Source organism: Salvia splendens, chromosome 17 (genome assembly GCF_004379255.2).
Source record: "Salvia splendens isolate huo1 chromosome 17, SspV2, whole genome shotgun sequence".
NCBI lineage: Eukaryota > Viridiplantae > Streptophyta > Magnoliopsida > Lamiales > Lamiaceae > Salvia > Salvia splendens.
This window is the reverse complement of record NC_056048.1, coordinates 8,107,794-8,176,601: the sequence shown is the minus strand read 5'-3', so window position 1 is coordinate 8,176,601 and position 68,808 is coordinate 8,107,794. Positions and strand designations below refer to the sequence as shown.

General features: G+C 39.1%; 8 protein-coding genes across 11 annotated transcripts; 6 read left to right on the top strand and 2 right to left on the bottom strand.

The window, feature by feature from the left end:
* Positions 1–639: 639 nt before the first annotated feature.
* On the top strand, positions 640–4,686 carry LOC121775110 (26S proteasome non-ATPase regulatory subunit 4 homolog). The gene is made up of 11 exons (XM_042172084.1): positions 640–794; positions 903–1,016; positions 1,221–1,326; positions 1,697–1,811; positions 1,892–2,101; positions 2,180–2,477; positions 3,076–3,199; positions 3,328–3,431; positions 3,575–3,643; positions 4,281–4,354; positions 4,455–4,686. Exons 1-10 carry the CDS (start codon positions 783–785, stop codon positions 4,323–4,325), a joined length of 1,197 nt encoding a protein of 398 aa, XP_042028018.1. The 5' UTR covers positions 640–782; the 3' UTR covers positions 4,326–4,354; positions 4,455–4,686.
* A 2,083-nt stretch (positions 4,687–6,769) lies between these two features.
* Positions 6,770–8,558, bottom strand: LOC121773256 (epoxide hydrolase A-like). The gene is made up of 2 exons (XM_042170067.1): positions 8,008–8,558; positions 6,770–7,482 (listed from the first exon to the last, which is right to left on the bottom strand). The coding sequence occupies exons 1-2, from the start codon at positions 8,476–8,478 to the stop codon at positions 6,994–6,996; spliced, it is 960 nt and encodes a 319-aa protein (XP_042026001.1). The 5' UTR covers positions 8,479–8,558; the 3' UTR covers positions 6,770–6,993.
* A 6,445-nt stretch (positions 8,559–15,003) lies between these two features.
* On the top strand, positions 15,004–17,068 carry LOC121773417 (protein POLLENLESS 3-LIKE 2-like). The gene is made up of 4 exons (XM_042170279.1): positions 15,004–15,320; positions 15,399–15,611; positions 15,701–15,856; positions 15,955–17,068. The coding sequence occupies exons 1-4, from the start codon at positions 15,153–15,155 to the stop codon at positions 16,900–16,902; spliced, it is 1,485 nt and encodes a 494-aa protein (XP_042026213.1). The 5' UTR covers positions 15,004–15,152; the 3' UTR covers positions 16,903–17,068.
* Positions 17,069–30,492: 13,424 nt separating this feature from the next.
* Positions 30,493–33,805, top strand: LOC121773958 (protein ALTERED PHOSPHATE STARVATION RESPONSE 1-like). Its single transcript, XM_042170871.1, has 5 exons — positions 30,493–30,618; positions 30,728–31,677; positions 31,914–32,116; positions 32,302–32,525; positions 32,731–33,805. Exons 2-5 carry the CDS (start codon positions 30,984–30,986, stop codon positions 33,503–33,505), a joined length of 1,896 nt encoding a protein of 631 aa, XP_042026805.1. The 5' UTR covers positions 30,493–30,618; positions 30,728–30,983; the 3' UTR covers positions 33,506–33,805.
* A 4,430-nt stretch (positions 33,806–38,235) lies between these two features.
* Positions 38,236–41,147, top strand: LOC121773959 (3-dehydroquinate synthase, chloroplastic-like). Its single transcript, XM_042170872.1, has 8 exons — positions 38,236–38,707; positions 39,019–39,169; positions 39,318–39,485; positions 39,574–39,800; positions 40,131–40,254; positions 40,468–40,530; positions 40,608–40,751; positions 40,830–41,147. Exons 1-8 carry the CDS (start codon positions 38,385–38,387, stop codon positions 40,959–40,961), a joined length of 1,332 nt encoding a protein of 443 aa, XP_042026806.1. The 5' UTR covers positions 38,236–38,384; the 3' UTR covers positions 40,962–41,147.
* A 1,377-nt stretch (positions 41,148–42,524) lies between these two features.
* LOC121773961 (rac-like GTP-binding protein RHO1) lies at positions 42,525–45,811 on the top strand. 2 transcript variants are annotated; one of them, XM_042170873.1, is made up of 8 exons: positions 42,525–42,609; positions 42,824–42,985; positions 43,735–43,822; positions 43,953–44,062; positions 44,183–44,246; positions 45,020–45,084; positions 45,184–45,249; positions 45,325–45,811. In XM_042170873.1, exons 2-8 carry the CDS (start codon positions 42,887–42,889, stop codon positions 45,424–45,426), a joined length of 594 nt encoding a protein of 197 aa, XP_042026807.1. In that variant the 5' UTR covers positions 42,525–42,609; positions 42,824–42,886; the 3' UTR covers positions 45,427–45,811. The 2 variants fall into 2 exon arrangements, with proteins under 2 accessions (XP_042026807.1, XP_042026808.1); XM_042170874.1 differs by having other exon boundaries at positions 42,532–42,609; positions 42,788–42,985.
* Positions 45,812–46,381: 570 nt separating this feature from the next.
* On the top strand, positions 46,382–47,394 carry LOC121773962 (ubiquitin-conjugating enzyme E2 10-like). The gene is made up of 4 exons (XM_042170875.1): positions 46,382–46,601; positions 46,679–46,806; positions 46,870–46,974; positions 47,059–47,394. The coding sequence occupies exons 1-4, from the start codon at positions 46,532–46,534 to the stop codon at positions 47,200–47,202; spliced, it is 447 nt and encodes a 148-aa protein (XP_042026809.1). The 5' UTR covers positions 46,382–46,531; the 3' UTR covers positions 47,203–47,394.
* Positions 47,395–47,603: 209 nt separating this feature from the next.
* Positions 47,604–54,762, bottom strand: LOC121773957 (vacuolar protein sorting-associated protein 35A-like). 3 transcript variants are annotated; one of them, XM_042170869.1, is made up of 22 exons: positions 54,565–54,761; positions 54,388–54,484; positions 54,168–54,291; positions 53,535–53,720; positions 52,930–53,020; positions 52,684–52,740; positions 52,509–52,598; positions 52,310–52,432; positions 52,077–52,151; positions 51,945–52,004; positions 51,298–51,414; positions 50,459–50,698; positions 50,320–50,385; positions 50,087–50,173; positions 49,568–49,657; positions 49,410–49,499; positions 49,046–49,114; positions 48,882–48,962; positions 48,673–48,780; positions 48,404–48,507; positions 48,210–48,323; positions 47,604–48,133 (listed from the first exon to the last, which is right to left on the bottom strand). In XM_042170869.1, exons 1-22 carry the CDS (start codon positions 54,658–54,660, stop codon positions 47,923–47,925), a joined length of 2,376 nt encoding a protein of 791 aa, XP_042026803.1. In that variant the 5' UTR covers positions 54,661–54,761; the 3' UTR covers positions 47,604–47,922. The 3 variants fall into 3 exon arrangements, 2 of the variants coding, with proteins under 2 accessions (XP_042026803.1, XP_042026804.1); XM_042170870.1 differs by having other exon boundaries at positions 52,930–53,017; positions 54,565–54,760; XR_006044888.1 differs by lacking the exon at positions 47,604–48,133 and having other exon boundaries at positions 48,663–48,780; positions 54,565–54,762.
* Between the last annotated feature and the right edge of the window lie 14,046 nt (positions 54,763–68,808).

The following is a 68,808-nucleotide window of genomic DNA, read 5'->3' as shown; positions in this document are numbered from 1 at the left end:
TTAAGGAATTTAAGTAAAGAAAAAACATGATTATTGAGTGTTTTAAAGTTGATTAACTGAATAATATAATAGATAAAAAAATTACTTGAATATTTTAAAATAGATGAAATGAATAAAGTAATAGATAAAAAAATGAATATTTTAATTATTTATAAAATAAGTTAAGAGTCATCTTTGAGAATTGATAAAAAAAGTCATCTTTGGTGGAACGAATGGAGTAATAACTATATAGATAGAATCGGAGAATTGCATACCGAAACAATCACAGCTCTTTCGGTCCCCAAACAACAATCTCAATTTTCCATCTTAATCCCTCCCATAAAATTATCACACACTAATCACAAAATTATTGCATACTAACCACATAGTAAATGCAAAATAGAATGTAGTTATGAAAGAAATCTATTAATCTCATATTAAAAAGGAAAAGTAAAACATCCAAATATTAGCATAATCACTAAATATATATTCACAAATCACAATTTATATTAACAGACTCCCAACTCCCAGCAAACAAGTTTGGGTCATACAATTCAAATTAGTAATACTTACGTGGGGACTAAATTTGATTGGATTAAATTATAAAATTGCAAAGTCCGTGGGCCTATTTACAATTGTTGAAACATGAAGGGTCAAATTATTCTAATTGGAAAGTGTTCATATTTTGTGCCCCTCTTCCAAGTAACCTCAAATTCTCTCACAAAACAATTCTACCAATTTCTCCACATTTATTTGTTAGCTGTGTTTATCTTTCCATACTTCGATCTCAATTCTCTGCAATCATGGTGCTCGAGGTTTGCGCTTCATTTAATTTCAATTGGTTGCATTTGCATATCAGGGCTCAGTTCCCCCCTTATAGTTGCCAATCGCGCTAACTGTTCGAGTTTTAAATGGATGAATAGGCTACGATGATCTGCATCGATAATTCGGAGTGGATGCGTAACGGCGACTACTCCCCCACTCGATTCGATGCTCAAAAGGACGCTGTAAGCCTAATTTGCGGAGCGAAGACTCAGGTTTTCTTTTTCTTCCCCCTTTGTCAGTTATTTGTGTTCTATGGCTCTTTAATTTTCTTAATCGTTAGTGTTTGTCTTGTTGATAACCGTATCAATTTATTTACCACGTTTACTTATTGATTTGGAGAATGGTTTTGGTTTAGTCGTGGTTAGGTTTGTGCTGATTTGTGTGCGAGTCTTAATTATTATTATAATTTTATGTAGGCAAATCCAGAAAATACAGTGGGAGTGTTGACAATGGCCGGAAAGGGGGTTCGTGTCTTGGTCACTCCAACCAGTGATCTTGGCAAGATATTGGCCTGTGCACACGGTTAGCTTCTACTATCATTGTGTCAGCTGTATTAGGGAATTCATTTTTATCAGTATGTGATAATTGGAAGGTTCTAATATTGAGAACTGAGATTTTGATTAAATTGTCCCTGAGTTGAAATTTTGTTGGTTTATCTGGAGATGTTAGCTTTAGGGTGATGGATGGACACTCAATGAGCTTTTGGGTTCTTTTTTATTATGCATGTGGGACTATGAAAGCTTAGTGCATTATGGTATCCTATTGAAGATTCACAAGTTGTTTTTAGTCGGTTGTGGAAGCATGTGCCTGTCAAATTGTAATTTCTACGTCATAATGTCTATTTTTCTTGTGATTATCTTAGTTTAGCATAGTGCTTTGGTGATCTATGTAGGTGTAGAAGTAGGTGGTGAGATGAACTTGGCAGCTGGGATCCAAGTTGCACAGTTGGCCCTCAAGCATCGCCAAAACAAGAAGCAACAGCAAAGGATAATCGTGTTTGTGGGAAGGTACAAATCATTAAGTTATGTGCTTTTGAAGTTGATTTTTTAGCATTAGTTTTCTGAGGGAGTCATGTACGTTGTGGCAGTCCTGTTAAGTATGACAAAAAGGTGTTGGAGTTAATTGGAAGAAAATTGAAAAAGAACAGTGTAGCTCTTGATATTGTAAACTTTGGTGAAGAAGATGAAGAGAAGACAGAGAAGCTTGAGGCATTACTTGCTGCTGTAAATAACAATGATAGCAGTCATATTGTACATGTTCCTCCTGGTCCCAGTGCTCTTTCAGATGTGCTTATCAGGTTTTTCTCTATTTTGAGTGGAACTTCTGTCAAGATGAATCTATTATGTTATATTTTCTAATATTTTTCTTTGTGCAGTACCCCAATATTTACAGGTGATGGAGAAGGAGCAAGTGGCTATGTTGCAGCTGCGGCAGCTGCTGCTGGTGGTGGGTTTGAATTTGGCGTGGATCCAAACTTGGACCCTGAACTTGCTCTTGCACTTAGAGTATCAATGGAAGAGGAGAGGGCAAGACAAGAAGCGGCTGCAAAGAAGGCTGCAGAAGAAGCTGGAAAGGGGGAAAAAGGAGAGCAATCCACTTCACAGGATGTAACCATGACTGAGAATGTGATCCCTGAAACTTCTGAACCCGAAAAGAAGACCCATGATCTAACGGTTTGAGTTCTCTTTTTACTGAACTCTTGTTTAGCATCTCGGTGTGATGGTCAACAATGGACCTTAGCTTTTTACTTAAGTGTGGCATAGTTTACATGACTGACAACTTGGTACTTATGGATTTCACGTATTTGTTGATTAAACCTTTAGAAGAACTTATATGAATACGAGAATATAAGGTTTTGATATGTGTAAATTTGCAAGGAGAGAAACAGGCTGTGTATATATGAACACAGAGAAACAGGATAGGGTAACATATTCTCGTGCGAATCTGATGTGGCATGTTAAGAAATGTTGAATCTTTACACCTATATTTTCCATGTAACTATCCTTTTGACAGATTAAACTCACTTGTCTTTGTGGAAGAAATTAAGAGAAATTTTTAATATTTGGTGCTAAAAAGTTTGCACGGTCTTATGTGTATACAAAAAGGGAAAAAGAGGAATGCTCGAAGAAATCCTTTTCTTTTAGATCTATTTTCTTTTCAGGTTTTGAATTTCTAAAAATCAACCTGGAGCCTCTCTTGAATGCATTGTGACTTCTGGTTCATAATGCAATATGCAATGAACTGAAGATAACATAAGATATCTTCTTACAGGATGATGAGAATGCATTGTTACAGCAAGCCCTAGCTATGTCCATGGATGATTCTTCATCCACAATTGCTGTGAGGGACACTGACATGTCCGATGCATCTGCTGATGACCATGATCTGCAACTTGGTGAGATCTAATGTTCATATACTTTTATCTAGCATTGACCTGTTTCTCTGGACTTCTTTCTGTATACTGGATCTTGGTAGAATAATCTGCAGATTATTTAATTACGAAACATACTTTTTTCCTTGTAGCTCTTCAATTGTCTGTGCAAGATGGTCAAGGTGATCAATCAAACCCGGATGATGCGAATAAGATATTTGCTGATCAATCCTATATGTCCTCCATGCTGGCTCAAGTAAGTCAATCTTCATGTTATATTCTTGATTATGTGGCTGGCTGAGTTAATTGATTCTCAAATATGTACTAACATGGTAAACAAATTCGAAACATTTGACTGCCAGCTTTATCATTTATTTAATGGTTGATTTGCTTTAACAGCTTCCAGGTGTTGATCCGAATGACCCCGCCATCAAAGATTTGCTTGCTTCCATGCAGAATCAATCTGAGGTAAGTTGTAATAACTTTGGTAGGAGAAAAGGGTCAAATTATATGGAAAAAATCATAAAAATTAGATATTATTTGGTTCTGTCTCCGTATTGATAATCGCTTCTGTCTGTGAAAGAGATATTGTTCTTTTCTTCTTGTGAGTACTCTTCTTGCATTGTAGATGATATGATATGAAGTTTATGTTTAAAATGAACTCCCTGTCTATCAGTCATGTTTGATTGATTGCTCAAGTCTTACCCCATAATAATTGGATCTTTGTTCAAAATTTTATGACTGGTGTTTTATATCGTTTCTGCCTTCAATTTTAGTTTCTTCTACAATATGTTTCGCAACTAGTTGCCTCTGTTTTAATCATGTATAGTTTTACTAGAATGTACACACCTATTGCAACATGAAGACACTCATTGTATGTTACTTTGTTTCACTAACAATATAAATATTCTCTCAGTGCTTTATGAACTGATTGTATATGAGCTCATTTTCTTCTGCCGGTGGAAATAAATACAATTTATAATCGTATGTGTTCATGATAAGAATATGTATCACCTGGACAAAATCAATGACTGGTTTTCTTATAGCTCATGTTGTTCGTACTATTGTACTCTTTTTACGTTTCTAACATTTTTGGTTCATGCAGAAGAAGGAAGAAGACACAGAACCAAAAGAAGAGGAAAAGAAGTGAACACATGTCTTGTCTACTACCACCTTCAGGTTTATTTCCAACCTTCAGCGGTGTTGTCCATTTTGATCTTGTTGCGATGGCCTTGTTATTTTTTGTGTCACTGGTCACTTAATTACATGTGTTGCATAGGTCAAGGGGATCTATTATGCAGAAAGTGATGAGAACTGTTGGAGTTGGCAGTCAGGATGATATGCCATGAACCATCTATATATATTATGACGAAGGATTATTGTTGTGAACTGATCCAGCATTACCTAGTGAACTTTGATGTCAAAATTATTGCACTTTATTTCAGATGGTATTGTGGATATATGGCACGGCTTATTCAATCATTATGTGGAGTGGAACGCTGTTTTTTCTTTGCTTTGTTTGTCATGATTTCTTCAGTAGTCTTTAAGGCCATCCACACCAGGTGTGAAAAAAAGAGATGGGGACTCGTCTCGGTGAGATGAGGTACGAGCGAGATGCGTTGTGAGCGTCTCCTCCCAGCGAGCTTTGCGCTGTGAGGAGGGGGCAAGCTGTCACACCATGTGGCAAGTTTTAAGTGGGCGGTGATGCCCACTCAAGCCCCACTGCGAGTGGTAGTCATCTTTTTTATTGTTTTTTATTTTAAAAAATTGAAAATTAATTAAAAATTATGAAGTTATCTCACTTTCTGTCCCATAAAAATAAGTCGTCCATCCCATAAAATTATCTCATTCTCATTTATGGAAAGTTCTCTCAAACTTATTATCTATATACATCAATTTATTTACAACTTATATCAGTAGGGTTCGTCATTATACACTAATAATAATATGGATCTCACTGTCTACTAACATTATTTTAAGGGATATTGGCACCTAATATCATGGAATTTTCAAAAAGTTAAGTTTTTCCCACGAATTTTGAAATTGACAAATAATATCACGAACTTTACCCCGAGTTTGTTATTTCCCATCAATGAAAAAATTTCGGCAAATAATACTATGATAAGGATTTTTTTCATAATTTCTCGACAACAACCTCGAGAGTTTCAAGATTTTCAATCTCTAAGAATAGTTTTTCTTGAAGCACACCCTCCAAATTTGTTCTTCAATCTATTAATGTAGCCATAATTTTTTCACTTGTAGGAAATAACAAACACAGTGTAAAGTTGGTGATATTATTTGCCAATTAAAGTTTGTGGGAAAAATCCAATTTTTTGAAAGTTCCATGATATTGGGTGCAAATATCCCTTATTTTAACTACTCTTCTCCTACCGATTATGCATTAATTTTCATGCCTTCCCAAATATTCTTATTTTTTTGGATGGGGAAGTATTTTATTACTGTTATTCGCTTTTTTTTATAAATATTTTATCCTTCAATTTATTCCAAATTCAATACTTCATATTACCACAATTTTTTTTAACACACAAAAGTTCTCTAATTCCATTCTCTTTAATTTTCATTCTCAATTCAAGTATGGTTGACAATGGGGAAATAGCTCGGTTGATTGCCTTAGTGAAGCAACATAGTAAAGAGCATCGTGATCGGGAGGAAGCTTTCCGAAGGCTTCTTCGAGATTAATTTTTTGAGCAATCATGGTGGGGAGAGGAATACTTCCGACGTCGTTTTTGCATGCACAATAAGTTATTTTGTGCATCACAAATACATTGGCGGCTCGTGACGGGTACTTCCAAAAATGACCAGACGCTATCGGTCGATAGAGTCTTACGATGCTACTAGGCAAACGTCGGATATCTTCGGAAACCCACACCACATACAATGGCCGATAGTTGCTTTGTCTTGATGAAGCACACCACGGCTTCCTCGGGATGCTTGGCTTCCCCGGGATGCTTGCCATCATTGACTGCATGCATTGCAATTGAAGAATTGTCCCACGGCATGGAAGGGTGGGCGTACACAAGCTGCTATAAAGGCTCACACCCAATGATTGTGCAAGAGGTGGTTGCTGACATATTGATTTGGCATGTTTTTTTCGAGGTCCCAAAACCGAACAATGATATCAACGTGCTCAACTACTTGGACACCTTCAACGATATTATGGACGGTAGAGCACCAACAATATCCTTCATGGTCAACAATGGACAGTACAACATGTGGCACTATCTCGCCGATGGTGACCGACCTTTGTGAAGATGCTCAACTTGCCGCAAGACCCCCAACGTGTTCTTTTTGTATTGATGCAAGAGTCTACTCGAAAAGATGTGGGAAAAGCGTTCAAGGTCTTACAAACATGGTTCACGATTATTAAAGCCCGAGCTATTCTTGGTATATGGACATCCCTACCGACATCATGCATGTGTGTACAATATGCACAATATGATAACTGAAGACGAAGGACCAAACACGACAAATAATTCGACAAAGAAACTGGCGGCACCTCAACCACAAATAGTTATATTATAATCTCATATTAGTTTTATAATAAAAAAATGAGTTAGATAAAGTTAGTGAATGAAGAGTCCATTACCAAAAGTAAATAAGACAATTATTCATGAACGAACGAAAATTTAGACAATTAATGACGATAAGAGGAGTACATCATATTTGTATTAGGGTCTATATTCATAATCACTAAATATCCCACAAAACAATCTTGTGAAGACTGAATCCATTCATATAAGAGGAAAGCGATAATTGAACGATACTTAGCTTATTGAAAAGATGAAAATTAAGTGTAACTAAAATTTGTTGATAAAAGTGAGTATGTGTTGGCTGAGCTCATGAGGACTTTCTTCATTAAGAAAGTGGCCAACTCCTTTCATCACAACAATCTCTTCCAAAAGTGGAACATATATCTTGAATCCACCATTAATGAACTCCTCCACACCAGGAAAACTATAGGTCAAGTCCAGATCACCAATCACAAACTTCACCGGCACTTTGATCTGAGCTCCGGTCCACGGCGCTGTCAGCTCCCAGCTCAAATCCATTTGGCGATAGTAATTCAACCCTCCGGTGAAGCCAGTTTTGTCGAATTTATCTGAATAATAGCTGATGTCTTCTGGAGATATCCATGGCGGCAATTCCACTGCTGGCCTCTTGAACAGAACGTCGAGCCCTAGCTCCACCGGAATGCATGGAGGCTTCGGATCGCTCGTCGTCAGAAATGTGGCCATCACGGTTTTGGTGTCTACTGATGCGAATGCAGCCTCTGCTTTTCCTTCTTCCTGAAGTTGATAAATGTGAATAGGAAACCCAAATGAAGAAATTCGAATTCGAGAATTCCAAACACCAGAGTTTCAAATTGAAGCTCATACTCAAGCTGATAAATGTGAATAGGATGAAGAAATTCAATTCCGAGAATTCAAACACCAGATTTTCAAACTGAAGTTCATAATTAAGTTGACAAATGTGAATATGATGGAGAAATTCGAACTCGAGAATTCTAAACACCAGATTTTCAAATTGAAGTTCATAATCAAGTTGATGGATGTTCATAATTAAGTTGATAGATGTGAATAGGATGAAGAAAATCGAATCCGAGAATTCCAAACACAGATCTTCATATTGAATCACATAATTAAGTTGATAAATGCGAATACGATGAAGAAATTCGAATTCGAGGATTCAAAACACCAGATTTTCAAATTGAAGTTCATAACTAAGTTGATAAATGTGAATCGGACGAAGAAATTGGTGAATTGGAGAATTCAAAACACCAGATTCTGAAATTGAAGTTGAATTGGGGATACCTGAAACCTGCACATGTAAAACGCATCACCAAACGCGTCTCTATAGCCCTGGATAGTCTTAACATTAGGGTTTCTAGGCTGAAAAATGACGCTGGTATTAACGAGAGCTCTGATTCGATCGGGGCGGAGCAAGCAGAACCACCAGGCGATGATGGCGCCCCAGTCGTGGCCGACGAGGAACACCTGCTCGAGGCCAAGCGCGTCGAGAAGCGCCACCAAATCGCCGACGATGTGGAGCAGAGTGTAGCCGGCAGACGGCGGCGGAGAGTCGGTGTCGCCGTAGCCGCGGAGATCGGGGGCGATGGCGCGGTAGCCCTTGGCGGCGACGTCCAGCATCTGGTGGCGCCAGGAGTACCAGAGCTCGGGAAAGCCGTGGAGGAAGAGCACCGCCGGCGCGGAGCCATCCCCGGCCTCCGCCACGTGCATACTGATGCCGTTGACCGTCAGCTGCTTGTGAGAAATGTGATCCATCTTTGTTCACGGAAAGGATTTCACATGCTGCCTCACCTGCATATGCATTTATAGGAGACCAATTATTTATTACTATTGTTTAAATCTAATTAAAGAGCGTCGTCTATCTATTATCCATTTCGTTGCCGTCATTTGGGATATAATTATGTAATTAATCATTTGGGATATGTTGAACAAATGAATTTATGGTATACTTCGTTTGATAGTTATATTTTAATGTGATAATATTTTTTTATCATGATTATACAAATTATTTGGTTTATAAAATAAATTAATTACAAGCTCGTATTATTTCTTTATCCCGAAGTGGACTGTGTTTCTTCTCATATTTTGATAGAGGAATTGAGCCAACTAATTTGATGGATTTATTCAACTGCATTAATCATCAAACTAAGTTAGTTGAGTTTAATCACCTAATTACCTTCAATTAAGTGTTAGAACTTTATAAAGTTTGATTGCCTAAAGTCAAATATTATCCTCAATTAAAGGCTATTTGTGGCGCATATTTTTCTTTCTCTAAATAAAAGAAATCATTGCCCCTCAATTAAATGTTAGTTAGATTGTCTAATGTCAAATATTATCCTCAATTAGAGGGTATTTGTGGCGCATAATTTTCTTCCTCTAAATAAAAGAAATTATTGCCTCTCATAATGAATATCACTCTTATTAGATAATACTCCCTTGTGAAAGAATTAGATGGGTCTAGCCCATTGAATATTTACTAATTAAATTAGTTAACCCATAACATAGTATATATTTATTAGAATATTATTTTGTACCAGTATCGAAACCTCTCATTCAATTTCCAAAGTACGAAGACTTGGATTCCATTTTAATTTATAATATTTCCTGCATTTAAGATTTTTATCATCCATATTCTTTTGTTTGCTATGAGACTTTGAAATAAATTAATACGGAGTATATTTTTCGAAGAGTTTTCTAGTTTGAAACTTTATTTATTATTCATGAAATAATTAAATTTCAACTGATTAGTTTTATTGAGTAATAAAATAATTTTCCAAACACCTCTTGGATATAATCATACTACCCTTGGCACGTGAATTCAATGTAGCCATTTAATTATGATATCATGCTTTGAGTTTCGAAAATCTCTTGCATATTGATAGGTCAAAGCGGTGTATAATCAATGAACATATATACAATATGGGTAGTGATAAAATGCAAACTTTATATATATTATACAAACTCCAAATTTTTCAACACAGTGTGAACACAATGTCAACACAATGTAAAATGTCAAGATTTTTACGTCAACGCAATGTCAGTACAATGTTAACACAATGTCAACACGGTGTCAACCGTTGACACCATGTTGATATTTTATGTTGCTGTTATTTTGTCATCTATTGACATTTTTTAACGGTCCAAATCATAGTTTAGAGTTTGTACAATATTATGTACACACACTAAGAAATACTAAACTCTCAAGATTGTATCTTTCAGTAGATAGCAATAAAGAATACTCTCTTTTGTCGGATTCGTTCAGTCCTATACCACACCAATGTTGTTAGCCTTTTCTAGAGAGAAAAATAGCTTATCGTACAAACACTGCAACCTTTCTAATAGGTAGCCAAAACCTATCTAGGTCGTGAATTTTTTTTCCTTGCAAGGTCAAGTTCCCTATTGTGAATCCATCAGATTCACTACTTGACCTACAATGCAGAAATCTTAGACTCTTTTATTTAATGCATCAATGTCATTAAATAAACTATTATATTAATGTATTTATTCTCATAATAAAGGTTCGAAGTGGATGTGGAGTTTTTCGTATACGTGCATGAGTAAATGTACATGGACATGTACACTCAAAGCAACTTTTAGTATACAAACCAATCAAAATCTTTATATCAAGAAATTCAAGAAACAAAAGTTTAAGAAGAAATTCGATGATATGAAAGCATCAAGCTTTGAAGCAATGGAAACTCGGTCATGTCATTGGTATTAGAAACCAGGACACCTCAAGAAGGATTGCTTGCATGGAAAAGAAAGCAAGCTTCTGAGAATAAGAACCAAAATTGTGAAATCTTGATTGTTATGGATGGAGGAGTGAGTGGGTCATGGATCATGGACTCAGGTGTAACTTCCATATATGTCCATTTAAACAATGGTTCCAAGATTTGAAAGTAGCCACATGGACAATGCTCTTCGGAAATGATTATATGTACAACATAAAGGGCATTGGAACAGTGAAGTTAAGAATGAGAGATGGTTCATTGAAGGTGCTAAGTGATGTGAGATACATCCATGAAATCAAGAGAAATCTTGTTTCTCTTGTCCCACTGGAAATGCGGGATTTTCCTTCACATCTAATGGTGTGGCAGAATAGTGGTCACAAAAGGGTTAACATATAGTAATGAAGGCTGAGAGGGGGAACAAATTATACTATCTTATGGCTGAGATTGTGACAAATGAGTCAAACTCAGTAGGTGATGAAAGCCTCAAGTTGTTATACATGCACTTAGGGCACCATGCTGAAGAGAGTATCAAAGAGCTTATTAAGAAGGGGCTTATCTCAGGTGATGCTTGAAGTAGACTTGATCCTTGTGAGTAGTGAATTATGAGGAAGTCTAAGAGAACACCATTTCCAATAGGTATACACACTTCTCAATCTCCATTAGATTATACATAGTGATGAATGGGAACAAACCCCTGTTAATTCAATTGGTGGAGGGAGATGTTACATGACCATCATAGATGACTAATCCAGATAATTATGGGTGTATATCTTAAAGGAAAAGTCTGAGGCTTTTCTGAAGCTTAAATAGTGGTGTTAGGAAGTTGAGCTTGAGAAAGGTAGAAGCTTAAAGTATTTTAGAACGGGCACTGGCTTGGAGTACTTATCTAAGGAGTTTGATGAATACTACAAGGAGAATAAAACATAATAGAACAGTCCCTAGCAACCCCCAACAAAATGGGGTTGCGGAAAAAATGAATAGGACAATTCCAAAAAGTGTAAGGTGCTTGTTGTTTGCTTCTAGTTTGAGCAAGAAGTTTTGGGCAGAAGTTGTCTATACTGTTGCGCATCTAATAAACAAATGCCTTGCTTCCAGTATTAAATCAGATACACCTGACTATAGGTGGTATGTAGTTCATGGTGATTATTCTAAGTTCAGAACTTTTGGCTGCGCTGCCTATGCCCACATCAAGAAGGGAAAACTTGAAGCTCGAGCTCTCAAGCGTATTATCCTGAGATATCAGGGAGGAGTTAAAGGCTACATGCTCTGGTGAGTTGAGTCTGGAAATCAAAAGGTTATATTCCCTCCGTCCCATAAAAGATGTCTCACTTTCCTTTTTAGTTTGCCCCAATAAATATGTCACATTTCCATTTTTAGAAAAAGTTCTCTCTTACAATAATATTAATACTCCCTCCGTCCCACTTTAGGAGTCCCGGTTTACCACTTTTGGATGTCCCACTTTAGGAGTCCCGGTTGAAATGTTCCATAAACGGTAATAGGCCCCACATTCCACTAATTTTTTCTCCATATTTTATTATAAAACTAATATATAAAAGTAGGACCCACATTCCATTATCTTTTTTCACTAACTTTCCTTTATATTTCTTAAAACTCGTGTCGAACTCAAATGGGACTCCTAAAGTGGGACGGAGGGAGTGTTATATTCTCTTTCCACCTAACACACAAAAAAACCTCCTAAAATCTCGTGTCGTCCTGCAAGTGTGACATCTTTTGTGGGACGGAGGGAGCAATAAGTAGAGATGTTGTATTTGTGGAGGATCACATGCCTTATTTGGATCAGGAGAAGAGAAAAGAAAGCATAGTCAAGGATCAATTTAAGGTGAAGTTTCATGATCTGTAAGAAAATAGATGAGATAGCAGTGATACTGAGAACTCTGATCAGCAAGAAAAATTTTCCTCAGACGCAGGTGGAGATAGCACACAACCTGAAAATAACCTCCAAAGTTACCAACTTGCAACAGATAGAGTGAGAAGAGGCAATGTTAAACCACTACAAAGATATGCAGAAACTGATATGGTTTTCAATGCCTTTTGTGTTATTGAGAGGGTGGAGTATGTTGATCCCTCATAATATGAAGAGTGCGTGGGATCGACAAGTGGGCCGGTGACACTTAGTCGAGCTCGTGGGTCAGTGTGGCAATGCTAAGATGCTTCATGCATTTGTTATTGAGGAAGAAGTCCATCATCGACGCGATATGATTGAAGAGATTTGGGCACGTAACCATTGATGTGTATTTGTATTTTTTTAGTTTGTTTCTCGTCCTATTTTTTCCAATATTGTAATACATCGAAGATTTTCGTATTATATTATTTTGGTATTTCAATTTATTTTATTTGATAGGCGTAATAAACAAAAATTACAAAAAATAAACAAAATAGTGGTAATGTGAGAAATGGAGATGAGCTGATTTATAAGGCATACTATTGCAGAAATTTGGGTTAATTGATATGTTGGAGTTGTGGTGAGGTGTGTTGCGTGAGCTGAGATTGATGAACAAGAAAAGAATTCGAAGAAGAAAGAAATCTTATTGCTGAAAGAGAGAATCGCCGAGAGAGAGCTAACAAACTGAATCAAGGAACTAAACTAACAAACTAACTAACACAGCCTTTTTAAATCTAACGGCTAGTTAGATCAATGGTTGAGATTAAAACCTAAAACTAACGAGCTGATCCGACGGCTCCTGAAGCTCAAGCTCGAGTAAGCTCAATCTTCCATTCCTTGATCAATCAGATCATGACTGCAGAGAACTTGAGTTATCAAACTCACATGATAAAATACCGACGTGACAGGAAGAAAATAGAGATGAGATGGATAAACTGCCACTATTATGAATGCTCAAGTCATAATCAAGATATGACACAATTAACAGTTGAATCTTACCCTGTAATTCCATCCGTGTTCGTGTTTATATTACTTTTTTTATACCTACTTTTTCTTTCTCTTATTTTATTAATTTATTATTAAAATTTATATCATATGAGATTAATTTTTATGGACGAAAATATGTATTATAATGAAAGTGACTTCTTAGTTTTAATTTTTGAAAGCCGTGCGTGCCTATTGGCTAATGATACTTCACATTTAAAATTGATTGTGTTCTTTAATAAGTAAGATAAATTGTTTCTAATCGATTTTATTTCTAAATAAACTTTTCGCTCTTTTTCTTTTTTCTTATTGGCAGTTCAATAATACAAATATTTAATTTATTACTACAAGTTTTAGTATTTGCTTAATTGTAAATACTTAAACTGCAAAAATGATATTTGTGCAATAGAAAATATGAAAAAGTAACTCAAATGAATTAAAATTTTATCCAGATGCTCATATGCAATTTATTTTTATAAAGCACCTCAAATATGCATCATACATTGTCTAGATACCATTTTTGTAGTTTATTAAAAATAAAATCATGGATTGGATGTGTGATTTATTTCATAGTATGCTTTTTGTGATTTATTAAAAAATAATTGAATTTTACATTTAACTACATAAGATTTTGGGGTTAGTGTCTTTTATGCTAGGATTAGAATTTTGATGGGTTCAAGTTGTATAATTTGGAGTTGTCTCAAATAATATTTACCAACTTTTATACCTATTGCAAAACAACATTTTGATTTATTCTATTGGAATCCTAATATATTTATTAAAATATAGTACTTTCTTTATTCGTGATTATTTTTTTTAATTTAATTTGACTAAGCTCTGGATTTAAGATTTGTAAAAATGTGAAGATAAGTTAGTAAAAATATTTAGTAAAATTTGAGTCATATTTTATATAGGTACTTAAGTTTAAGTGAGAAGAGTTATTAGAATATGAAGTCTAATCACTAAGAATATTAAAAGTATAAATGAGCTAATTATTTGTAGACGAACAAGAAAAAAAAATTAGGACAATTATACATGGACGAAGAAACCGAGGAAGTATATATATAATGCAGCCCTGGAATGTGATCAAATGCAAACTCTAAATATTCTACAAACTCCAAAATATGATCTGAACCGTTAGAAAATATCAAAAGATAATAAAATAATAGCAACAAAAAATATTAACACAATGTCATCGGTTGATACGTGTTGAAATTGTGTTGATATCAAAATCTTGAAATTTTACACTGTTGTGTTGAAAAATTTGGAGTTTGTATTATATATGAGTTTGTATTTTATCACTACCCATGCAGTCCTTACAATAATTATTTTCTGCTTCTGCCCCTGTCTATCACATGTTTTTTATTTATTTATATTTCTAAAATTAATTATACTATTTTTAGAAATAGTATAATGAATTCTACGCCCGTCTATTTTATGCTTATTTATTTATTTTCTAGAAAATAATGTTAGAATTCGTAATAAGGAATTACTATGTATCATAAGCAAAAAAAATATAACGTGGGGGGTGTATCCGATAGCGAAAAAAAATCCACCTTGCCTGTAGAGGGCACAACGGCTAGTTTAAGCAACGGTAAACTCCAACGGTCGGAAATTTTTAAATTTTCCTTAGAAGCCAGTAAAGCTGCCCCACCCCTTCACTTCTTCCCTCCCTCTCTCACTGTCTCTCCCACCCACACTTCTCTTTCTTTCTCTATCTTTAGTGTGTGAGTGTGAGTGTAAAACCTGCTCATTCCACCATTTCCACAGTCTTTCAACCATCTTAAAAAACCACAAAAAAGCAGCTCAAGATGATGAAAGAAATGTGCAATGCGCCACCCGGTTTCCGGCCAACAAAATCTGCCCCTGCGTCACCGGCGAAGCCACTTGGCATCGCCCGAACCCATTCGGACACCTTCCATGTCACCAACAAGGTCCCGGCCGGCGACACCCCCTACGTCCGTGCCAAAAACGTTCAAGTGAGTCCAATTTCTCTCTTCTAATCTAATCAATCCGTCTAAACAAATATCTAATTTTTTGTTTTTTGACATTATTAGCTAGTGGAGAAGGATCCGGAGAGGGCGATACCCCTATTCTGGGCGGCCATTAACGCTGGCGACAGAGTCGATAGCGCGCTCAAAGACATGGCCATCGTAATGAAGCAGCAAAATAGGGCTGAAGAAGCCATTGAAGCAATCAAGTCATTACGCAGCCGTTGCTCCGATCAAGCGCAGGAATCGCTCGACAACATCTTATTGGACCTCTACAAGGTTCCTCCTCATCCCTTCTCCCTCGACGATCGATCAAAATTTAAACCAAATATCATCAATCATCACCATTATTTTTATAAAATTTGCAGAGATGTGGGAGATTGGATGACCAAGTAGCGCTCCTGAGGCGCAAGCTGTTCCTAATCCAGCAAGGCATGGCCTTCAACGGCAAGCGCACCAAAACCGCCCGATCGCAGGGGAAGAAATTCCAAGTCTCCGTCGAGCAAGAGGCGACGCGACTACTGGTAAATAAAACACACACACACACACACACGCTTAATTGAATTAAATTGAATCAAATTAGGGTTTAGAAATCCCCAATTATATCTAATCGATGGTGCAGGGGAACTTAGGGTGGGCGTTGATGCAACAGAACAACTACATCGAAGCGGAAGAGGCGTATCGGCGAGCCCTTGTTCTGGCGCCGGACAACAACAAGATGTGCAATCTCGGCATTTGCCTGATGAAGCAGGGCAGAATCGGCGAGGCCAAGGATACGCTGCGGCGGGTGAAGCCGGCGATCATCGACGGGCCGAGGGGCGTCGACTCGCACCTCAAGGCCTACGAGAGGGCTCAGCAGATGCTCAGAGATCTGGAATCGGAGATGATGAATAAAGGAGGCGCGGATCGGGTCGAGCAGAGTAAGCTGTTCGATGCCTTTTTAGGCTCCTCCGCGATCTGGCAGCCTCAGCCGTGCAAGGAGAGCCGCGCCGTCCCCGCCTTTCCTGCTGCCACCGCGGCCTTTGCTGATGAGAATGTCAACAGCAGACACATAATCGCTGCTCCAGTCAATCGTTTAGCAACCTTTCCTGCTGCCGCCGCGGCCTTTGCTGATGAGAATGTCAACAGCGGCAGCGGCAACATAATAGCTCCGGTTAACCGTTTAGCGACTAAGAATTGCAATAACAGTGTGGTGAATCCGAACATCAGCAACATAATCGCTCCTCCGGTTAATCGCTTAGCGTCGAAGATTAGTAATAGTAGTGTGGTGAATCTGAACATCGACGCGCAGCCGTTCTATTCGTCGAAGGTTGCGGTGGAGGGTTTGAAGAGGAGCAGATCGGGCACTGCAGCGGATCTCGCGGCGGCGATCGAGAAGGAGGATAATTGGGCGGATATTTTGCCGGATAGCAAGGATTTTGAGGATGCGATAATGGCGGCGGTTTTGGGAGGTGAGAGCGATGTGTTGAAGAAGAAGAAGGTGGTGGATAAGAGGCTCAAGGTTTTTCAGGATATAACGACGTCGTCGTTGAGTCCCAAAGCAGCAGCAGCATCATCACGGATTTTTTAACTAATAACTGAAAACTTATGCTAATTTGATTTAATTTAGTTTTACAATTCCAAATTATTAATGGGTTAGAGATGGAGATGAGCTTGTTCTCCTTGAGTTTATTACGACATGATTCGTATAATCCCACACTATAATAAAATGGTTTATTTCAGTATTTTCAATAGAACAATGTCTTTTTTCGTTTATCTTGATTTTCATTAAAGACTAATGATCATATTGGTTTATTTTACTACTACTTGGACACAAAAAGACCATGATTCTTTAGTTGATTTTATTTACAAGTTTTCAAATAATGGAAGAAATCTATTTTATGTCGTAGATATAATTGGTTTCCAATACGAACTATGATCACATGGATTGTTGACTAATATAACGTCACGTTTTAATTCTAGAACTAATCGATATAATAATTGTATTACTTAATTTTCAAAATGTATGAATATATAAAGAAAAATGTTCTAAAAATAATTTATTTATAAATAATACAGTACATCCATTTTAAGATATTTAATCTATAATACACTGATGAAGCAGAAATTGTCATGTGACGAAAAATAATGTCAATTAATGTCATTTTTTTAAATGTAGAGTATAATATTAATTATAGATGTGTACCCTGATGTCTACTAAAGAAGTTTTATTAGTGTCACAAACTACGTATTCTTGTACTTCCTCCGTTCCATAATAGTGAAAACATTTCTTTTCGGTACTGATTAAGAAAAAAGTTATATAATATATTAAATTAAAAGATAATAAAGTATGAGAGATAAAAAAGTAGAGAGAAGAAAGTAAGAGAGGGGAAAAGTAAGTGAGAAGAAATTTGTTGACTTTTCACTCAGTATGAGGAATTGTGTTCGAACAATGCAAATTGACTAGATCGTACGAGTGATAAAAGTTTTAATTTTTTGAAATTATAAAATATTGAATTGATCTACATTTGGAAAAAATGATTATAATATACTCCCTCCGTCCTAAGGTAGTTGGAGTATTTCTTTTGGACATATGATTTAAGAAATTGATTTGTTAAAGGTTAAAGTAGAGAAAGAAAAGTAAGATAGAGAATAAAGTAAGAAAGATGAAGAGAAATTAAAATAAAATAGGAAATAAAATTTTTACCAAAAAATGAAATGACTTAACTACGGATAGATGGAGTATTTATTTTCTCTAAACTTATTCTAATTAAATAGGAACAGTGAATTAAAGTTTGGCCCATGATTTAATTAATAACATTGGAAAATAAGCCACCGTAGATTTAATTAATAACATTGGAAAATAAGCCTCCGTAAATCAAATATAGAGTTTTAATAACATTGGAAAATAAGCCTCCGTAAATCAAATATATAAACTCTATACACGCCACTTGATAGCTCCGAAATAAGCTGTTTAAAAAATGAGTATGAGATGGAGAGTAATTAATTACTCGAGATGGATTGGATCAATAAATATGTTTGATTATATTATTAAGTACTCCCTCCATCCCAATAGTTTGTCTAATTTTTTCATTTCAGTCTGTTCAACACAATTTGTCTCATTTCACTTTTTAGTGGACCTCATATTCCACTAACTTATTTCTACTCACATTTTATTATAAAACTAATATATAAAAGTATGACTCACATCCTACTAACTTTTTCAACTCACTTTTTATTACATTTCTAAAAATCGTGCCCGATCAAAATGGAATAAATTATCGGGGACCGAGAGAGTAGTTGCTTGCGTACAACTTTGATAAGATGTGTATTGGTTAGGACAATTTGGTCAGAAAAGTGATTGTACTCAATATTGTGTCAGATAGTGCGGTTCCAGACTTTACCAATACATATACACATGCTCGTAATCAAATGTTAACTCTAAGAGTATGGACTAAAGCACGGATTAGTGAGAACTCTAAAGGTGTCCACTATAAGGCGGACACGCCCAATAGCCCTACCTCAGTTTTTGTCCATAGCCTCAATTTTGTTGTCCATAGTCCCAAAATTCTATTTCCGTCACTATAATGGACAACTCCAATAGCCCCCAAATTTTATAATCAATTTTCATTTTTAAATATTTTTTAGTTTCAATCAAGTGTAATTTAAATAATCGCAGTGTAAATAACTAGAATACGAGGTAATTAGGTCCGAATATTCGTTGTATTGTAAACCGGTAAAATTATACAACGAATAATTAAAATAAAATACAACTACAAAACTCCGCCACCGTCTACTCGGTGTCGGAGTCGGCTTCCTCATCTTCCTCTTCTCCTCCTCCTCTCTCGCTGCTGCCGGCCGCGGTATCCCCAGGCGCATTATCAACCAACCCCAGTCGACTCTCAATCCGAGTGATGAGCCTCTTGTAGACGTTCCTGACGTACGGGTCAGTTTCCCCTGCGTATTTGCTGCATACGTCTTGCAGTTGTTGCATCAACTGCACGTCTATGGTATTGAACAAAACCTCGTGGGGTTGCACCGTGGGATGTGGGATTGGGGCGGATTGGTGGATGCGCGATCCGGACGTGCCCGCCGATAGGCGGGAGCCACTTCTACCCCCTCTGGCGCTGCGGATAGAGGCATGTTGTCCCATGGGCCGTCGTCGCCTAATGTGAGTATCGGCTGGATCTTCGACTTGCTCGTCGGACTGCTCGAACTCGTGCGAGCCGCTTCCACTGCTGTAGTCGCCGGCAAGGTTGTGCCTTGTGCGCTTCGGGCCAGGAGCTGTTTCCACCTCGTTCGCCACAATCGACCTGAATTTCGGACAATCCGCGAGGACAAGATACTCTTCCCACAAGGTGAACTTCGGCCAGCCCTCCGTGTGGTATTGGCCCTCAGACAGGTTCTTAACATCTGCTGCGCTGCGGCCACTCTCAGCGTAGCGAAGGTTGTTCTCGTATATGGACGCGAACCGCTTGGTCGCGCGTAGAATCCTACTCCACTTTTTCCGGATCTGTTCTGGGTCGCGCCTCTCGGCGCCGGCGGGTTTGAACTCCTCGTATGCAAACATGACGCGCCTCCAAAAGCTCCCCTCGGCCTGATCTGTGCCCACCACGGGATCTGAAGTGATAGCATCCCAAGCCTTCGCCACGACAATGCTCTCGTCTTTGGTGTATGGCTTACCCCGGTTGGACCCAGAACCAGAGCCACCGCTACCGCCAGTGCCACTGCTCTCTCCACTCGCAATGCCGGCCCCGCTGCCCGTGCGCCCACCGACGTGGCCGGTGCCACGACTGCCCCTTCCGCCTCCGCCCCAACTGCCGCTACCTCCTCGGGTCGGAACGGGCGTTTCCACCCGTGATGCCGGCGTATCTGGGATGCCAGAACTGAGCAGACCCATCATAGTATCAAACGCGTCTTGATCTGCCTCGGTGTACGGAGATTGGCTGGCTTGGAAAGGGGAACCCGGACGCGGCTGGTGAAGCGTGTCTAGGTTGGGTCTGTAATCTCCAAATGCGGAACGACTCAGATTCCGCTGTAAAGGTGGCGGAGTTGGAGAAGACCTCCACGACTGCGATGGAGGAAGGGGTGGACTCGATGCCCACGGTGGGGGAGATTGATTCCAAGTCCAAGGCTGGGACGGAGGCACATATCCGCCAAAGCCCGACGGCTGAGAAGCATATCCGGCAAAACCCAATGGGGAATGAGGATAGCCCGAGGGGTTTGATGGATTTTCGCCATATCGCGATTCCTGAGAGTCGGGTGATTCGTCGTCTCCTCGGTGCATTTTTTAGAGAGTAGTTGTATAGATAGTGAGTGGATGGATTTTGTGAAAATGGTGAAAAACAGGTGGTGGGAAGTGGTATTTATAGAGGAAAAAAGAAAAAAAAAACAAAATTTAGTTCACGCCGCATGCGCCGCGGCTATCCGCTACTATAATAGCCGCGGCTATAGCCGCGCCTATACCCCCACCGCCGCGTCCTCGCCCCACTCGCGGCGAAGCCTCGTCCGCCGCCCTCCCCCACCAGCCGCGTCCACCCTCGCGGCGAACAACCCCCCCACTATGACCGCCGCGCCTACCGCCCCCCACCGCCCCCCTTCGCGGCGTCCACTCCATAGTGGACGCTCTAAGAGCTCTAAGAGCATCCGTAATGGACGGACGATAGGCCGCCCGATGCCTCAGGAGCGCCATCATCCGTCACTGTGGGTGTGTGGACGATGTCCGATGCATCCTCCGCGCCCTATAGATCGTCAGCGGACGATACACGGACGATAGGGCATCATCCGCCCACTGTGGGCGACGCGGACGATGCAACGCGTTATTTTTTTTTTAATTCGAAAATTATATTTATATAAATACCCTCTACTCCACATTCACATTTTTAACATTTCCATTCACATTTCCACTCTCAAATTACACTATAAAATGGATTCCAGTGAATACCCAAGTCCGAATAGTCCGATGTTTGGGGGGTGGTGCACGTTGGACGGGTACAGACCCTGACGAATGTCGTCCCTTCGACTCCAACACGTAGTACGATCCCAAATTCAGTATGGATTCGTATGGTCTGTCCGACATGGAGCCGTCTCCAACCCACCCCGTCACCCCTTCCCGCCGCACCGCCCCCGCCAGAAAGAAGCGGAACCGGCACCGGGCGTACAAGTTGCCACCTCCGAAAACGAATGAAGAGTACGCCCTAGGGATGACGAACTACCAACCGGATGAAACCCTCGTCTTGGCGAGGTGTTGGGTGGATATTTCGGAGGACCCGGTATTTGCGAACAACCAAAAGCAGGTTGCGTACTGGAAACGCATCGCCGAGCGCTACAATGAGGCGAAGCCGCCGAGCGCGTACAAGCGCCATAGGGAGCAGCTCCGCAAGCACTGGGATGGTGAAGAAGCAAGTCAACCTGTTCTCGGCGGAGTACGAGAAGGGCTTGTGGGAGTAGGGAAGCAGCGAGAGTTTGAGCGATGTGCGCGATAGAGCGCTGTTGTCGTACCAGTCATTGTACGGGGATTTAAAGCATTTCAACATCTGGGTGCTCTTGAAGGACAAGCAGAAGTTCCAAGGCGGGATTCTGCCATCAGCTGCGTCAAAAAGGACGAGGACCACCGAAGCCAGTGCTTACACGAGCAGCGAAAGCGGCGCATATCCGGTGGACCTCAACCGGACGATGTATGAGGAGAAAGAGAGTTCCGGCACACCTGTGTCCTCCCGACGTCCCGTTGGCGTCAAGGCTGCGAAGAACAAGGGGAAGGCGAAGGCGACATCCTCCACACAAGCCGCGGCCGCGTCCCCATCGCCGATCCCGACCCCAACGTCACTTGCCTATGCGGAGTTGGCAGCGGCCGGTGACCGGAGGACGTTGTTGGACACGCACAACGCCCTCATGCAGTGTCAGGAACCGGCCAAAGCTGAATACCTCCAGGGGATGATCGATGAGTTGCGCCGCAAGTTGGGACTTTTGTAGAGTAGTCAACTTTTTTTTATTTCTAAGTCGTGTAACTTTTTTTAATCAATGTAGGATTTGTTGTTTTTAATTAATCGTGGTGTTTTTAAATTATTTTGCATTGACATATTTGAAAACATTTAAATTAATTAACAAAACAATAGTGAAACCTATAGGGCGGCCTTTAGGGCGGCTTATAGGGCGCTCCACTGTAGGTGGAAGGGTAGGAGGATAAAATGATGATGTGGCGGTGCATAGGGCGCCCCATTGCTAATGCCCTAAGGGCATCCGCAGCGATGGCTCGGTCTCGTCTCGGCGAGACGAGACAGCATCGAGCCAGCGATGCGGCCACTCCGTCTAGTCCAGTATCCCTCCGCCGAGACTATGTTGGAGAACTCCCGTGCGGCCGTGACGCCCACTCACCGGCCCGCGAGTGGGCGTCGTTTATATCAGTTGAAAAAATATTTTTTTTAAATTCTGAAAAAATTAAAAAAAATCCCCCTAAAATACTATCCGTTTATAGCCGTTTTTCCAATATTTTAAATTTTTTTCTATTTTTTTAAGCCACAATCACTTCTATAAATATCAAATCATTCCCACAAATTATCCACCATAAAAAAACTCTCTATTCTCAAGTAGTCCGCCTCGCAGTGGAGTGCATCCTTCTTTGCAAGAGCGAACGTGTGTTCGGACAAGGACACGTGATTCTATCGCCCACGCCCAACTCCAGAAGAATCTAATGGAGCACATTTGGGCAAAATTTGGCAACCATTAGACGATCACCGCATCACTTTCCATGCTTATGCGGATTTCAATAAACTGTAGTATTAGGATTTCAATTATGTATTTTTCGTATTTTCGGATGTTGTAATTTTCGTGGTTTTTAATGATTTTATGAAATTATTAGTATGAATTTAATATTTCAATGAAATATTAATTGAATTTGTTGGAAATAAAAATAAAAAATGAAATTGAATGAATAGTTAAGGGATGAGATGGTTAAGAGATGGAGGGTTGCTGGTGTTGTCTCTTAGTTAAGAGATGGGGTAAAAAGTGCAGTGGGGCCCTTGAATAGTTAAGGGATGAGACGGTATAGAGACAGAGATGTGGATGGCCAAAGAGCATCCACAATAGCGGACTAGAGCATAGACTACCGGGAAGGGCGTGGGGACGTCCACTATTGCGTTAGGCTAACGCAACGGACGTCCCGAAGTAGGACGAGCTCTCATCCACGACCTAGCACCGTTAGCCGATTGCTAGTCCACTATTGTGCGGACACCGATCGACTAGCCGATTTTTTTATTTTATTTTATTTTTATTTTTTTATTTATACTCTATATTTACAACTCATTGCACTTCATTTTTTTAGTATTTGATAAACACCAACAATTAAAATGAGTTTATTGTATTTGTCAATTTATTTGTTTGGCTAGGGCGTCGGCTAGTCCTAGTGCTAGCCTATTACTGAGCTGTGGGAAGTCCTAATGACGTGGCATGATGTGTTTTTGGTTAGCCCTAGTGCTAGGCTATTGGCTATGGCGTCCTATTGTGGATGCTCAAAATATTGTACGAACTCCAAATGATGATCTGGACCGTTAGAAAATGTCAACATACGATAAAATAATACTCCATCCGTCCGTCATTAGGAGTCCCGGTTGACCATTTTCATCCGCCCGGCATTAGGAGTTCCGGTTAGACATTTCCATAAAAAGTGAAATCAAAATTTTTTAAAATAACACACTAAAAAGCACAAATAAAAACACATCCAAAGAATAAAGCAAATAATAATGCAGATGGGTCACACATTCCATTATCACACACTCCAATTATTACACACTCAAATATTTCTTAAAACCTGCACCAAACTCAACCAGGACTCCTAATGCCGGACGGAGGGAGTAGCAACAAAAAATGTCAACACAGTGTCAATGATTGATGCTGTGTTGAAACTGTGTTGACATTTTTGTTGCTGTCATTTTGTCATCTGGCAACATTTTTAGCAATCCAGATTATAGTTTGAAGTTTATATAATATTTAGAGTTTGCATTTTATTACTATCATATTTATACATTAGTGTAATATAGCTTCGCATAGTACTCCGTATGATTTTAATTTATAGTTATAAAACAATGCATTTCAATAGCAGCTAACACCAATACAAAATATTGAGACAATCTATCAAAATTTACAATTTTGACAATTAATTTTGAAATTTAAAAAGTTTTAAGCTCATGATATTAACACTATCATTTTTAATAAAAAAAATAAGTAAAGTTGATATTAGAAGTACGGAAAAATCTAGAATTATGTATAATTGGTACTCTAACGGTTGAAGACATATATCAGAGTGAAACAATAAAATAAACCAAATAATAAATCAAGTCGAGTAAAATCTTCATTCCGTACAAGAAATTATGTTCTGATTAATTTGTAGTCTTGGATTGACATATTGTCTACAAAATAAAAATAAGTCTGCCTGAGCATATTGAAGCATTACAAAACTTATTTAATTGCTAAAATGAGTAAAATCAGAATAAAATAAATTTCTATTTTATTCTTCTTTATGTATATAGTTCTTTTTTATTCCATGAAATATAATCTCATTTAATTTTAATATTCAATTGATAAATAGAAGAAGCAAAAATAAAAAAATAGTTAAAATAGAAAAAAAAATATGAAAAAGTTTTCAAAATTAGAAATTAGACTTATTTTGATTGACTCGTTGTAATAGAAAGATTCTTTTTTGTAGCCAAATAATGTGAGTTATAGTTCCATTCTATCACTGGATGTAGGTATACATATTTGTTTCCATTATTCCTTTCGTCCTAGCTAAGTTGATATATTTTTTTGGTGCATATAGATTAAAAAATTGTGTTACATGTGAAATGAGGATTAAAACAGAAGAGAGAATAAAGTAGGAGATATAAGATAGTAAGTAGGAGAGGGAATGAAATAAGACTATAAGAGTGATAAGATGTTTGTTTTTTTTTTCAGAAAATGAAATGACTCAACTTAGTTCGAATCCTAAAAAAGAATACAACTCAACTTAACTAGGACGAAGGGAGTACTACTTTTCCGGGTGGTTTTTTAACACTCCATCATACTACGACTGTCACACCTCAACCCCTCTGACGTATAGTCTTATAATAAATAAATCCATAAATTTAAAACCTTTAACTCACATGTCAAATAAAACACTACTATCAAATACAATAAAAAAAATAACATTTATCTATATCATTGATATCACACTAATATCAAATTCAATAAAAAATAACATTGATCTATATCATTGATATCTTGCTCCTGAAAAATACCAGTGGTTTATATGAGCCACAACTCATTGTATAAATTTCACCTTTAATTTCACATAACAATTATCAAATAAATTCTCTAACCAACGCATATAACCATAAGCATTAAATATCATAAATAATTTCACATCCATATGCATATGCCTCTCTGTCCAGTTTATTATTATGTGACAAATCAAGTCTGGTATCTGCCCGGGATTTCCAATATGCCAATATGATTGGACCCGTAGGTCCCAATATGAATTGACCCGAAGGTCCAACTGTGATTGACCCGAAGGTCCCAATATGTCCTTCGTGATTTCAGATCCAGAGCAAGACCGTCACAGATCCTCTTTAGTCATATGATTCATATGAACCCAATACCATATGTAAAACATATCTGATATCCGTATCATATTCCATCGTTATATTCCAATACAATTTATAAAACATACCTATTGCATCAATCCAATATACATACCATAATGTTCCACCATCACTAGCAAATAACACACAACCATATTAGGTTCACACCATATAATCCAATTATTCACTCTAATTCTACACAAGTGAATTAACCACATAATAAATACAATTCCAAATAATATACATATAGTAATCAATCACGTAACACTACAATTCCAAATAATATACATATAGTAATCAATCACGTAACACTAAAAGTTTGATTTATATACGTATGATAATTAAAAGTAATTTAACCAAACTCTTGATTCTGTCTCCTTATCTACCGGTCTCAATCCTTTTTTTTGACGACGCAGAGGGAATTCACGTTGAACTGAGCGGAAATATTTCTCTTTTCTTTTCGTCAAATACCAATTTCCTATCATAATCTTTTTCTTTGTCTATTTTATTTCTTTTTTTTTCTTACTAACTTCCTCCCTCTGTTACGAACACAAAGATGTGTTTATATAAATAATTCAAGTAAAGTCGGCTTAGCCCACTTGCCGTATACACATACTCTTTTTTTATATACATATCAATTAATTTCTAGAATGCATTGGTTTATTTCATTACACCTGCAAGCCTTATGTTATTAGTTTGATATACTAAGCACTCAAATAATATGTACCATGGTATTCAATTTTATGCATATGACACGTATACTCTATAACTTTATACACAATATATATTAATAATATACTCCCTCTGTCCATGAATAAGAATCCATTTTTCCATTTTAGTCCGTCCGCGAATAAGAGTCTCGGTTCACTTTTACCATAAATGGTAATAGGGTCCCACTTTCCACTAACTCATTCCACTCACATTTCATTTAAAATTAATATATACAAGTGGGACTCATATTCCACTAACTTTTTCCACCCACTTTTCTTAATATTTCTTAAAACTCGTGTCACCCATAAATGAGACTCCAAATAGCGGACAGAGGGAGTAGCAATTATTCTCACAAATATTTGAAATGTTACCTTCTATTGTATTATTTTAATATGGCTATTATTCTTGTAAATATACAATATTCCATGGAATAAAATTATTCAAAATAATATATGTTCCAGATCAGGGATGTCACAATGCGTTTATGATATACTCCCTCCGTCCCACTTTAGGAGTCCCGGTTTAGCATTTTTTGGTGTCCCATTTTAAGAGTCCCGGTTGGAATATTCCATAAATGGTATTAGAGCAACCACAGCGGTGCTCGCCGTTAAGGCGGGCCGCCATGCCGCTGGCGAGGCAAGCACCTGCTCTTGCCAGCAGCACGGCCCTGCTCGATGCATCGAGCATGGCCGTGCCGCTGAGCAGGCTGACGTTGTGCGTTCTGTTGCCGTTGGCTTTTACCTTTTTTTTTAAAAAAAAAAATTTGAAAAATATTTAAAAATCGAATTTAAATTAAAAAATATTTTCCCACTTCCCAATAAAATATATCCGGTTTTTCTCCACTTTTAATTTATTTTGCATTATTTTTATCCCAAAATTAATATTTTCATCTATAAATACCCTCATTTCTACACAAAAATATTTACACCACACTTCACAAAATACTTCTCTCATCAATTCTCTCTAAATTTTCTCATCAATTCTCATCTAAATTCTCACTCTTTGACTCTTGCAAAAAATGTTCGGCTCCGACGATCACCCATCCGACCCCCGCGGATGGAACCACGAATGGTTCGGCTCACCGCCATTCCCTAATCCGGATACGGATTTCTCGCCCCCTCCTCAAACCCAAGGTTCGCATATTCCGGGTGGCTACCGGCCTTACCCGGTGGACGAGCAAGATGTCGAGGGGCCATACGGGTGGGCTCCCGAAACTGGCAAGGGAGGGAGCGCCCCGACGCCACCGGAGGTCGGTTTCGGCGCTCCTCCCCGTCCTCGTAGTGTCCGTGTTCGTACTCGTGGCAGTACCGGAGGTGACACCAACGTCCACACCCCGTACACTTCGGGGGAGATGCAGAAGTTTTTCAAAGCCTACTTGGAAATCTCTGAAGATGCGGAAACGGGCACGAACCAAACCGGGGAAAGGTTTTGGTGGCGCGTCTCTCGCCGGTACAATGCCAACCGATCGGATGACACCATCGAGCACAATGAGAGTATGGTGTGAAATGCCATCGGAAGAGCCAACGATGAAATCCAAAAGTTTCAGGGGTATTACCTCCAAGAACAGCAGTCGGCAGAGAGCGTCACGAGCGAGGCTGACATCATCACGACCGCCATGTCGACCTACCATTCAATTCAGTACAAACCATTCAAGTATCTCGACGCTTGGCAGGAGGTGCGTACTCATCGGAAGTATAAGGGATGCGTCGAGGTCGGTATCCCTATCCGAGGCCGGCGAGGATGAGGTGGCTAGCTAGCTTGCCGGAGCTCACTTGGGTAGCCCTGACGCCGGCCCGAACAGTTCCCAACGCCGGCCCCACGGAAGGAAACAGACGACGACCAACCGCCGTCCCGCTGCGACCCAAGCCGTAACGCTCCCGCTCCCTTTGTGCCGCCTCCACCCCCCATCAACTCATTGTGGGTCCTTTTAGGTCAAATCACTATGGTCAATACGTCTTGGATGACTCCCGAGCAACTTGACTCACATCAGCAATGATACGAGCTCTCCGAGCTCAATTGGGGATACTGCCATCGGGCTAGTCTTCTTTTTAGGATTTAATTATGTAATTTTTAATTTGTAGGATTTTAATTATTTTTTTTTAGGATTTTAATTATGTAATTTTTAATTTTTTAGTAATTTGTAATAGTATTTCGGGTATTTTTAATGCATTTTAATATTGTGAAAATATTTTTATTTAAATTAAATAATAGAATGGTGGGACCCTTGAGCATACTCTTTCGGAAGAGCATGGATGTGAGTGTTGTGCTCTTGCGGAAGAGTAGAGAGTAAAAAATGAATAAATGTGGATCTGGACCCACAACCATGTTCTTAGGGAAGAGCATGGATGTGGATGATCTTAGGCCTCACATTCCCCTAACAATTTTCCACTCACATTTTAATGGGGCGGAGGGAGTAATATAAATTCTACTAAAATATTTTTATCCAAATTGCATCATCAAATAACATCTACGAAATATCCTTGTTAAAACACAAAAACTAATTGCGCAATAAAATAAAAGATTGGTCCATGAGGTTCAAATGATATGTACATAAGATAAAAATCGAAGATTTCGTATTCATCAATGATCATCCATAATTTTATGTAGTGGAGTAGTATTTTACGAGAGTAGTTCTAAATGAATATTATGTGAGTGCCATACAAATAAAACATTAATAAAATAATGTATTTAATGCTGATTAACTTTATATATTGCATCTAATTAAAAAGTAGGAGTGTTAATTTTCTTTGAACTATTCTATCCTCAAGCATAACTAGCAATAATAATTTAAATACAGGAGTAGAATATAACATCTTTTTTGTTTCTTTTAATATTTGATTTCCTTTCCTTTTCTTTTATTTATTTTTTATGTATTGTTATTAGAATTGTTTAATACTATATGGTATTAATTTTCTGAAAAAACGAAACATAAAAAATGATTAAATGAATTGAAATAAAAAAACAACAGAACTAAGTAGAAAAGGGTTATATTGCAAAAGTATTTAAGCTAATGAGACAATTAAATTATTATTATCTATAATATATTTAAAGTAATGGTATTTTATGTCTAGCTATATTATGGCTATATAGATTTATTGTGTTTGTAATAGATTAACACATTTACCTTACCTATTGTTACCACAGCATAGTGCGATTAATGAGTCATTAATTACAACATGGAAACAAACAAATTAAAAAAGTATTTGCCCGTTGACACCATAAAAATTAATTAGATCCTAATCTGTGCAATTAAATTTGCCGTACCATTAAATCTGTCGTCAGAAGATTACAAGATTATTAATATTAAGCCTTTTGAAAAAAAAAATTAACTCGTTTTTAACATATTTTTGCTACAGTTTAATCGTAGTCCTGAAAATGAGGAAATAAATGGACCCTTCCACGTCACTGCATTTTGAATTTTTTTTATTGCCCGTTGAAACATGTGTTCCCAAACTACCCTTGCCCATTTTTCCTCTGAAAGATTAGTCAAACAATAAAATAATACTAATAGTTACATTCTAGTAAATTTCATTTTAGATTAATATTTATCCTAAAGTTTAAATGGCAAAATTTATTGTATTTTATCTTCGCATTTTCACAGTAATATACCGCCAAATGCACGCACTTTTTCACTCCCTCGGAAACATAATACTCCATACTGTATGATTTGAATTAGAATATAATCCTAATTAATAATTAAATCTACGTGTACACATTTAATATGAATAAATTATTGAGCAGCACAAATAAAATATGGGAGTATAATTAAACGGAGAATGTTGGTAAATTAATGGCGTAACAGTAAAAAGGAAATACGAATGATATATAAAGTGAGTAAATAAAATTAATTGCACTCTGCCCAACATCAAATTCATTTTTTGCTTTTGTTGTGGCCATCTACCGTCTTCTTCCGCTCACTTCAACCTTCATCGATCTCTCTCTATCTAAAATGGCCATGGATTGGTTGAGAAATGCTGTTCCAACAGGTCTCCTTCTTTCTTCTGCTGCCTTTTTCGGATTGTGTGATTAATTGTTTGATTGATGGATTCGTGAATCTAAATAGAAAAAAAAAATGTTTTATTTTATTTTTTGCAGGTGAATTCAGCTTGATTATGCACTGAATCTCTCTCCATTTCTGTTTTTCCGTATCTGCAACTTCTCTTAATAGATTTAAGTTGTTGTGACGTCTATGTGTGTTCAGAGCTAAGCAAGTGCAGTAGAATAGTACTGAACCACAGAATTTTAAAATTTTATTGAAGGAATTTTGAATGCTGTATGCAATTCCAATTAAAGTAAAGTTGCATTGATTTTGTGTCGCGCGCTCTCACACACACAGAGTAAAGGGGGGGAAATGGGTTGTTGGTATTCAAGGTTAGAGAGAGAGGAAATGGTGTCTAGATGTAAGGCTAGAAAGAGATACATGAAGCAGTTGGTGAAGGCAAGGCATGCCTTTGCCGCCGCCCATAGTATGTATATAAGGTCCCTCCGCAACACCGGCTCCGCCCTTCTCCAATTCGCCACGGCGGAGACTAGCCTCCACCACCACCACCTCCCGCCGTCAAACCCACCCCCGCCCCCTCCGCTTCCTAGCAATCCACCTCCTCCATTCAGCCCCATGTCCTGGACCACCACCTCCACAACACCCTCCTCAGCTATCCGTCCCCCACCTCCTCCTCCACCGGCCCCGTCAGCGTCCACCTGGGATTTCTGGGACCCCTTCATGCCGACCTCCAGGCGGCCAGAGAGCGAGGAGTGGGAGACCACTACTGCCACTGTTTCTGAGGCGACGGTCACCCACACCACCACGGTGGCTTCGCAAAATGTGGCTGCCCCTCCTTCTGTGATCACGGCCACCACCACCAACACCACCACCAACACCACCGCCAGCAGTGAGCTTGCGGTGGTGGTGTCGACGAAGGGTAAAGATCTGGTCGAGATCATTCGAGAACTTGATGACTACTTCTTGCAAGCTGCCAATGCTGGTGGTCCACTCTCTGCTTTGTTGGAAGTTCCGGTTTGTAATTTCAATCGCCAATCTTCATTAGGTAAAATTAAATACTGTTTGTATGTTTCAATTGCTCTATGATTACTGCCATACTTTACTTGTTCAATAAAAGGTTTCACATCAAAAAGTGATCAGAATCTTGTTCTCTATTGCATATGTGATCTTATGCATAATCTAGTTTATCGTTCGCATAGTTTCATAAGCAACTGTGAACCCGACTCTAAACAAAAAAATTGCGAATGGTTGCCACGTATTCATAAATTTGTTTTATTGTAGGTAAGGATAACGGATATGGAAAGAGTTTGACTCCACTATTATGGAGTTGGGGTTCGGGCAGTGCAAAGTGGAATGCGTTTGGAAAGTTCTGTGAGGATCCTATCGGAAACGCAGCTCAGGTTGCTGCCAATGGAAATGCCACCCACTGTTCAACCGTTGAGAGGTTATATGCCTGGGAGAAGAAACTTTTCCAGGAGGTTAAGGTAAATCTAGTTATCTAGTTTGCCTTTTGACTCTGTTTCACAGAGTGTCTTGACATGGTGCACCTATTTTGCTCATTCAGTGCCTTTGTTAAACGATATAGTTTCGTATTTTTTATTTGCTCTGAACAGTTGGATCTATATGCATCTATGTGAGCTAATTTAAATATTCTGTGGGTTTATTTTAGAATGCTGAGTATTTGAAATCAGAGCATGAGAAAAGAGTGGCAGCTCTCAGGAAGCTAGAGATGAAGAATGCAGAGTATATCAAGAGTGAGAAGGCAAAAAAGGAAGTCGAGAAGTTGGAATCGCAGATGATGGTAGCTGTCCAAGCGATTGAGACTACCTCCATAGAGATTGTCAAATTGAGAGAATCTGAGCTTCATCCTCAACTTCTTCAGCTCGTCAAGGGGTAAGTCCTCTCCATCGTTGCCCTACATTCTGCTCATCAAGGGTAACAATTATGCCGTGGAAACTTTGATGTGTTACCATCTGTTTGTTTAAATATCTGCAACTGAATGTCCGCTGTCGCTCCAAAATGAATAAAAATAATGTAGGAATGTTATAAACATCACATAAAAATTTTCAGTGTCTTATAATCATCATCTTTGTTTCAGGTTAATGAGCATGTGGAGAAGCATGTATGAATTCCATCAAGTACAAACACACATAGTCCAGCAGCTCAAATACCTCAACTGCATTCCGTCAACGTATCCTACCACTGAAATCCATCGACAATCAACACTTCAGCTTGAGCTCGAAGCCCAGCAGTGGCACCTCTCCTTCTGTAGCCTCATCAAAGCTCAACGCGAATATATTCAATCCTTGACAGGCTGGCTCCGTCTCAGCCTATTTCAAGTAGGTAACAATCCCATCAGCAAGTCCAAGCATGGCTCCATCATGTACTCGTTCTGTGAAGAATGGCAGCTTGCAATGAACAACGCTCCAGACAACGTGGCATCTGAGGGAATCAAGAGTTTCCTAACAGTCATCCACGCAATTGTAGTGCAACAAGCGGAGGAACAAAAAGAGAAGAGGAAGTCAGAGTCGGTGTTCAAGGAGCTCGAAAAGAAGGCAGGCGAGCTCCGGTCGTTAGAGAGCAAGCACGGCCCATCATATGCAATGCCAGAAACCTCCGGTGACACAAGCAAGGATCCCGTGAGAGAGAAAAGAGCCAAGGTGGAGGCCTTGAGGTCCAAGGCGGAGGATGAGAAGGCCAAATATGAGAAGTCGATCAGTGTGACAAGGGCGATGACCATGAACAACCTGCAGATGGGTTTGCCTCACGTTTTTCAGGCGATGACGGGATTTGCCAATGTGTGCACTCAAGCTTTTGAGTCCGTGATCAACCAGTCCAAGAGCACTAATGATTTGCACAATGTCAAGCTCTGAGGCATAGTTCAACACCATGTAAAAAAAAGGCTCAACCCCTACAAGGAAGGTCTGTTCTCTGCAAATCACTTCTTCTCTGAGTGATCAAAACGATTTTCAGCTTGTGTAATTATTCTTTGCTAGTGTAGTATTTAGGTGGCTAGAGTTAAATTTTAGGTTTTTGCTTTGAATTCAGTTGTGGAATATGGTGTTTCCGACCTGGATTGTTCTTGTATTTTTTACTTTTTTTTGTATCATTTTGAGAAGACAGAGAGATCCATTTCTTTGACAGTTTTGAAAATTATGCTCGAATTCTTTTAAGTTTTATTCTTGTAGATGTTCACTTAAAAGTCACAACCAACATCTGAGTAACAATTAAGAATTGAAGAAAATCAATTTATCTTCCCAGAAAATATACAGAGTTAAATCATCCACACAAACCTAACTGCAAACTTCTATGAAAGAGAAGACATCAAACACTTCCTTTGCAACAACCAAATCCTTTCCGGCCTCTCTTCCGGCTTGCCATATCCATGTACTTCTCTGACTCTAAAGGCGAGAGCTCCTCCTCTTTTACAGTTGGATTCTCTGGAGACACGGAGATTAAGAAGTTTGTGTATGAATAAGAATACAGATATCGTATAGTAGGGATCTAAAGATACGTTATCTCGTGAAGTGTAGAGCGTGCAACCAGTACCACAAAGGGTAAGTCATAAACACAAAAAACAAAGAAAAGAACACACCTTGATGTATCTGTCCCATGCTTCGTTTGAAGCCACGATTGTACATGTTGCCTCGTCCCATCTAAAATCAGGTTGATCGAGTAGCAAAGCTACACTGATATACTGCTTTCTTAAGGCACCATGACGGCTCTTTAGTTGCTCACTATCCCACCAATAACTTGTTTGAATGCGGATATGGTATGCACAGTGTCTTGATTCAAGAACATCCCAATATCAAATGACAATGAAAAGAAGATAAATAAGAACATGATCCCACAAGATAATCTGCTCAGTTTACTACTCAATTCAGAAGCAATTAATGATGCAGACAAGCAGTAAAGTAAGCCTATGTAAACTGAAAAGGATTAGCTTGTCTTAAGCCAACATTAAAGTTTTCGAAAGTAAATAATCTACAATAATTAAACAATTAATGACTCAACAAACACCTGATAATATATAGTATTGAATTGGATACTCGAGAGGGAAGAAGCAACATACATTGTTGGGGATATTTTCTGTATTGTATTCATCAATGGAGCACGCCTCTTAATATAGGGGGTGACTCTAATTACATATGGTAAGGGATCCTCTAATAATTTTGGTGTGTTATCAATTACAATTAATTACAAGATCCTTTCCTAAGTTACATGATTTTATTTCCCCATGATTTGATTTCCATATTCTAACACTCCCCTCAAGCTAAGTGACGGCATCTCCGATGCTTAGCTTGCCTATTACTTCTTCAAACACCTTCGGGTGGACAGCTTTGGTGAGGATATCTGTCAATTGATCTTCTGAGCGGACAAAGGGCAACTCAATAATCCCCTTCTCTATCTTCTCTTTGATGAAGTGCCGATCAATCTCCACATGCTTCTTTCGGTCGTGTTGGACAGGATTTTCGGCTATGCTGATTGCAGCCTTGTTGTCACAGAATAGTTGACTCTTCTGAGTAGGTGGGAAGCCTATTTCTGTCAGGAGCCTCCGTATCCACAGAATCTCGGTTATTCCACTTTTTGCCCCTCGAAATTCAGCTTCGGCACTAGAGAGTGCGACTACTTTTTGCTTTTTACTCCTCCAAGTGACAAGGTTGTCTCCTATGAACATGAAGTATCCGGCTGTTGATTTTCGATCGATTGGATTGCTTGCCCAGTCAGCATCAGTGTAGCCTGAGACTTCCAATGGTCCTTCTCTCTTTAGCAAGACTCCGTAGCCAACTGTCCCTTTAAGATATCTCACTATCCTTATCACAGCATTCATGTGCTCTTCTTGCGGCTTGTGCATGAATTGACTTACCACTCCAACTGCGAATGCGATATCTGGCCTTGTATGAGCTAGATAGATCAACTTTCCAACCAGGCGTTGGTAGCGTTCTCTGTCTACAGATTTTGCTCCTTCCTCTATCTTTAAACCATGGTTTTGTACCATTGGCGTCTCTGCTGGCTTGCATTCTAGTAGCCCTGTCTCTGTTAGTAGATCTAGGACATACTTCTTCTGTCGCAGGAAAATCCCCCTTTTTGATCGTAGAACCTCAATTCCCAAGAAGTACTTCAAGTCTCCTAGATCTTTCATCTCAAATTCTTGAGAAAGATTTTCTTGAAGCTTCTTGATCTCAGCTATGTCATTTCCTGTTATTATCATATCATCCACATAGATTAGGAGACATGTTATGTTGTCACCTTCTTTCTTGAGGAAAAGAGTATGATCTGAGTTGCTTTGCTGGTATCCATACTTCTGCATTGCCTGGGTGAACCTCCCAAACCATACTCTGGGCGACTGTTTCAGACCGTACAACGTCTTCTTTGGACGACATACTTCTCCTGTGCCGAATTCACCAGAATAGCCAGGTGGGATCTCCATGTATACTTCTTCCTCCTTTTTCAATTCTCCATGCAAGAACACATTAGTAACGTCGAGCTGATGTAGAGGCCAGTTCTGATTTGCTGCAACAGACAATAGAATTCTTACTGTGCTCATTTTAGCCACTGGTGAGAAAGTCTCGGCGTAGTCAATCCCATACGTCTGAGTGTAGCCTTTTGCGACCAGCCTTGCCTCGTATCTCTCAATGGAACCATCGGCTCGTCTTTTTATGGTGAAGATCCACCTGCATCCGACTGGTCGTTTCCCTGCTGGTAGTACACATTGTTCCCATGTATTGTTCCTGAGAAGAGCATCCATCTCTTTCTTCATGGCTTCTCTCCAGTGTTTATGCTTCATTGCTTCATCCACTGAGTTTGGGATTTCATCCTCATATAGGGCAGCTTCAAATGCTCGTGCCATCTCAGTCATCTGGGCAGTCATGGAGTAGGCAATGGGATAGCGAGCTTTTCTTCCCTTCCAATCTGGGGAGTATCTTTTTGGGGGCACTCCTCTATTGTTCCGTGGTGGAAGAACATGATGTTCTGATGCGGCTGGCTCATCTTGGATGGTCTCCTCTCTATGCTCAAGGTTAGTCTCAATAACAGTCGATTCACTTGGATCAGAATTTCTTACCTCAGGATTATCAGTCGAGACGATAGCGAGCTTGTCACTAGGTTCAGTGGCCTCTGACGGTGTGTTTGAGGCCTGCTCTGTGTTAAAGCTAACCTTCTCGGTTGGACCGACATCGAGAGCAGAACTTGGCGTAGGGCTGGTAAGGATGCTTGGAAACAAACTTAGCAGGTCACTCACAATTTCTGTTGGTTGATTTTCCTGCCCCTGACCGCTAAGTTGGTGATAGAAGTACTCATTTTCTACGAAATCGCAGCTCAGTGTGATGAACATGCGTTTGGTTTTGGGGTCGTAGCACCGGTAACCTTTTTGTTGTTGGGCATATCCTAGGAAGACACCTTTTATAGCGCAAGGGGAGAATTTAGTCCTCTCGTGTTTAGGTATGTGAATGAAGGCAGAGCATCGGAAGATTTTGGGTTCAAGAGTGAGTGGAAGAGGTATTTGGGTATGGTTAGATAGGACTTGGATAGGAGATTTTTTGTTGAGTCCTTTAGTGGGCTAAAATTGACTGACCCAGCAGTATATCTGGGCTGAAACCGAAAAAAAATGACTGACCCAGCACTATAACTGGGCTGAAAATTTGGGCCAGTGGTCCAACCGATCGGAAAAAAATTGGGCCGATTGTCCAATCGATCGTAAAAAAGTCCAACCCCTCCAAGATTCATCTTGAAGGGTTTGAGGGAGGGTATTGGCAATTGAAACATAAAATGAACATAAAAAATATATCCCACATCTTTGTGTACAAAGATGTGGGATATATTTTTTATGTTCCTTTTATGTTTCAATTACAAAGATGTGGGATATATTTTTTATGTTTATTTTATGTTTCAATTGCCAATATATAGCTCGGGAGAAATAGGAAAATAAACGTCTTAACAAAAGCAGCAATACATTCTGCCGCAGAAATCATCCAATTTCTAGCAACTCGCGAACTACATATTCATCCATAGGAATTTTGAAAAATGTACTACTACTAACAATTTTCTCTTCTCAAAATTCAAAAACATCAACCAGAAAATAATCGAAATAGCTACAAACTGAGAAGTAAAAAACTAAAATTAGAATTATAACCAAAAGAGAGTGATGGAATTAATTTGAGAATGTGAGAATTTCATGAAGCAATTGAAGATTTTGTCTCTTCTTCGTGTTTTGAGTTTTTGCTTTATTTTTTGTGAGTAATCCTTTATTTTTCAAGATGTTGCAATTTCAATTTGCAACTTTTTATCGATTCATTTATCTATGGTATTAAAGTATTACTAGTGAAAAAGGAGTACAATCAATTAAAGTATTACCATGGAAAAGGAGTACAATCTATAATTCAATAGAGCAATCTAACTCAATAAAGAGAGGTTTACTAAATACTACACCAATAAAAAGAAACTAATTTTAGTAAACAACATAAAATAGAAAAATATACATCTATTTTTTAAAATGGAAAATAGTCTTAAATTCGAACCTAGCCGAAAAAAAAAGAAAAGAAAAACGGGAAAATAAAAAAAATATAGCTCACTCACCTACCGAATTTGGTTTTTGATGTCATCGTCTTAACCAGAAAACACAGAGAATTCACCACCTACCACAAATATCACCAAACCAATTCAACCAAATCACATTCACATAAACCGGCTAATCGCATAAATCTCCCAACTCTAAATCCCAGAATCCATCACTGATCCCCGCCGCCGCCGCTAATGGCTGCTTCTTCTTCCTCTCTCTGCCATAACCGCGCCCTTTCTGTCTCCGCCTCTTCACGCAACCGCCACCCCCAGCTAACATCTATCGTGCGCCTCCCTGCCTCCACTTCCTCCATTTCCTCGGCCTCTCGCATCTCCTTCGATTCTAAGAAGCGTAATTTCGCGGTGAGGGCTTCGGCGGCTCCGGTGATGGATCACTCCACTTCTGTTTCCTCTTCTTCGCCCGTTGTCCCTACTCTTGTTGAGGTCGATTTGGGGAACCGAAGCTACCCGATCTACATAGGGTCCGGGCTTCTAAATCAACCCGACCTGCTGCAGAGGTAGTTAATTTTCCTTCCATTTGCAACTTGAATTCGAATTTAGTAAAACTGCTTGATAATGACTTTGTCCGATGCTAATTAGCTCCATAATTGTGGTTTGATAATCATTATGTCATATTGATCAAAGCGATGGAAATGCTTGATTTATGTTAAGAGTCGGGGATACTGATAATGCTTATCAAAATTTCTTGCTTCAGTACTTATGGCGAAAAATTGATTCATCTGTTTCCTTCTTAATCTGTTGTTTGGTGGGGGTGTAAACTATTAAGATAATTCTCTATGGCTTTTGATATGTTTTTTCTGTGTTATAGGCATGTTCATGGTAAGCAAGTCCTCGTGGTCACCAACACAACGATAGCACCACTGTATCTTGATAAAACTATATGGGCATTGACGGAAGGAAATCCTAATGTCAAAGTTGAGAGTGTAATTTTGCCAGATGGGGAGAAATTTAAGAACATGGTGGGTGTTATGCTTTCTTTTGTCCCCTGGGTTGGTTTGGGGGTAAATAACTGAATTATTCTGAACTATGGTGAGGGTGGTATTGTTGGGTAAATAACTGAATTATTCTGAACTACGGTGAGGGTGGTATTGTTTCCTGCTTTGACAGGAGACTCTAATGAAAGTATTCGACAAAGCTATTGAGACACGAATGGACCGGCGCTGTACATTTGTTGCCCTTGGTGGTGGAGTCATAGGGGACATGTGTGGATATGCTGCAGCTTCGTATCTTCGTGGAGTTAACTTCATTCAGATTCCGACTACTGTGATGGCACAGGTTTGAGTAGTAATGACTAACTGGCACATATATGCAATTTGATTGGAAGGTAATTGATGTTTATTAATTATATCGTTTTCATATTTAGGTAGATTCTTCCGTTGGTGGTAAAACTGGAATAAACCACCCACTTGGGAAAAATTTAATTGGAGCATTTTACCAACCGCAATGTGTGCTAGTAGACACTGACACATTGAATACATTGCCGGATCGTGAATTGGCATCAGGGCTTGCAGAAGTAATTAAGTATGGACTTATTAGAGACGCTTCATTTTTTGAGTGGCAGGAAAAGAATATGGCCGCACTGATGGCAAGGTAAATACACGCATTAGATTAAATTCTCCTTATGCATATATAATATTAGGATACTTTAGTGTCATTCTTTACTGTTTCTTCCTGATACTTGTGTAAACATGTTAAAATATTCCAAGTGATTAATTGAGAAATTTGCATTAGCTCATGCTAGATAAGTCTACTTACTCCACAAAATATATCCCTTCCTACTCCCTCCATTTACCAGTTACACCTAGTGATCCTCTGATTAAATGATTTATTCCATCATTACAGATCTTGGCATGCACAGTAGATCTTCCTATTTCCTTTGTGAATTTGATATGTAAACATGAAAGGTTTGCTTCTTTGCAGGGACCAAGATGCATTTGCTTATGCAATCAAACGCTCGTGTGAAAATAAAGCTGAGGTTGTTTCCTTGGATGAGAAGGAGAGTGGACTAAGGGCAACTCTCAACTTGGGCCACACTTTTGGCCATGTGGGTATTTTTCCTCAATATAATGGCCTTAAGGCTAAACTAAACTTTTGCTTTGCTTTGATGCATCCAAATGCATGACCTTTATTCTCTTGGTTACGTGATTGAAATATTCTTTCCTGCTTTACCCACTGAGTGGTAATGCTTTCTAACATCTATGTCTGGATCTCGATGAGCTATTCTTGTTCTTAATTGCCTTTCTATGCAAATTGACAGGCAATTGAGACAGGTTTTGGATATGGGCAGTGGCTTCATGGGGAAGCCGTTGCTGCTGGCACGGTATGTTACTGTGTAGACTGCTAATTCTTGATCCATTTTTCCTTTCTTGCTGAAAGATGCCATGGTGCATATTTCAGGTAATGGCAGTTGACATGTCTTACCGGCTTGGCTGGATCGAGGAGTCACTAGTAAAGAGAGTGCATAAGATTTTGCAACAGGCCAAATTACCTACATCACCTCCAGAAACCATGACCGTTGACATGTTCAAGTCCGTGATGGCGGTAAGATAGCATACTGCACAAATAAAAACACCCGTCCCTTTTTTTGCATCCCACTCAAACATGTTATATGCAATGCAGGTGGATAAGAAGGTAGCAGATGGGCTGCTAAGGCTTATCCTTCTAAAAGGTCCTCTCGGCAGCTGCGTTTTTACGGGCGACTATGACAGACAAGCCCTCGAGGACACCCTACGCGCATTTAGCAAGTCGTAGTTTATTTAACTGGTGTTGATGGTGTAAGCTATTTTTGGTTGTTACTTGTGCATCTTTCCTCATAAGGTGTTTTGTGCCAAGACCAAAAAACTTAGTTTCTTTGTATTGCAAATGTTACCGATATTGCAATGATGTCTATCGAGAGTTGTACCAGTAATAATATCACAAATTTAACTTGTTTGATCATTGCAGTTTTTCTTTTGTTACCCTATAAATTGAAGTTATGGATTTCAAATTCAATATTTGATAACACAAAAATATTTAGATTTTGAATTTTACTTATAATTCCAAAATCTTGTCCGTCTGCAATATGAATTTCATATCCAAAAAAAGATAAATATTTGAAATTTCAAATAGTAATTAAATTAAGCACTTTTACACACTATTTACTCATTGGACACACACTAACATAATACACGCATACACACATAGTGCCCACACTCACGCAATACACACACAACATACTGCATTCACAAAAACACACACAAAAAACCACCGTCCTACATTGTACACACACATACACAACACACACTAAATATGCACACACCCTTCATACACAAAAACACACACAAATTGCAAAATTAGTATCTTACCTTGTACACACACTGAATATGCATACACAATAACACAATGCACATGCAACACAACTCATCTCACATTATTTATAATTTTTCTACTCTCCCTATTCTCCATATTTTTTATTTTGATTTTTCTCATTTCTCTCTCATAATTTGTTCTATACATCCATTTTTATTTGGATTTATTTTCTATTTATTATTAATATATTAACAAAATTAGTTTTATCTTACAAAATTTTATATACCTTGTTATATATAGATAATCATATAATGCGAGATTATATTCATTATAGTGTTAATCAAAATTTAATATTTTAATGTTTAGATTTAATATATTGGATACAAGATAAGAATTTTTTAAATAAAAATATCTTAAATTATTATGAAATTTATCTATTTTTGGCTATTTTCATTTTTTATAAGGACAACAAAATGAAAAATACATGTAAAATTAGTGAAAAACAATACAATATATTGAATCTATATATTTATCAGTAATTGTTTTGACCTTGTCTCCAATATATTAATTCTATATTCCAAAATATTGCTAATATTTTTAATTAAAATAAAAAATTATTGTAGATGTATAACAATAATACTCCTTATAAGATCACCTTATACTATTATCTATATATAACAATGTACATAAAATTTTATGAAATAAGTACTACTATCCTTTTTTTTGGTAATAAGTACTACTATCCTTTTTTTATATTAATGAAATAAAATGATGAGTGAAAAATGAGAAAATTAAATTTAAAAATGAAGAAAAGAAAGAAGAAAGAGGAATCAAAGATAATGTCAGATGATAGTGTTATTGAACATTATTTTCTTAAGTTATAAATTGTAGAGCAGTAAAGTTATGTGGATAATTTGTAATCATAACAAGAATTTAATCAATAATTAATATGGCCCACAAGGAATGAATGATACGAACATAAATGCAATCATGAAGGAATGATATAAATGGTGACTGTATTTCAATTTCAATTCCAATTTCATTTTCATTTTCGAAACACAGAGAGAGAGAGAGAGATTGAATGGCAGCAGCATTTCCCGGCTAAATAAGGGTATTCCATTACTTACCGCCCATCCATTACTCTCTCAATAAGCCTAGATCTCGATCCCCAATTTTCTCTCTTCTTTCCCCTTACAATGCATACATTTCCCCAATTTCTAATGCTTTTGATTTGATTTTTTCTGCCGCTTCCAAGTTTTTCAATTCTGCTCGTCTCAATACTGATTTAGGTGTATTTGATAATTGCCAACTGTTGATCCGATCAGATCTTCACCGGAAGATCTGAATACAGGGAGAGAGGGGGCGTTTCTCCGTTTCCTGGAAGAAGAATGAGCGCGTCTAGATTCATAAAATGCGTCACGGTCGGCGACGGCGCCGTCGGGAAGACATGTCTATTGATTTCCTACACCAGCAACACCTTCCCCACTGTCAGCCTTCTCTACATTTTTCTGGATTTGTTTATCGTCTTCAATAATGCGTGCATTGGAAGCTGGAATTGATTGATGCATTTCAATTCTTTTTTGACGTTTGTTTCGGGTTTAATGCGTATTCGAACAAAAAAGATGGTTTGACTTAACTTTCTTCATGATCATGGACCTAAATTACTGTGTGATTGGTTGGATGATCGCGGAAAGATTAAATGAATGAAAAGAAATATTCTTATATAGATTCTTTTCCCTTTTTCTTGTCCCCAGTTATGTGTATTTTAGCTATGGATTCAGGTTTTATTTATCTTAGTGGCTTTCCTTTCTATGTGCATGAGAGTCTGGAGGGTGAGAAAAACAATGAGCATGTCCAATTTGAATGGTTTATTGAAGATTTGTCACTTTTGTTTTGCTGAGGATGATATAACTGGACTATATATGATTGGGTAGAAATTTTAGTTTCACTCTTTTTGTTTTTCATTTCCATAAATCTGGTTTGATATGGATAGTCCATAGTGCTTAGAATTCAGTCCTTATTGGTAGATGATTTTCATCTCGGCAAGAAACTGTTGACCACAGCACTAGAATTGGGATGGACCCTGTAACATGTACTGAATATCCCGTTTGTCATGTATTATGTGGCACGCTCTGATAGTCCCTGAGCATGATGTTATGCTATTCTCAGGTGGACGTTGAAATAGTATTCCTAATGTTTTCAACTTATAACACTTTTTTATAAATTTATAATGCAGGATTATGTACCTACTGTATTTGATAATTTCAGTGCAAATGTTGTCGTTAATGGTGCTACCGTCAACCTAGGCCTATGGGATACTGCTGGTAAATACTAGATATCCTTCATTGACACATCTACATATAACATTGCAAGCATATGTGCTAGCAATAGCATTATTATTTATATGTGTAATATATGTTCAATCTTTGACATACATTTTACTTTATGGAACAGGACAGGAGGACTACAATAGATTAAGACCATTGAGTTATCGTGGAGCTGATGTTTTCATTTTGGCATTTTCTCTTATAAGCAAGGCAAGCTATGAAAATGTTTCCAAGAAGGCAAGGATTTGGCTGCTCTTATTAACTTTTATCTAGCTCTGATTACTTTCCTTTATTCTAATTTCCCCAGCAAGATTGTCTGTTGTCTTCTAAATTTTTTTGTTTTCATTTGTTTTCCAGTGGATTCCTGAATTGAAGCATTACGCTCCTGGTGTCCCTATCATTCTTGTTGGCACAAAACTAGGTAAGGTTTCTGATTAATCTTTATAATGCACACGCCCTGTTATAACAGTGTCAAAAAATAGTATGGAGTTAGATAGATGAAGGATATAGAATCCCAGATGCCATTAGTTCTAAAGCTCCCTGCTGCCACAGCTTGATACATATTAATATCTTTCCCTTTTGCTTTGCTCTTTACATTTTATGGTTAGGGTTCCTTCAAGCACTCTTCAGATTGAAGATTTACTTGGTGTTGGTAATCGTTACGAAGTTGTTTACCATCATTTCAGTTCTCGGTTACTTGTTTGTAACCATATGACTTTTTAGCTTTGTTTTTATGTCTATCTATGTAAATATTACATCATCCCTCACCTTGATATGGCTAAGCTTAGCTGCTTCCTGGTTTAGACTTTTTTGTTTTAAAATTAAATCTTACTTCTACTATTTGATGTTTCTCTCCCCTCGTGCATGCTACTCTTATTAGAAACAGTTTGATAACATTGAGGGGAAACTCTATCTAGTTTTCATTCGTGTTGTCATCATCTGCTTCTCTTATTCTGGGTACAGATCTTGGTCCTTAAATTATTTCTTCTCTGATCCTGCCTATATATACAATGTTTCTGTCATTAAGTTGGATAGTCAAGGACAATGACCTCGAAGGAATTTCTTCTGGTAATTGGTGTATATCCGTTATTAAGATTGCCACTTAACATCCAGATACATGTACAAAGACTTGAATCTTGTAAATATACTGTATAAACAATGTTTCTGATCTTTGGATTATTGACATCGATTCAGATCTTCGAGATGACCAGCAGTTCTTTGTTGACCATCCAGGTTCTGTACCAATCACTGAAGCACAGGTGAAATTTATGCACATTTCTTTTCCTGAATTATGTGGGGCAATGCTTTGTGAATTTTACTCCGATTCCTGTACATAATCTCACCTCTTAAACTTCCAGGGGGAGGAGCTGAGGAAGTTGATTGAGTCTCCTTCTTACGTTGAATGCAGTTCAAAGACCCAACAGGTCTTTATCGATTCAATCTCTCTGCATTGCTTACAAAATATGACTAAGCTGACATTCTTGATATGCTTCACGCAGAATGTCAAACAAGTTTTTGACGCTGCCATTAAAGTTGTACTCCAACCGCCAAAGGCAAAGAAGAAGAAGGGAAAGGCTCAAAAGGGTTGTGCTATATTGTGATCAGCATATTAGGTGTAATGATATGACCACCAATATAATATCTCTCTTTCACGCTCCTCCCTGCCACATCGTGCCATTTTCCGTTTTTTTTGCCACAGAAGAGAACTAGGAGTGCCCCTTCCATCAAAGCTCGCTTCCGTCAGTGGAAGTATAGGTGGATCAATTCTCTGCTTTGTGCTTTGATATCCAAAGTGTTACCTCAATACTTTTAGGCCCGCCCTCTTTTAATTCGTTCTTTTCTTTCATTCATTAATCAGACCAAGGTTTTGTGATGTTGGCTATTGTTAAGGGTTCTTACATGACATTCTGTCGTCTTCGACTTGATTTATATTTTTATATATATACATATATAGAAACACACGTTTATACAAATTCCTTTTGTCAACTCATTTGATGCAATTGTGTAACATGCTCACCACTAAAAGTGGTGGAGCTCATCTACTTGGGTATATTTTTATTAATGGATCATGTTTTTTTTTCTTAAATTGTTGGCTTAGTTATCACGCTTAGTACTTACTATTTGTGCACCATTGTCTGTTTCTTTACAGATAGGGAATAAAGTTTTTCAACTTCAAAAGCCAAAAGATTAGATTCCTTTCTAGAATGCGTATTGGCCAGTTTCTATATTTGATTATACTTTTTGAGAGAAATGGAGAATCCACCGTTGAACTTGGCAATATTCTAGGCATGTTTCATTTTCATTCTGCTTTTATTGCAAGGTTCTATGAACTATAGGATAATAGGATTGCAAGAAAAGGGCAGCTAAGAAATAAACTAAAAATAATAATATAGGAATAAATTCCTCATAATTAAGTAATGAAATTGCCCCCCTCCACCCACCAGCTGTTGGAGATATACTTGAAAATAAAGTCCATCCATTTGAATGGGATGGGATCTGTGGTGTTGGAAAGCAATGAGAATTGGGGGATTTTGATGGTCCCTCTATTAAAAACAAAAGGAACTAATTATGAAAAGGTGAATGGAATTTCTACCATAGACCATACTCTCTTCTCCTCTATATAATCACATTTTTTACACTAGTTGGAGTATTCCATTGTATGTATAACTGAGAAAACTAGTTCTTCAAAGACCTTCCTCGCATCGAATGGCATCCCGAAGAATTCTCAAGGAGCTTAGAGAGTTGCAGAGAGACCCTCCAACTTCATGTAGTGCAGGTAGAAACATCAAGAGAAATGATCAAATAATTTTTGTTGAAATAGAGTTGAGTTTGATTTTGATGATGTGGAAATAGGTCCTGTGGCTCAAGACATGTTTCATTGGCAAGCAACAATAATAGGACCAAATGAAAGCCCCTATGCTGGTGGTGTTTTCCAAGTTACCATCCATTTCCCACCTGATTATCCTTTCAAGCCTCCCAAGGTACATCCTTTTCTGTTTAAGTTACTTTAAATTTCAATTTAATTTAGGTTGAGAATGATACAGGTAGCATTCAGGACAAAAGTATTTCATCCAAACATAAACAACAATGGGAATATATGTTTAGACATCCTGAAAGATCAGTGGAGTCCAGCTCTCACCATTTCTAAGGTATTTTAGTACTACTACTACTTGCTAGTATTGTTAATTGTTTGTTTGACATGAACATGAGTTGGTGCACTGTGATGTGTGTAGGTGCTGCTTTCAATATGTTCGTTGCTAACAGATCCGAATCCAGATGACCCTCTTGTTCCGGAGATCGCCCATATGTATAAAACCGATACTTCCAAATACGACTCCATGGCTCGTTCTTGGACCCAAAAATACGCCATGTGCTGACCAACGAACGTATATATAATTATATATATAGCTATAACTACAAGCAAGTTTATAATAAGAGCAAACAACCACTTTGTTGTGCATTTTTTTAATGAGATATGATTGTTCCATCTTTTTTATGCCAATTGTATTACTGTCTACTCAATTGTATCCTCTCTTTTCGAGGACACGAGCATTTCTACTCTTCATTCAGCTATAATCTGTTTCCTCTCTATACAATATGCAAAAAATGTTATTCAAGACTTTTCAGTTAAGAGTTAAATAGGAGCACTTCATTTCAATTGAAAATGGAAATTCTAATTTATTTTCAAAATTTTCGAAACCTCTCTTCTATTGCTTAATGGAAAATCTGATGTTCAAAAGAGTACACATTGCCAAAAAAAAAAAGAAGCATAAATCAATAAAATACAACTTGTCTAAACAGCACGTAAAATAGGGGATGTGAAAATTACAGAGGAATTAAGTACCACTCTCATTAAACCAATTTTCAACAACAGACATAACACCTCAAACGCCGTAGCCAGCTAGTCAGCATTGAATCAAGAATTTACTATACTTATCAACACTTTCTATAGCACTGTTCAGGAGACGTTAAAATTGGAGTCGGTCAACAAAAAAACAAAGGTCACGCTTTCTCCTCGCCTCAAAACCAGAACGGACCAGCAACATTCTCTCCGGTTGGCTCGAGTAAAACCTGGTGCTGAAGATTCGACGTGAAAACTAATCTGTAATGAGCATGTATTTATCCCCCACAGCGCCACCTTTGTCCTTCTGGAACTGTATATACCGTAATGTACTTGCAAGGAAGGCGTCTGCGGCTGGATCTGATGGTGAAGCATCACCTTGCATCTCGTTTCTGATCAATTTAATTAGGTCCTGAATTGATTCAACAGTAATCTGCGAGACCCCTTTCTCGTAAAAGTAGAGATACCTATATTAACATAAACAGCAAATGAATATTCTCAGAAACATAATGAGAAAATAGTGTGAATGGTAGTGATCATCACTTGTTTAGTATCTCTATAAATAGCAAAGCTGATCCGCTGCTGCCTCTAGTTGCGTTTGCCATTTGTTGAACAGCATTTGCGATTCTTAGTGCGCGCTTCAGGCAAAGCAAGACCCTAAAGAGAAACATTTAAATTCAATGGTTGTATTTTTTTCCAAATGGATCTATCACAACTTGCTAAAAAAGTAGTAATACCTTTCTTCATCTCTGATACTATCATGGTCATCGAGCCAGAACAGGTGTGAGCAAGCATAAACAGCTCTACACTGGTCGGGTTTCTTTAACAGCTTTGCAGAATACTAAGGATTATTAAAGATGAAAAGTCAGGTTCATTCTTAGAGTACAGCTAGAAAGATCTGCTATATAGGATTAAATAGAACAACTCTATAGTCTATACTGTGCTATCCCGTGGTTATTAGGGATAAACATAGTATTGCTATAATATAAGGCTTACAATAATTTACCCCTGTGGCCTTGTGTGTCAATGCATCTCTATTTTCAACACCAAAGACATGCATCCTTTGGAGTGTCCCAATTATCAAGTGTATCGAAGTCACCTGAGTTTTTGAATCCTAGGGAAACAAAGTCAGGCAAAAGTGAAGAGTATAAATATCAAGGCAGGCAAACAGAATTATTGCTATTAGTCAAAAGAATGTGACGTTCGGAAGGTTACCGTAATTTCTTCTTCATACAATATATAAGCTTGGGTAAAAAATTCATATGCAACAGGTTCGAGGTCACAGTCATTTGCAGCCTGATAATCCACAAATCAAAGACTACTTGTCAGACAAAATGCAACACTTCACCTAAGTTTTTCATTTCAGGTTTAAGAAGTACCTCAGCACATTGCAAATATAACCCCAGAGCCAGTTCAGGAACCGGAATACTTGTCAGGGCCTCAATTGTCTACAATAAAAAAAGTAATATCAAGGTAAACTATGACAATCTGCAGCTGGAAAATTAATGTTTAAAGCTCAAATTGAAAATCTCTACAATTCAAGTCAATCTGCGTCTGGAGGAAATACAATATCCAGATGCATTGACACCACAAAACAATGTGCGATTTTTTAAATTTCCTACAAGGTGAATGAAGCGCAAAATGTTTTCCCAAAGTAGAAATTGAATAAGCATGTTAAATGGCCAAGAGCAGCAAAAACCAACAAAGAATGTACAGAAAGTTGCAGGTTAAAATCATTAATACCTGTGTCACTAATTGAAAGATCTTTTTTGGTGTCGTAGATGCCTCATCACCAGAGACACTTTCTTCTTGTTTTTCCAGTCGACGTACCAGCTGCATAGAAGACAACCATCATCATATAGAGCAACCTAACACATGTAGAGGCAAAAAGGGGGAAATACCTTTAGAGAACTAAATATAAGTGGAGGAACAGTATAAGGAAGCCGCTTCCGCCCTCCAGTCAAAATGTGCTTCCTCACAGTTTCGATAACCTGGAATGGAAGAAAGAAATGATGGTCATTCAGCATAAGGCCAAATGAACCGTAATCTATAAATGTATAGGATATAAATATCATTTATTGATGACCTCATGCAACCATTGGAAATTATAAGTTTCAAATGATACTAATGAAGAGAGGAAATAGAAAGAAAAGGAGAGGAAGAAAGAGATGTGATAACTGTAGATGAGACTTCAGTTTCAAGTAAGAAGATCTTTCACAAATAGAGCCACAAACTGTGAAATAGATAATAACTTGTACTGCATCATTTTAGAATGAGATAAAATTGTATAATCATTGCCTGGCAGATGAGTAAAATCAGAAACAAAGCCAGCTAATGTTGCTGATGGAAAGGGAAAGCATCACTTAAATAGTAAAACTGTAGTGTCTTTGAACTTTATCAAGAATAAACATTGCAAATACCTTCAACATTTCTTCAGGATCATCACTGTGCAGTATTTGTATAAGACGGGCAACGGAATTCTGTTCCTCTATGAAGTCCGCATCAAGCTAAGAAAACAAGGAACGATAAACTATCAAGAACGAAAGCAAATTAACTGACTTAGAAGGAAAATAAAATATTTCAGGAAAAAAGAATTATCTGTTAGCTAAACCAAATGGTAGTATTAACATGATATATATCATCTCCAAACTACCTCATCATGAGTATCTCCATCAAGATCTCTGATAAGCCCCTTTATCAATTCAAATAGCGCATCCACCTATAAGAACGATAACTGTCGGTCAGAAAAGGACCAATCCTTCTATAATTGGAAGTAAATTTTTAAAACATACCTTCTCTGCAGTTGATATGCAAGTCTTGTTTTTCAAAATGTTTTGTACAATGACATTGGCCATCTCTTTATGTGTTCCATCATTTAAACACTCCATGATGCGGGGATAATTAGACAGGTTCAATGCAGTGTCTATATCCTTATATTTCTCAAGTGGAGCACTTAAAAGTGCAACAATCTGTTTTGTTGCTTTGCTATCATTAAGCTTTTCTCTTCCTGAAAGTTTCTTTACACATGCTCCCTGCAGGAAAACGCATGGTATCTGATTAGTAATATCGGCACAAGACATATTAAAACAAACAAAGGTACGTCAACCATCAGGCAAGTCAAAACTGAATCTACATAGACTAGTGCAGAAACAAAAAAGCCACACAATCTTTTACAGAGAGAATAATTGCAGCAGTTTCTTAGGTTCTGCACATATGAGTTATAGACTTATAGTGGATTTAAAAGGATCCTCATGACCAACTTTTTTCAGACTTCTTTACTCAACAGCTTTTGAACAAGAAGATTCTAGCTACTAGTTGGTAACAGTGATTTAACTTATTAACTTTTTTTTCTTGGACAAAAGAGGTACATCAAAAGTGGCTTTCTTTATACATTCTATCCAATAAACATAATGTAGGAGTTTACTCCCTCTCATGATAAATCCACTTAAGGCTCCTGCTAAAAAAACTGCAACTTATGTCAATGATACCCAAAACTGTTGATGCAAACAGAATATGACTATTCAAATATTGCCAAAATAATCATGCTAAAAAGGATTGGACAACTGATAATAAGGGATGATGCACCTAAACTAACCCTAGGAGATATCATTACCAGCTAAGAGAAACATACCAGAATCTGGTCAATATAATCAAGCCGATCAGGATGAACTTGTAGTGTAAATGTCAAAAGAGACGCATATAAAGTAACAACTCCAGCAATGGGCATATTTTCTTGTGCTTCTATCACCTGCATCCAGAGTAAACAGCTAACTGGCAGGGTAAAACTAAAAAAAAGATGGGGGAGGGGGGGTCTGGATATCAAGCTTGCATAAAGCAGAAGCCAAGTACAAACACACATTCAAGTAAAAGAAGAATATCTGGATGCTGGCTTCACAAGCATGGATATTTATATATAATCACATCCCAAAAGCCAAAGCAAGCCCGAGGAAACTTAGTAACAACATAATTGGCAAACCCTCGTGCTTACTACTTAGAAGTTAGCACCAAAATCAACTTCAATGTGATTGTTAATAAAACAAGAAGCATAGGTAATTAATAAATATAAGTTCCATAGAAGAATCTAACTATCAACTAATATATCAATAAGATGCATTGCAGATTCTAGTTATATTTTGTACTTGGACCTATTTCCATTTCTAATCATTCAGTTTGAAATTCAGTCACAATGCCAAGCAACATTTGAAGAATTATCATAGCCCAAATCATCATTATAAATTCTAAATATCTTTGACTCAGGTGGAAACTAAATAGATTTACCTTGCCAATGGAATTATTCAGTTTTGCGAAAGCTTCTACTTGAAAAAATTCAGGTAACACCTGTAGAATGGTAACTTAGAGGTGGAGCCACAATTTCTCATGCTAACTTTCATGAAATTCTCGATTACTTACTTCTGAACCAGAAGCAGCATAATTTGAGAGTCTTTCCATTAGTCGAGAAAGCACTGTTTCAACATCAACAGAAGACTGCAGTAGAACACCATGATTGTTAAAGAAGTTTTAAAAGGTAAAAAACAGTAAAGCACAATCGCTAGTCCAGGACTGCAGAACACCAGTGGATATGGAGAATGAACCTCCAACTTAGGTGTTGTGAGTCCATCATATCGAGCACGGAATCTACATACCTGAAGTTGAGGGCAGGCACTCAATAATGTTTCAAGTGTCTGCAAGTGATATTCATCTGGGAAGACTTGAATTATGCAATCCATCAAGTAATATTGGGCAAGTTCATCCTTGCAGTTGACAACCTGAAGCCCAATATGTGTAACATCAAAATATTAGCAGAAAAATTGTTATAAACAGTCTGGCGCAAGCAATACTTACTTGCTCCAACACTCTGGGAAGCACAGTTTCTTTGTACATTTCAAGATCAACACCCTCAATCTGGCTGAGGACATGAAGGTTCTTACCAACCTAACCAAAGTAAGTGAAGAAAACAAGAATTCAGTGACAGTCAACCATTAATACAGATAACTATTAATTATATGAAGATGTTTACCAGATCACGTAGCTCACCCCTTTCTTTACCCCTCTTATCCTTTTCCCTAGCAGGTCCCTACAAATAAGCGATGTGACAGGGAAAGCCAGAGATCACAATCAGATTAGCATAGGTCATTCTGAAATCAAGACAAACAACTGCCAATATTTTGAAAAACAAATCAGCTCTTGGAAAAGTTCTTTTTTTCTTTTTCTTTTGATTTGTAATAAGACGAGATCAGCTAATGAGAATAGCTTCTGATCTTACCTGGTGTTGCATTCTAACCCAAAGTTTGTTCATTTCTGTGAAGTTTTGGAGCACAAACTCAACGGCATCCATGACAGTATCAGCATCCCTATTAGAGAAAAGGAATGTTTAGCGGATGAAATCTTATTAGGAATGCTGGAGAATATGATCAAATCAATAATAGCACACACCAACAGTAGAAATCAGCTGAGGAATTAAAATAAAGAAATGAAGTACGAACATAAGTAATGAGATACTTAAAGAGAATATTTAGATTTATGTGGATGTAAAGTATTTTCAGAAACACATGGGTCAGTGTTATGAGAACTTTCTATCCTTACTTCTTATTAAAACATGTGCGTAAAACACATAGGCAGACAAGCCTCAATACAGTTCAATCCTACAATGAAGACTTAATCCCTAGGATCAAACAATTAAACCCTAAATTTCCAAAATAATACAGGACACTGAATATAAAATTTGACAGGCTCAGCTACTGGTTTCCTCACTCCTGCATATAATTAAATAATAATTGCAAATAAGCACAGAATGAACTTCATGCAATCATAATTTCTATGAAATCGATCTAAATTGACAGAAAAGCATATAATGACATTAATCCTTACCCCTCATATTCAGATCCAATGTCCGGCAACTTATCTCTACTGACTTGAGATAGGTAACTCCTTAGAAAAAGACCACGCAAAGGATGTTGGATCCCGCGACACATTTCTACCAGATCTTTGAGAACATCCTTTGCTGGAGCTTCTTTCGACTTTATGTATACAGAGCCAACAGTACAGAGCAGATATCTGAGAAAAGGAAGATGAAATTAATAAGAGTGGCCAACTCTATCATGCGCATGCACTACAGAAAAATCTTTGCATGACAAAGATTAACAACTTAAACCTTAACAAACTATGTTGCAGGGGGGCCATGGTTAGCATGTAACCTTTAGATCAAATTTTCAATATGGAACAATCATCAAGTTATTGGCATACATGAGAATTTTCCCAAAGGAAGCACATACAAAAAATTGAGAAGGAAAAGAATGCATATCTTTCATCAGACAGTCCTACAGAGTCTATTTTCATTCCTTCTGTCAGCATAGGGCTTCTAAGGTCCTATTCTGCAAGCAGTAATGCGGATCCAAATATGCAATTTAACATCCAAAATACATGACCAAGTTAACCCGGATTTCTTAATTTTTGCACATTAAATACACATATGAAAGGATAAATATATAAATGATCCCTTACAGTCTCGGCAAGATGTTTCCAGCATGCTGCACGAGTTCATAGAGCTCAACAATGGAGCAGCCGCGACTAGTCTCCTCCTTGAAGAAGATCTCCAATTTCCTTAATTCATCAAAAGCCCTCATATCTATGCAGCAAACACGTAAAAAAGAAAATATTTTCGAGGGAAATAAAAGTAACAAAATCAAATGCAACAGAAAACAGCCAAAATTTAGTTACACACAAAGTTCGTAATATTTGTGAGGGGAGAGCCTGGAAGTGCGGAGCTCCGAGAGCATCTGAGCGGAGTACTTGAGAGCATCCTTCAAATTGTTGGAATCCTAAAAATCGAAAAGCAACTGCAATTGAGAATCTAGGGTTTAACTGAATCGGGGGCAAATTAGATGAAAGATGCAAGTACGAGAGCGCGATGCATGTGGAAAGCATTTTGTTGCAGGCCGGCGATCCCAGCTGACAACCATTTTTCTTCGTCTTCTACAACTCCGTCACTGATCATCGTTCCTCTCCCTCTCACACACGCGCACACACACACTGTGACGGACAGATTACTTCAACAAACTATCAAACCCCACACCACACCCAGCTCATCAAAATAGAACTAAACTGAAATGGGAAATAATCAGAATAAGGATTTTTAAAATGATTTAAAACTAATAATTATAAATAAAATAAACAAACTAATGGTAGGATTATGATCAATTACAAATTAATTAGTAATTCTAAATTCAGACCAATTCTTAGCCATTAGATTAGAAGATCTGGTGGCTGAAATAATATCACGCATATTATATTTTAAATTTATACTCCATAATTAGTAAATAAACTTAAAGGATATTAAAGTTAATTTTATACTCCCTCCGTCTTAAAGAAGATAAACCTTCCTTGGGCGGCACAAAATTTTATGGAACTTTATCAAATTAAAGAAAATTTTAAAAGAATTCTAACGAGATCTCAATTGCATATGTTCTAATAATGTTCGGATGATGAAATTTAATAATTTTTTTTCAGTTTTCGCAACAAATGTATAAAAAAATTCAATATAATGCATGCAAAATATCAATAAAACATTGTTGATATTTTCATGTACTTGAGTTGAAATTCTCATGTCATTGTGTTGATATTTGTAATACATTATGTTAATATAAAAAAACTCATGAATATTATGCTATGATAACAGAATGACGATCTTACCCCTTCGTTGATATTTTGTCTACTATTTATTGAAATTCGTGAGGTTTAATCGCATCCACTCATCTCAAAATCTAAGGATATAGATTTAGTCTTAGTTTTGGATTATGAATTTATGATGATATAAGCAATATAAGATGACCCATTAATGGTAATACTAATTATATGGATAAAATAAACACTTCAGAATAGTTTGGTAGAGTAGATTACTCATTTATTTTGGAGTTATATGACAACAAAATGTGTTTTTTTGTCATGCTTTATTTATTTATATTCTCTACTTATTCGAAATCTGAACCAAACCAAAATTTAAACTTCAGTTCAGATTTTCAAATTGAATTTTTTTAAATTTTCGGATGTTCGGATCAGATCGGATCGAATATTTTCAAATCCGAAATATATATTCTGTATTGTATAATATATAAACCCCACAAATATAAAACTTTTGTGTTGAACAATTCTAGTGATATTCAATATTAGATTTGTGGATTTTTAGTAGTATTAGATTTCCAAATATTTTAAAGGATTTTCGGTTATTTATATTACTCATATTTTTATGCAATTTTGGATTTTCAAATTAGATCGGATTTCATAGTCCGAATTGTGGATTCAGATTTTCAGACAATTCAAGTCGAATCGAATCGGATTTATTTTATCATAAAATTTTGAATTTTCAGATTGGATCAGATTAAAAAAAATCGATCCAAAATCCAAATGTTCGCCCCTAACTTTAGGTCATTCACAATGCATCTCTTAAATTCATTTCTTCACCACATTATTCATGGGTTACAACACTCTTTTTACGCCGTGCATTAATAAAAATAAACATTGACCATTCATTCATATAATTATCCGTCCCTTAGTTAAGAGATGGAGTAAAAAAGTACAGTGAGGCCCATGAATAGTAATTTCAGGAACGGTTAAGTAACAGCGTTGCGGATGACCTCAACTTCCTCCTCCTCCCCTCCCCACCCACCCCAATCTTCTGCCTGACACCAATCTCACGGCTAAATTCCACGAAAGTACGTTATGGGCCCCGCTATCCGCCATTTGTACCCGGGAAAAAAACATTTCCAGTGATAGGAAAGACGCGTGAGCTTCTCGCGTGTTTGAATGAAACACGCATGAGGCTCTCGCGTGTTTAATAAACACGCATGACACTCTCGCGTGTTTGAACTAAACACGCGTGACGCTCTCGCGTGTTTGCCTTGGATACATGTTTGAGACTTGAATTTTATTATGTTTACGAACAGTATTTTAGATTTTCTAATAGTTATTAAGACTGAAATTACATGCTTAAGTAATACTGTTACGTTAAAAATCATCTTATTACGAAAAATTTCCTATACTTTTCCCCTTAGCCTACACATTTTTATGTTAATTATAACTCATCAAGTTTTACTTTTACTGAAGTTTAGTAGGGTTGAAAGCTGGAAGTTCGCCGGAAATGCATGTTGGAGGATTCCAGAACTTACACCCGGCCGGGTGAATTTCCAGTTTCAAAACACCCAGCCGGGTGAAATGAGTAAGGCATGCGGCGTCCAGAACAAACACCCGGTCGGGTGTTTTGACATCACCAAAACACCGGTCGGGTGAATTCCACGAAGTGTCCAGAAAGTTCGTCCGGTCGGGCGTTATGAATTCTAACTGCTATTCAGCAGTTTCTTGCGGCAATTTTGGAGGAATAAAAAAAAGCTTGTGTGTTATTAGTTCATTGATATAAAAGCTCGAAAATACACATCACAATCCACATGTAATAAGTAGACAATACATCTCATGATAACTGGCTACTTAAATGACGATGGTGTATATTTAATCGGGTCTTTTCCTCTGTTGTCACTGCTAGACCTTCTACGTGGGAACATGCCCATAATTGTCTGAGACAAACTTGGCCTGGAGCGTTCACCTACGTGTAAACATGCCCATAATTGTCTGAGACAAAATAGATAATGTCGAACAGAATGTTTGGGGGCTTTGTTTATCATATATGAGCCAGTCCACCTACAATGAGATAAGTTTCCAATTTAATATGTTGTCATTAAATACACAAAAGAGAGGAAACAACAAACTTACATTAATGCACATGGAGTGTTTTTTGTACGTATACTTGCCATCACAAAATCGGGTCTCAAAGTGGGCATCCTCTCCCACACCCACAGCTGTAGGAGTACTGTCGGACCTCCAATGTCTATCCTTTTGCCCATGGACGCCTCACAAAGATTATGATATAATGTAGCAAGTGCAGTACTCGCCCAACTAATCATAGAGGCAGCCTCTACATCTCGAAGTTGGGTCAACCACATCAGAGGTATCTTACACCCTAAGCCATCGGGTAATATCAACCCTCCCAATAGCACAAGCACAATCATAAGTGCCCGTTGAATGTAGGCTTCGTCTTCCAGACCATCTTCTAACGGCTCAATCGACATCCTATGTATTAGAGCCGATGCCAAGATACCGTTTTCCTTCATCTCGCTTTGAAGGGGATAGAAGCCCAACAATTCATCACATAAACTCTTCTACCCAGATTCACAATAACCATTTCGGGTACTCCATCTACACGTAGAGCCCATAAGACTTGAACGTCCTGTAATGTAATAGTAGTTTCTCCTACGAGAAGATGGAATGTATGTGTCTCTGACCTCCAACGTTTAACCAAAGCTGTGATCAAAGCATGATCTACATCTAGAGACTTCCCACAGTAAAAAACTCCACCCAAACCTAATCTGCAGACATAATCAATCACTCGTCTGTGATGATTATCTATTTCCCAAAAATGGCCCTCAAAGCGCCGAATATTGAATGGAGTTGTTTCCTCGTCTGCCCACGCCTTGCGAGATATATGACTGTGCTGATAATGCAATACAGAAGGATCTTCTGGTCCATATCGCGAAATCCTAATATAATCAATGAAACGAGGATTATTTTAACACGTGTGCACAGAAATAGATCACTGCAAGCGCTTGGTCAAGACACCACGCTCCTTAAATCCACTAGAGCACAAGGTCTAGGAACTTAAGAGAACATAAAGTGCTTGGTCGTTGGACACACATCGACTCCCCTTCAAAAAAATATAAATCCCTCAACCCGAATACTATGAATTAGTATAGGGAAGTGGGGTCGATCCCACAGAGATGGACTCGCAAAGTAGTGCTCAGAGACTTTGGACAGACAAATGGCTGCTGCCACGCAACAAAAGGGTTGAGAATTTTAAACTAACTCTAGACCTAGGCAGAAAATGTAAATGCTAGACCTAGGACATGTTAAACTTGTAAATTCAGACTTCGACAACAAGAAACATAACCACTTCCTAGACAGTGTAAACAACTACCTAATCTAGCTAAACAGAATATGACTGAAAGTGGGGACCATAATTCCAAAAATGGCAAGTACGGAAAGAACTGCAGATTAACAAACTCTGACGCTAGCTCGCAGCAAAATGCATCCTCTCAACCGAATTAAACTTGCAGATGAACAAAACAGAGCAAAAAGCGAGATTCGACAGAATATAGAGATTTGGTCGTCGTTATCTTGCTGCAACTCGGAAAAACATCAGATCTGCGTACACTAGACGGAATGAAAGTAAAACACGTAAACTAAGCATGAAAATCAGATCGAAACTACTCAGATTCACGTCAGAATACTTGATCCACTCCGGATCCAAGACATCCGAACCCAACAACCAACAAATCCAGCAAATCCAACCAAAATTCTTCCACAATCCAACTCCAATCTCCCGGATCTGACCATTAACCTACAATAACTCAGTAAACAGCTGCGAAACGCATCCAACTCAGACAATTTAAAACTCCAAAATCTCAATAAGCGAAACGATCAAACCAGAAATCAACACAATCGCCATAACGGAAAATCAAACTTGCATTTAAACCAGAAACTATTCGGTGAAAACAGCGAACCGAGCTTCGAACAACGAAGCTCGGCAGAGTAAGTAAAATGCGGAAAGCGGAAAATAAATTGTTTCTTCGCTCCTAACAAGAGCGGTGTTACACCATATCGGAAGCTAAGATGAAACCCGAACGTGCGAACTGAGATCTCCTCAAAACTAGTATCAAGTGTGTGTGTGGGAAAGTGAACTAAGCAACAGGCTGTGGTGAGGTCTCCCCCGAGAAGATCCCTCCAGCTTGCATGCTTCTGCCTTTTATAGATGCGGACATAGCCCTTGAGTCTTCGTAGAAATCCCTATTCTACCCTTCAACTCTGGAGCTTCCTCCGTCGAGCAATTCTCTTCATAATTGTTCACTAAATCGCCAGTTCCTCGACCTTGTGATTTTTTGGTCTTCTTTCCTGGACCTGGAGAATTCCTTCACACACCTGGCTTAAAACGTGCGTTAGTCCTAGTAAAATCACGAATTAAATCCCTAGACCCATGCATGAAATTAGCCTTATCAAACTGCTCACACTTAAACCATGCTTGTCCTCAAGTATGAAAGACAAGAAAAAGAAATAAGGCGAATTTCAATGCACGCCCCCCCCAAGTACTATTCTACAAACAAAACAGACTCCTAGACCTAGACAACTACAACACGAAACACATAAAAATCACAAAAGAAAAGAAAACACATAAGCGCATAAACTGGTATTTTCCTAGCAGCCATCCCCACAAGTTTAAGGTCAATCCAAGCGTTTACAGCCTCAGATTCCTCCCCCTCCCTTCTTCTGTCTAGTCAAGTTGTCAGTTCGTCAAGATAGCCTTCTGACTTCCCAATTGTTAGATTCACTCGATCACTCATTCCTCACCAGGGATGTTAGGATCGGATCGCTCTTAAGTTAAAGTTACTCCACTGATGCATCGGGTTATGAGAGTTTCTCCTTCCTACCGTCTCCTTTTTATTCCTGGGTCTGGTTACTACTGCTTCCTGCCCTTAAAATTTTTTTTTTTTTTTTTTCCCTGGACTTCGTCCAGCTTATACCTCCGGTTTTATTATTTTAACTCCTCCCCTGGACTTCGTCCAGCTTATACCTCCGGTTCCTGGACTTCGTCCAGCTTATACCTCCTTTTCCTGGACTTCGTCCAGCTTATACCTCCTTTTCCTGGACTTCGTCCAGCTTATACCTCCTTTATTCTCTACTCCCTAAGCATCAAGTGGTAGCCCATTCTTTTTACAAGTTAGCTCAAAGTGTATAGGCTTATAACTCGCTCTTATAGTAGGGCTGCACAACTGGGTTATCTAAGGCATCCTCTATCGTTCTTACTTCATCCAACTGACTTTGATTTATTAAGAGAAAAGGATTCACAATTTAGCATGTATTTTCTCTTCAATTACTCTCCCTAAGGGGCTTTTTGCTATTTATTTTACCAGTTATGCAAACACGAAACCTAAAAAAAAACTTCTACAAACTCCTAGACCTAACAGAATATGTACAAGACACTAACTGCACTAACTGCGTCCCCCCTCCCACTTCATTTATGCTTGTCCCCAAGCAATCCGTATGAAGTGGAAAGCAGGCCAGTTAGTGGCGACATGAAACGAACTCAACAAAACACAAACTTCTCACACTTAGACCAAGCATTGGGCTAAGTGGGAGAAGGAACAACATACAACACAAAACATGTTATGACATATAACCCCTTCTCACACTTAGACCAATGCTTGGTCTAAGTGGAAGGGTTCAACACATATATACAGAACCTAGCATGCTGGCAGGTAAAACAGAAATAAGACGAAAGAACTGTTAAATAAAAGAAAGAAAAAGTTACTTGGGTTTGAGGGGAAATTCAATTCGGTGTCTGGCCCCCGTGGGAGCCAAACTTTGGTGGCACCGTCGGCTGGGTCACCTTTGCTTTCTTCCTGGCCGGCATCTCCGGCTTCTCTGGTCGGTCATCAGTAGGTCGGGGTATGGCTGTCCTCAGGATCACGGGTCTAGCGGAAGAGGGGGTGATGTGAGGCCTCGGGCCTTGTGATGGCTTCTGCGCGGATACACTTCCTGGACTTAGCGTTGTAATGTTGCCGCTAGACCCAGGAATAGTTTCTGATGCATCCGGGAACTTTTTGTGCAGCCATTTCAGCATGGTCGTCATCAAAGCAACACCCTCCGCCATCCTGTTGGTTTGCTCACTTGACGAAGCCACCCAATCGGTGATACGTCCCCTCAGGACTGCGGCCTCTTCCCTGCTTTTTCCGAATTCCCTTCGGATCTCAGTCATTTCCTTGCGTACCCCGTCGATTCCTTTCCTTACCTCCTCAACTTCTTTCTGAACTCCCTGAACCATCAGCCTGACTTCGTCCTCAGTGGCTTGATCCTTTACCTCCACACCATCGGGTTCCTGCTTGACTTGTGCCTCTGACTTACCGACCTCATAAAAACACACCTCCTTCCCTCGGGCGATCAGCAACCCCTTGTTGAAAAAAAAGTCGAAATTGAAGACTTCCGGGGCTGAGCACATCTTTACTACACGGCAGGCCTTGCTGATTTTAATTACAATGTTGCGCTGCAAATAGGCCCCGAGAAGATGGCACGTGTACAGATGCCTGGACGGGTTGGAGGTGACTTGATGGCAGGCTTGGGCTAACCAATAACCCAAATGAACTCGTACTCCTGTGGCCATGCACCACGTAAAGTATAGGTCGGCGGTCGTCAGGGCGTTGTTGGCAGTGCCCATCAAGTTGTAGCTAACAAAAGTTTGGGCGAATCGCAGGACCCGATTTTCTATATGGTGTGCCTTCGAAAAACTTGTTTTAAATTGACCCACTCTTGAGTGAGTCAAGAACTCCCACGCACCTTGTGCCTGAAATCCTGGCGTCAACTTCGGCGGACCAACCATTCTGTCGTTCCACAGGCCCTCATCATCTTCTGTTCTCGTTAGCAAGCCCATCCGCAGCGTCCACTCCCGGATACTCATCCTATGTTCTTCATTAAAAAGCCTGAAAGCTATGGAATCCGTATCCAAATCGGCGGTGGATTTGAACCGGAAGGTGGAAAAGAATTCACGGGCCGCGTCGACTGGAACTTCGAAAGTGCTGTGCTTTAGTAACCAATCAAAACCGATTGCATCTATATACCCCCTGAACTCATCGTTAGAGCTAATATGTTTGAGTTCCGCCGGGTGGTACATTTTTCCGGACTTCGCCACCTTTCCCTCAGCACTCTTTTCCTTGTATATGGCCACACGTTTTGGATCGTCAAATCTTCTCGTATCGTCTAGCAGCTCTTTTGTAATCCAAATCTCCGTCGGCTCAAAGTTCAGTACATCCTCGTCTTGCTCCTCCTCTGAATCACTGGACCTGGCAGGATTCTCGGGCTCTGTGGCGTATGGTACCTTGGCGGGTGGAGGAAGTGGGGATTCAGTAGATTTCCCCCTCTCCTTCTCGGTCGAGGAGGAAGCAATTTGTTTCCCTTTCCTCTTCTTAGCCCTCGCGCGGCGCCCCTCTTCGTCACTCTCCCTTCCACTCGGCCTGGGGGAGTCTTCCTGCGCAGACACGGCTGTCGCTAGGTCCAGCGTATCCTTTTCCTTTTGTTGGGCAGATACGTCAATGTCATCAAGAATACTCCGACGTGTCCGTCTCCTTGTTTCCCTTAGATTAAGCTGCGAATCGGCCTCCTCAGAGACCTCAGTTAAATCCACTATCATGTTGAGTCCTGCATCGACAGTTTCTTGAGCACCCTCAGAATCGAGTGCTCCACTTTCCTCTGCTAACAATGGGGTTGCCCCCGTGATATAAACAGGGGTTTCTAACCCCGTAAGATTTCCTTCAGGTTGGGCTTCAGTGCCCACAGATTTTTCGGGAGTCCTTCCCGCATCAACATCTTCCTCAGTAAATTGGGCTTCATCGCCCCCAACTACGTCTAGGGTTTCCTTTTCTACATCCTTCTCAGAATTTAGGGCTTCTCCGCCCACTTGAACATCATCATCATCAACAACGGCATCCCTCTCAACAGACGCCTCCAGAACAGGGGTTTCCCCCTCAACCCTACTAACAGTAATAGCGGTGTCCTCAACTACCGCAACAAGAGCATCTACCCCCCCCAACAACACTCTCCACCAAATTCACAGCAGAAATATCAAGGTTTACTCCCTCTGAAACACCATCACCTCCAAACTTTAAAACAGGGGTTTCCTTCTGAGAATCAGAACCTAACCTGGGTTCACTTACGGCCAATAACGTCAGTCCCGCGGCCAGATCTGTCTCTACTTCGCGAATCTCCGCAATGGGTGATCCTGGAACGGCGGGCACTGCATCGTCCTCCGGCCTGGTGGCGGTTTCTGGGACTGTGTCCTGGGCAGAGGTGGTTTCTTCTGGAATAATGGTAGCAGCCTCCGGTGCGGTTTCTTGTACAGCAGTGGGTGGTGTCTCGACAACCTCCGGTTGTGTCACGGTGGTTGTTGGAACGGCTGGCATGGGTTGTCCCATTGCAAACATCGCGAACGCTTGCATCGCTTTATCGGCCCCTCCGAACTTCTGAAATAGTTCATTCATGAACTCCGCCGCACTCTTCTCGGCGGATCCAGAAGCGCTGCTGGTTCCTTGTTGGTTATCCATGGTATTCTGCAGAAAATTTTGAAAAGAACTTGGGCGAAATTTTCAGATTAGGGTTAGAGAGAGATTGAAATTTGGGGTTTTTGATTTGGGAGAGAGAATATTTGGAGAGAGAATGAGTAATGAGAAAATAAGAAGGCCAAAACCGATCATAGTGTAGGCATTGGAGAGGACAGTTTCCTTTTGCAGGCGGGTGCAGGTGGTGACGCTAGCGACCGTACACCTCCCCATAAAGTGCTCTTTGAAATCCGGACCGGTGCCAACTCCCTCCAAAACTCTTTTACCCCACAATTCCTTGCTCAAGTAAATTCCTTCTGCCAAAACACACTAAAAGAAAACATCAAACTAAAAAAACAAATATGAAACGCCAAACTCCCCGGGTCTAGGATATGACAGCATCAAAAACATTCCCGATGGGTCTGGTGTTTCGAAAATATTTTTGGAAGAATAAAAAAATTTTTTATTTGTTTGGATTTTTCTTGATTTAAAGAAAGCAATTAAATATTTACAAAATTGTTGTCAAGTGTTCTCAAAATTTCCTGGATCAGGGTATGGTCAAACTTTTAATTACTAGACCCAGGAGATATTTTAAAAACACTTCCTTCCTAGACTGGTTAGGTGATATCAAAGAGTGCGCGTAGTGGCACTTCGTCCACTACACGCAACACTGAGCTATCCCTAAAGACCTTTATCCTATGTCCATTGACAAGAAAAGGTATGGAATTTGGTGCACTTCCCTGGATTTCAACTGCTCCGTTTGCTCGAAGTCCCATGATGATGTAAGGCCCAATCCATTTAGACTTTAACTTTCCAGGCATCAACTTGAGCTTGGATTGAAACAAAAGGACTTTCTGTCCTACCCTGAGTTCCTTGACCCGGAGATTTTTATCATGCCAAAGCTTAGTTTTTTCCTTATACCACATGGCAGATTCATAAGACTCAAGCCGTAACTCTTCCAGTTCCTGGAGCTGCATCTTCCTCTCTTCTTCACAAGCCTGCGGATTCATGTTGATCTCTTTGACCGCCCAGTATGCTCTGTGTTCGATTCCCACGGGTAAGTGGCACATTTTTCCGAATACCAACCTATATGGTGACATACCAATAGGTGTCTTATAAGCTGTCCTATAAGCCCATAATGCATCATCCAGTCTCTTACTCCAATCCTTCCTAGACGGGTTCACCGTTTTTTCGAGAATGGCCTTTATCTCCCTATTTGATATTTCTGCCTGGCCGTTGGACTGAGGATGATAAGGTGTAGACAACCTATGGTGGACTCCGTATTTCTTCATGAGAGCCTCTATTGTACGGTTCTTAAAATGAGTTCCTTGGTCTGAGATGACAGCCCTAGGGATCCCGTACCTGTTGAAAATGTTAGACCGCGGAAATTTGGCTACTTCCACAGCTTCGCAGGAGGTCGTAGCTTTTGCCTCTATCCATTTCGAAACGTAGTCCACCGCCACAAGTATGTATGTATTCCCATATGAAGATGGAAATGGACCCATAAAGTCCATACCCCAAACATCGAAAATCTCACAAACAATCACCGGAACTTGTGGCATTTCGTCCCTTCTAGAAATTCCTCCAATCTGCTGACACCTTTCGCAATTCTGGCAGAATTCGAATGCATCCTTATGTAATGTAGGCCAGTAGAAACCACTGTCTAGAACCTTCCTTGCAGTCTTCCTAGGTCCAAAGTGACCCCCACAAGCTAAAGCATGGCAATGATTCAGCACATCCCTTTGCTCCCACTCCGGAATGCATCTCCTAATTACCTGGTCAGCTCCCATTTTCCACAAATACGGATCGTCCCAAAAGTAGTATTTGGCTTCACTTTTTAATTTCATCTTCTGGGCCCGGGAAATTTCGTCGGAACTGGGCACTTCTCTAGTGACCAAGTAATTTGCTAGATCAGCGAACCATGGCTCTGCATTCGCCTGGCATTTCCTTTTTTCAGCATCTCCTGGACCTGTTGCTGCCATTACTTCTTCCCAATTGATAGGTCTAGGAGAATCGTTAAAATAATAAAGATGTTCTTCCGGGAACGCATCAGGTATTGCTTCATCCGTCTCACCTTGGTAAATGCGACTCAGGTGATCAGCCACCTTGTTCTCCGTCCCCTTCTTGTCTCTGACTTCCCAGTTAAACTCCTGTAACAGTAACACCCATCGGATCAACCTTGGCTTAGACTCCTTCTTTGCCAGTAAGTACTTTATCGCAGCGTGATCTGTGAAGACTATCACCCTCGACCCGAGCAGATATGGTCGGAATTTTTCAAAAGAGTACACGACTGCCAACATTTCCTTCTCCGTGGTGTCGTAATTTTTCTGGGCTTGATTTAGCGTTTTTGACGCATAGAAAATCACGTAACTTTTTCCGTCAACTCTTTGACCTAGCACCGCCCCTACTGCATAGTCACTCGCATCGCACATGATTTCAAACGGCAAACCCCAATCAGGTGCTCTGATGATGGGGGCAGATACTAATCTGTCCTTCAGCAGCTGAAAAGCCTTAATGCACCCCTCATTAAAAACAAACTCAACATCGTTATGCAACAGATGAGTGAGTGGCTGAGCAATTTTGGCAAAATCCTTTATAAATCTCCTGTAGAATCCTGCGTGACCTAGGAATCCCCTCACTTCCTTTTGATTTGTCGGGTGGGGCAGTTTTGATATCACGTCCACTTTTGCTTGGTCCACCTGTATGCCCCTTTCCGATACTACATGCCCCAGGACAATTCCTTCAGGGACCATGAAGTGGCATTTCTCGAAATTCAAAACCAAGTGCTTCTCTTGACATCTTCTCAGCACTACATCCAAGCTCGCCAGACATGAATCAAATGAATCCCCGTATACAGTGAAGTCGTCCATAAAGATCTCGATGCAATTTTCCAGCAGGTCTGAGAAAATACTCATCATACATCGTTGAAAAGTGCCTGGTGCATTGCAAAGGCCAAACGGCATTCTCCGATATGCATACGTTCCGAACGGACACGTGAAAGTTGTCTTCTCCTGGTCCTCGGGGTCCACGTAAATTTGGAAATACCCACTATATCCGTCCAAGAAACAGAAATATTGCTTGCCTGCTAATCTCTCCAGCATCTGGTCAATGAACGGAAGGGGAAAATGGTCTTTCTTGGTTGCCTCATTCAATTTTCTGTAGTCAATGCACATCCTCCAACCGGTGACTAGCCTGGTCGGTACCAACTCATTCTTGTCGTTCTTGACAACCTGGATTCCCGACTTTTTGGGTACCATGTGTACTGGGCTAACCCATTCACTGTCTGGTATGGAATAAATGATTCCTAGGGATAACAACTTCAATACCTCCTTCAATACCTCTTCCCTCATATTGGGATTCAATTTGCGTTGAGGGTCTCTGCAGGGTTTCGCTCCTTCATTTAATCGAATGTGATGCATGCACAGATCAGGGCTAATCCCTACCAAGTCAGAAAGTGTCCAACCAATAGCGTTCTTGTTCCTTCGGATGACTTTCAGCAGCTCCTCTTCCTGTTCCTTGATCAAGTTGCTGTTGATAATCACCGGAAAAGTCTCATTCGCCTCAAGGTAAGCATACTTTAGGCCTGGCGGAAGTGTTTTTCAACTCCTTCTTGGGAACATTTTTTTCCTGGGGCAGGGGGTTCTTTTCTGCTGCTCCAGTCGTCATCCCCTTAGTCGATCCAGGAAGATCTTCCTTGCTTGCCCCATAAAGTGTCTCCCTCGATCTGGCTAGCTCGGGCTTGGCGCAAAATTCCAGAATTGCTTCTGCTAGCTCTTCATCTGACAACTTGCTCGTATTCATTGCTTGGCACCAACTGGCCACCTCCCTATCAACAGCATGACTCATCTCTGAGTTCTCAATCTGTCCCTGCATTAATTCAGTCTCGAGGTATTCCTGGACCAAGGGGTTAATGATATCTACAGAATGCAAATTTTCAACATCAAGTGGCTTCTTCATTGCCTCATCTATGCTGAATGTATATTTATCCCCATTGTAATCGAGACAGATAGTACCATCAAAGACATCAATGATAGTCTTAGCAGTTCGCAGGAAAGGTCTCCCCAATAATACTCCGCCAGACTCTACAGACTCATTATCGCTCATCTTAATCACATGGAAGTCAGCCGGGTACAGGAAGTCGTGTACCTTGACTATTACGTTCTCGAGCACTCCTTCAGGGCAGATGCATGACCTGTCCGCCAATTGGATCACAACCTTCGTATCCACCATACCTACTCCCACTAACCTCTTGTATATGGACAGGGGTAACACATTTATGGATGCTCCCAAGTCACACATAGCATGCTCAATTTTTACATCGCCGATGGAAATAGGCAAGGTGAACATACCTGGGTCATTGCATTTCGAAGGCATCCTCCGCTTCTGAATTACCGCGGACACATTCTCGCCTATCAAGATTTTTCCACTAGGTCTAGCCTTCCCAGCTATAACTCTTTGATGAACTTGCTGAAAACTGGCATTTTCAAAGCCTGTAAGAAGGGTAGATTTATCTCCAGTTTCCCGAAAATATCCATAAGATCCACTGGCTCATCCTTCTTTTTCTTTGCCTCTCCTCGGTTTGGGAAAGGTTTTGGTCGTTTCCCGGTTCCGGAACATTCACCTGCTGAAGATTCATCGACTCCTTTTTTCTCTACCAATTCCGGTTCTGGATCTAGGAAAAATGGTTCGATTGTCCTGGGCAGCCGTTTCTCTAAATCTCCTGCCTGAAGTTCATCTCTAACTGCAGGGTTGCTTTCAACCGAGTTTCTTGATTCAGTGGTTTTTTCCTCTGTTTCCTTATCCTTAATGGGGGTCGTGACCTCTCTGTACCTCATGACCGGCCCTTCGTACTCCTTCCCAGATCTCAGCGTGATCTGGCTAATATTGGCTTTGTCAGGTGGTCTTACCGATGCAGGAATCTTGCCCTCGTTTCCCCGCATATCACTCAAGGAAGTAGCTAT

Bases quoted from the DNA above. Each gene is read 5' to 3' on its own strand.
- LOC121775110 (XM_042172084.1), top strand. The intron at 1,327-1,696 runs GTTAGCTTCTAC...TGATCTATGTAG, and splicing joins GATATTGGCCTGTGCACACG to GTGTAGAAGTAGGTGGTGAG. The intron at 2,478-3,075 runs GTTTGAGTTCTC...ATCTTCTTACAG, and splicing joins AGAAGACCCATGATCTAACG to GATGATGAGAATGCATTGTT.
- LOC121773256 (XM_042170067.1), bottom strand. From the start codon at position 8,478: ATGGATCACATTTCTCACAAGCAGCTGACGGTCAACGGCATCAGTATG. The intron at 7,483-8,007 runs GTATCCCCAATT...TATCAACTTCAG, and splicing joins TTTACATGTGCAGGTTTCAG to GAAGAAGGAAAAGCAGAGGC.
- LOC121773417 (XM_042170279.1), top strand. From the start codon at position 15,153: ATGATGAAAGAAATGTGCAATGCGCCACCCGGTTTCCGGCCAACAAAA. The intron at 15,612-15,700 runs GTTCCTCCTCAT...TAAAATTTGCAG, and splicing joins TCTTATTGGACCTCTACAAG to AGATGTGGGAGATTGGATGA. The intron at 15,857-15,954 runs GTAAATAAAACA...TCGATGGTGCAG, and splicing joins AAGAGGCGACGCGACTACTG to GGGAACTTAGGGTGGGCGTT.
- LOC121773958 (XM_042170871.1), top strand. From the start codon at position 30,984: ATGGGTTGTTGGTATTCAAGGTTAGAGAGAGAGGAAATGGTGTCTAGA. The intron at 32,117-32,301 runs GTAAATCTAGTT...GGTTTATTTTAG, and splicing joins AACTTTTCCAGGAGGTTAAG to AATGCTGAGTATTTGAAATC. The intron at 32,526-32,730 runs GTAAGTCCTCTC...TCTTTGTTTCAG, and splicing joins CTTCTTCAGCTCGTCAAGGG to GTTAATGAGCATGTGGAGAA.
- LOC121773959 (XM_042170872.1), top strand. From the start codon at position 38,385: ATGGCTGCTTCTTCTTCCTCTCTCTGCCATAACCGCGCCCTTTCTGTC. The intron at 39,170-39,317 runs GTGGGTGTTATG...CTGCTTTGACAG, and splicing joins GGGAGAAATTTAAGAACATG to GAGACTCTAATGAAAGTATT. The intron at 39,486-39,573 runs GTTTGAGTAGTA...TTTCATATTTAG, and splicing joins CGACTACTGTGATGGCACAG to GTAGATTCTTCCGTTGGTGG.
- LOC121773961 (XM_042170873.1), top strand. From the start codon at position 42,887: ATGAGCGCGTCTAGATTCATAAAATGCGTCACGGTCGGCGACGGCGCC. The intron at 42,986-43,734 runs GTCAGCCTTCTC...TTTATAATGCAG, and splicing joins CCAGCAACACCTTCCCCACT to GATTATGTACCTACTGTATT. The intron at 44,247-45,019 runs GTAAGGTTTCTG...ACATCGATTCAG, and splicing joins TCTTGTTGGCACAAAACTAG to ATCTTCGAGATGACCAGCAG.
- LOC121773962 (XM_042170875.1), top strand. From the start codon at position 46,532: ATGGCATCCCGAAGAATTCTCAAGGAGCTTAGAGAGTTGCAGAGAGAC. The intron at 46,602-46,678 runs GTAGAAACATCA...ATGTGGAAATAG, and splicing joins TCCAACTTCATGTAGTGCAG to GTCCTGTGGCTCAAGACATG. The intron at 46,975-47,058 runs GTATTTTAGTAC...TGATGTGTGTAG, and splicing joins CAGCTCTCACCATTTCTAAG to GTGCTGCTTTCAATATGTTC.
- LOC121773957 (XM_042170869.1), bottom strand. From the start codon at position 54,660: ATGATCAGTGACGGAGTTGTAGAAGACGAAGAAAAATGGTTGTCAGCT. The intron at 52,741-52,929 runs GTAAGATCAGAA...GCTTATTTGTAG, and splicing joins GGGTTAGAATGCAACACCAG to GGACCTGCTAGGGAAAAGGA. The intron at 52,152-52,309 runs GTATGTAGATTC...GTTCTACTGCAG, and splicing joins GTGCCTGCCCTCAACTTCAG to TCTTCTGTTGATGTTGAAAC.